Here is a 72,089-nt window from a genome sequence, read left to right on the forward strand (position 1 = left end):
TAAATGAGATCAGCAGATTACCTATTCGGGCTAAATTCTTACTTCAACACATGCAGGATCTTATTACACAAGTAAATCACAGTTTATCCATCAAATTTCCTTTTTAACCTCAACCGAGACATTTTTCAACAAGTCATTATCAAAGATGCATTTCATGTATTTTTTTATGCCATTAACAAATGCAATTATCATGCATTCATAAATCATGCAATTGTGCATATTATGAGTTTACTTTGAGTTATCCGAACTTACCTGGTATTCGTTTCAGTGCTTTGTTTCAGTTATTCTGAAACCTTTCATTTTTCTCGATCAACCTCCGAAATTTGTTCCTCGGGGTCTATTACAACAAAATTAAATCATTAACACTCCACACTATACATTTCAAGTCTAAATTCCACCCCTGGTTCAAATGACCGTTTTGCCCCTAACCTTTCACATTTTTACGATTTAGTCCCTAGGCTCGTATAATGAAACACATGCAAATTTCTATCTTACCCAAGCTTAGCCGAACATTTTTCTCTCTTATGGCAGCCTACAGTTTCCATTATTTCCACATTTCTACCTCACATTTTACAACTTTTGTAAAAAGGTCCCTTTTGGGGTTTTTCATGAAAATCACCTAGGTAAAGATGTTTAACACACATCCAACTTTCATATTCCTCCATAATCCATCAAAATATAAGTAAATCATGCATGGGTAAATTTTTAAACATGAACCCTGGCGTGAAATATGGGTAGAAATGGAGAGAGCAAGCTACCGAAATTTTAAAAATATAAAGAACATTAAAAACGGGGCTCGGGAGCACTTACTATTAAGCTTGAAAAGCTTGAAAACCCTAGCTATGGAGGGATTGAGAGTTTTGGCTGGTACAAGGGAGAAAATGGGTGATTTTTGTTTCATTTTTCCCATTTTATTTCATTAAAATGCCAAATGACCAAAATGCCCTTAAGTCGTTTCTTTAAAATTTCATCCATGCAAGCCCATTTTTGTCCAAAAACTTAAAAATTGGGAAAATTTATCTACAAGACCTTCTAATTTATAATCTAAGGAAATTTCATACAAATTGCTTCTAGAATCCAAGTTTGGCAATTTATTCAATTTAGTCCCTAATTTCCAATTGGACACCTTACTCAAAGAATTTCTTCATGAAACTTTAACACATGAATATTATCATATTATAGGTCTCATAATAATCATAAAATAAATATTTTGATGTCGAATTTGTGGTCCCAAAACCACTATTCTGACTAGGCCCTATTTCGGGATGTTACAATTGCTCTTTGCAGAAGCTGACTAAACTGTATGTGTTTGAGTTAGTGAGACTTCATGGGGTACCGGTCTCTATAATATCTGATAGGGATCCTCGCTTCACGTCTCAGTTCTAGAAGAAGTTACATGAAGCTCTGGGTATAAGGTTGGACTTCAGTACTGTGTTCCATCCTCAAATAGATGGTCAATCAAAGAGGGTGATTCAGATACTAGAGGACATGTTAAGGACTTGCGTGATTGATTTTCGAGGCAATTAAGAGGATTACTTGCCACTAGTAGAGTTTGCTTATAACAATAGCTATCAGTCTAGAATACAGATGACACCTTACGAGGCATTATATGGTCGTAGGTGTTGAACTCCTTCGTGTTGGACTGAGTTGGGGGAGCGGCATGTTCTGGGCCCTGAATTAGTTTCTGATACTGAGGATAAAGTTAGACTAATTTGGGATCAACTGAATACGGCATCAGATAGACAGAAGTCGTATGCGGATCTGAAGAGTAAAGAGATTGAGTATTCTGTGGGGGACTTCGTTTTTCTCAAGGTCTAGCCATGGAAGAAGATACTAAGGTTTGGACGTAAGGGCAAGTTGAGCCCTAGGTTTATTGGGCCTTACAACATACTTAAACATGTAGGACTGGTTGCCTATCAGTCAGAGTTACCTCCAGATTTGGACCAGATTCATGATGTGTTCCACGTCTCTATGCTGAGGCGTTACTGCTTTGATCCCACGCATGTTATTTCAGTTGAGGAGATTGAGGTTAGGCCAGATCTGACTTTTGAGGAGGAACTGGTTCAGATATTGGATCGTACTGTAAAGATTTTAAAGAGGAAGTCTATCCCACTGGTTAAGCTTTTTTGGCATAACCACAGCTCTAAGGAGGAAACGTGGGAACCTGAGGAGGCGATGCAACAACAATACCCTCATCTATTTTGACCATGTAAAATTTCGAGGCTGAAATTTACTTTTAGGAGGTAGAGTTGTAACGCCCCAAAAATCCTTAAATATTTATTTTCGTATGTTTGTGTTACACAAATGCATGCCTGTTTCAGTGGTTAAGTGTCCTGGGAAGAGTCTGAGAAGTCTTGGGTTCAGGCCTTGGCTTGGGCAAAAAGTTTTGTTTTTAATATGAATAAACATCTGTCTCTAGTCAGTAGGCTTTTAAATAATTATGGGTAAAACATGTCAGAAAGGGCTTGCTAGTCTAATGGATGAGTGGTGTGTTAGTATTACCTAATATCTGAGGTTCGAGTCCTGGTATGCGTAGTAGAGTGTTTTATTTGCCAATAGGGCCGTGTGGGAATTTTAGTAAACTTGAACTACTGAAGTGTTGTAGTGGAATTTGAATTAGGTGGTTGAGGGAGGAGTGGACGGTTTTGAGTGATTTGGGGAGGAAATTATGGGATTTTGAAAGGAGTGGGTATGTTGGGGCCGAATGTGAACTCTTGCCTTTGAGGATTTCAACTTTGGTGGGCATTTTCTCTCCATTTTCGGTTCCAGTGATTGTTTTTCTCTCTTCTTGGGCCGAATATTGCTATAGGTCAATCGGGTATCTTCTCATTTTTTTGTTTGTTTTGGTTTGTTTTTTTATTTTGAGTTTGCACTTCCCTCGAGTTCTCTTGCTGATCGATTGTCTCTCTTCTAGCAGTCGTTCTCTCCATTTTTTGCTTTGGCAGAATTCTCATTCTTCCCCCTCTCTCAATTCTTTTGGCTTTTAGTAATTTCCCCTCTCTTTATCTTATTTTGTTGTGGCCGAATACCTTCTTTACTTGTAGTCGAACTCTTCCCTTTTCTCCATCCATCTCTTCCTCTCCTTCATGGCTGAATCTCTTCTTCTCCTTCTTATTTGTTGTGTTTCCTCTTGGTTTCTGGAACTATTCGAGAGGTGAAAGATTTTTCATTGATATTGAAGTGAACGAAACCTCTCTCTTCACCCGATCGAAGGTAACTTTGTCCTTAGTTATCACGTGTTCAACTCGGGTGCTTTTGCTTGCATTCTTAGGTGTAGGCCAATTGCTTCTTTCTTCTATTTTTAGTTTTTGCGTTTTCGGTAAGTTTGGTATGCGTTAGTTCAAGTTATTTGTATGAGCAATAATGGTTAATAGAATTCAGTTGTATTACAGATAATCACCAAAGAGCTTGTAATCAATCTTTTTCAGCGGTTTAAGTGGGCTAAGCCACATTCGTTCAATCAAGGCAAGTAACAATATATCTTTTGGATAAGTATTATAAAAGGGGTCGTTTTAACCCTATCGTTAAGGGATTAATGGTGTGTTATGATTGAATATAGGTTGGAGTGCTCAACAGTGGTGTGCGCACTTTTCGAAGCCAGGTGTATGAAAACACTGCCCCTAATCATAAATCGACAAAAAGCCGAAAAGTGTGTATAGTCGACACCATATGGGCGTGTAGCTACCCGTGTGGTAGCCCGTGTGGCTAAACATGGGCATATGATTGACGAGGCCGACCATGTGTGAATTCATGGGTTGGGCCGTATTGGGCCATGTGGGACCCATGGGCATGTAGGCCCCACATTGGTAAAGCACATGGACGTGTGGAAATTATTGGGCCAGGTTGTCTAATATACACGGCCAAGGCCATTTTCACTGTTTGATTGTTAGGGTTGCACGGGCCGCCTGAGACGAATGTGGACCTACTGTTGGGTCGGTAAGTTTACCGAGACCCCTAATTAATTGAAAGACTGTTATGCCCTTATGTGATGTATGGATCTATATTCATGTATGACTATATTTTAGCATGCCGTTTTTATCTGTATTGAGCCCATGTATAATATTGTGATATGGCATGACATGTTGCATGATGCGTTGCATGGGGGATGGATTTTAATATGATTAGAGGAAGTGTACTGTACAGGCAGCTCTACTGCAACTACTGTTTAGTGTCGCAACCGGTACTACTTGGAGTGTAGGGAAGGGTGGGTTGATTATTTCCTCACATGGAGTGTAGGGTTGGAGGGAGATGGAGTGGTTGGGTAGGATTTCTTGATTGCATATCTGTACTGTTACTATCACTGAGATGGGCTCAGGCCCAAACTGATACTAATATTGTACTGGGCTAAAACTTAAACTAAAACATTACTGAAATCAGCTTAGGCCCAGATTGTATTTGCTGACTATATGGTTGTTTGATGTGGGATTACACACTGATTTTTTGTAAACTCACCCTACTATTTATTTGCGCAGGTAATTCCCAGACATAGGTGGATCGGTGCAGCGCGGAACTTAGAGGTGGCCACACAACTGCTATTATTTTCACATTTGATTTTGATTATAAGTATTATTAGTTGGGGTATTTTTATTGTATAAGGCCTTTTTGGATTTTTGTTTTTAATTTGGGATTTTTATTTGTTTTGATTTATAACTGCTAGCAGTAAGAAAAGACGCGGGTTTTCAAAAAGATAAATATTTTTCAAAGATACCACGAATAGGCAACCTGTTTTAAGAGCTTCCACAAGAAATAACGTTTTAAAAAATAATAAAGTTTTAATATGATTAACTTTTTGACAAATGACTCACATTTTGAAAATGAACGACACGTCTTAACGTCATCTTTAATATCTCACAAAGGGGTTAAATATAAAAGGGGTTTTTGAACGATATCACACTTTACAAAAAATACTTTAATGTGACATTTCCAAATTCGGCCATAACATCTAGGCCGAGTTTGGGTGGGCCGAGTTTGGGGTGTTACAATAATTATCATTATCAAACAAGTTTATGAGTTTAGGACCCACACCTTATTTACGCTATTTTGTAACACATTAGTGAATCTTGTGGTTTCTTTAATAAACTTTAAAATAGACATAATTAATTAAGTTAAAAGAAATCAGTATATAAATCAATAATTACACCTCTTATACATCCCCTAAACACCAACTTATGGGTTCAATCCAATTGCCAGAATTACATCTATTTTTTCGAATCCAAATTAGTTAAATTTCTTACACTGTTTTGATGCGAATCATACGCGCGAACGTCTTTCGACTTTACAATTGATTTGGGGCATTCAGGTCAAAAGCTAACACATTTACATGATGGAAAATCAATATCAAATATTGATTAAAATCCTTCATTTAATCAATCTATAACATTTAATTATGTCAAAACAACAACTAGCTTGCATTTAATTGCACTTACACTTCCCAATTTGTGAGATTTGAATGGCCAATCGATCAAGAACATTTTCCTCTAATTGATATGTGATTAAAGGCTGATTAGGAGGGATTCAAGAACAATAAATTATGCTGGAAAAGGATGAGAAAGAATTGAAGAAAAATAGCCCCCTTTCTTACCCATAGACGCACAATCACCACCTGCAGTGGCCAAATTGGGGCTAATTTAAAACCACTTTTGATATCAATTAAAAAGCTGGAAAAATACCCATTAAATCTTAAAAAATTCCCAAATTCTAGATGTAGAATTTTGAGTTTTTAACTCACAAGATTCATCAAAAATTTAAAAGAAAACAAGAACTTACAAGAGCTAGGTGAAAGGGGCAGCAAATGCACTTCTTAACAATGTTAGGAATCGAACCTGGAGACTAAAGATTTCAGATTTGAGGCTAATTTAATTAGAGAAAAATGGAAGCAATATGATGGAGGAGATGATGCAAAATTGTAAACTGAAAAACCTATAAGATTTTTCCTATGTAATTTATCACCTTTTTACTTAAATTCGTTGTTAAAACTAAGTAATTGTTTAATAAATTAATGAAATATATGAAAATATGAAATTAGGACATAGAAATTAATAAATGTGATTTTATGCTTTATTATATAGTTTTTGTGTATAAAATGGCTTATTTTATACTTATCTAAACATATTATATTTTTAAGACATAAAATGGGCCATGCATGATTAAATTAAATAATAAAATATAAAATTATATTTAATAAATCATTTTAAATATTTCATTAATAATTTGGGTTGCAATTAATTATTTAAATTGGATAAATTTTATTCTTTGGTCCTTTAACTTATTGATTTATTTTGGACAAGCCTGTTAGCTTTGTTGGATTACAAAAACCGTCCAAATTGAAGACCAAGTCAACCCAAATTTAGCTACACATGGCTGTGCATTTACTCCACTTTTTGGTTTAATTACAAAAGGTCCTTACATTGTTGAAAAAATTAGAGATTTGTCCAAAGATTTACGTTTGACCGAGTCTCAGTCCTGAGTTATTATGGCATACAAATTGCTTAAAAATCAAGCAAAAATCAGCTCGAATTCCACTAATTGTGGCGGGCCACTCATGGAAGAAGTTTGAAGAGACTAAACCCAGCTATTTTTAGCAAGCTACCCACCTCTCTTCACCTATAAATATGACCGCTTCGTTCCCTCATTCATCATCATTCTCTCTTCTCTCTCAATTATCTTAGCACTTTCCATTCCCCACGCCTAGCATCATCTCTTCATAGAGATTTTATCAATTAAGCCTCTTCAAGAGCCCTTGGTCGGCCACCTTGGAGAGTTATTAGCAAAGGAGCAAAGTGAAGAAGTGAAGGAGCCTCGTAGTCAGAGTCTTGGGTGACAGCCACGTTGGTTTGGGTTTAATTTTTCTTTTCTTTAATTTAATCTAAAAATGGTTGCTATGTATTCTTTGTTCTTGTTTACAACAATTTTATCTTAATTTTATTTAATCTAGGATGATTTCTTTGATTATATAGTATATATTTGATTCATGCTTATAATGTTTGTGCCTTAATCGATCATGTTTTCAATTAAAATCAAGTATGTATTTCATCCATAAGTGATTGAAATGCACATGAATTAGCTAAGCAATCCTAACCAGACAACGGCTAGTGGACACATAATTAAAATGTGCATGCTCAATTTAGATCCTAACCTGATTAAATTGCAGGTTACATAACAACTCTAACCAAGCTTTGTTATCTGCATAGTTTTTAGATTTGTGTGATTAAACTGTTTTAAATCTAACACGTCCCTGTTACCTCACATGAATGCTAAGAAACCTTAGTAAATAAGGATTAGTAAAATGCATATTTACTAAGTAAAGGATTCTGAAAGGACCTAATGTGGTTTCCAAACTCATGAAAGATCGAGTTGCCATGGAATGTTTTTCCGAATGTTATTAAGCATGTTGATAATAAATTGAGTTTAATTAAAGTAATTGTCCTAGTTTATTTATGTTATAATTGTTTCAAATTGTGTTTAATTTTTCTAAAATATATTCTATTCATATAGTTTGCATACTTAGGATAATTTGCATTAGGGATCATTACATTTAGTTTAATATATTTAATCATCACTTCTCAACTATATTGTGTTTTTATTTTCCAAGTTGTTAGTATAATTTTACAATTAAGTGATTTAACACAAATACAATCTCTGTGGAGAAGATAACTCGATACTTTCATATTACTTGATAACGATTGTGTGCACTTGCACAAACCTACGTGTTACAGGTTTTTGACACGTTGCCGGGGATTGTTAACTGTTTCCATAGTCATCTTTTTGGTGAAATTATTTACTTCCAAGTTGGTTTATTTCTAACATTACTAGCTTATTCTTTTTAATTTTGTGATTTTCTTTTCAAGTGTTTATGAGCATAGATTGGATAATCAAATTACTCCTTGTAGACCCTGAAATTGATAAAACTTGCAGACAAAGAAGACGTGAACGAATAGCTCAAAGACAAGTCGAGTTGGACCTTGTAAATCAGAATCAAGACAAAGGTAATGAAGTTGATCGTGTATAAAACCCCATCCTCATTGTTGATGATAGGGATCGATGCATCAGATAGTATGCTGTGCCACTTTTCACTAAGTTAAATCCAGGAATTAGATGGCCAGATATTGAGACAACCCAATTTGAATTGAAACCAGTGATGTTTCAAATGCTCCAAACGGTGGGCCAATTCAGTGGTACGCCCACGAAAGATCCACATCTCCACCTTTGATTGTTTATGGAGGTGGGTGATTCATTCAAGATAACCGGTGTGACTGAAGATGCACTGAGGTTGAAGTTATTTCTGTACTCATTGCAAGATCGAGCATGAGCATGGCTCAATTCATTGCCACCAAGTTCCTATCTACATGGCAAGAATTAGCAAAGAGATTTTTTGTTAAGTATTTCTTGCCTAGGAAAAACGTTAAGTTGAGGAACGAGATCGTAACTTCCCAACAATTGGATGATGATTCTTTGTATGAGGCTTGGAGTGATTTAAGGAGTTACTTCGTAAGTGTCCTCATCATGGGATTCCTCATTGTATCTAGTTGGAGACATTCTATAATGGTCTCAATGCACATACAAGATTGATGGTAGATATTTCTGCGAATGGTGCAATTTTGTCTAAGTCTTATAATGAGGGTTATGAGATCATCGAAAGGATCGCAAGTAATAACTATCAATAGCCAAAAAATTGAACAGCTTCAGAAAGACGTGTAGTCGGGGTTCATGAAGTTGACGCCCACACTTCGTTATCAGCTCAGGTACTGTCTATTTCCTCTATGTTAAAACAGTTTACCACTAATAGTGCTAATAATTTTGCAGCTCAGCCACCAAGTCCGTTTGAAGTAGTTTCCTATGTGTACTATGAGGAATGTCATTCTTTTGAGAATTGTCCATCAAATCCCGATTCAGTGTACTATGTGGGGAACCAACATCAAAATAGGAGTGGAAAAGGACCCCATTCCAACTTCTACAATCTTTCATGGCATAATCATCCTAACTTTTCTTAGAACAACCAAGGAAATGGACTGGAAACAACTTCTTGCAGCATAGACCCAACCAGTCTCAAGGGTTTAATCAGCAAGCTCTAAAACCACCTCAAGATGAGGCATCAAATAGGTTGGAGAACTTGTTGAAAGCGTGCATGGAAAAGAATGACGCTTTGATCCATAGCCAAGCAATAACATTGAAAAACTTGGAAAACCAGATGGGTCAATTAGCTACGGAGCTTCGTAACAGACTGCAAGGAACCTTACTGAGCAATACTGAGAATCCAAGAAATTTGGGTAAAGAACATATCAAGTCAATGGCATTGGGAAGTGGTAAAATTCTAGTAACCCGGTTGTTTGATGTTGAAGATATGCCCGTTGAGAAGAATCAACTAGCTGTTGAAATTCCTACACCAAAAGAGTCAGAATCTGCAAAGATTAACAAGGTAAATCCTAAATTAGTGAATTCAGATACTTTAACATCTTCTTTGGATGCGGATTTACCTACTTAGAAGAGTTATTCGATTCAACCAAAAGTTTCATCACCTCCACATCTGCAAAGAATGTAACAACACAAGCAGAAACAGGAAATGCAATTCAAGAAGTTTTTAGATGTTCTGAAGCAATTACACATCAAAATTCCGTTGGTGGAGGCCTTAGAAAAAATGTCGACTTATGTGAAGTTTATGAAGGATATACTGTCCAAAAAGAAAAGGCATGTAACACCCTGATTTTGGGCCTAGTCGGAAGAGTGGTTTCGGGACCACAAATCCGACGATAAAAATTTTATTTTTTTATTAGATTTTTATTTTCTATGATTTCATGGAATAATTTCATGAAAATTTCGTTCGAAAATTTTGACGTTCGAGCACTTAATTTAGTCAAAAGGACTAAATCGTAAAAAGTGCAAAAGTTGAGTTCTACATACTAGAGGTGTCCAATTGTTATGAAATTTTAAATTGAGGGTCCTTAAATGGTAATTAGACCATTGGCTAATTGATGGACAAAAATAGACATGAAATGGGTGTAATAAAATATTTTTAAGTTAGGGGTATTTTGGTAAACTAATAATTAAAAGAATTAAAAAAGGGAAATAAGCCAAATTAGCTATCATCTTCTTCATTCAACCGTTTCTACCAGCAGCAGCCATGGTTAAGGTTTGTTCAAACTCCCAAGCTCGATTGTAAGTGCTCCCTAGCCCCGTTTTTAAAGTTCTTTACATTTTTGAAATCCCAATAACTTGGTGAAGCTTATTCTAGCAATAATTTAACATGGGGTTTATATTTGGAAAAATACCCATAGGTGAAATGTGTTTATTTTGATGTTTTATGGTAGAATATGAAGCTTGAAATTGTGTTAGACAACTTTTACTAAGAGATTTTACATGAAAACGAGTAAAACGACAAAATCGGTAAAAATACCTAATGTTCATAAGTACAAGTTAGAGTGCGAATTTGATGTTGGTATAGAAGGGAAAAATGATCAGCATGTCATAAAACATAAGGAAATAGGATGAAGTTTAATTTACAAGCCAAGGGGAAGAAATGAAATTTTGACAAAGTTTAGGGGCAAAATTGTAATTTTTCCAAAATATGATTTTGGGTTAATTTGAATAATGTGAGTCCTAATTAGGCTATATTTGAAATGATAGATCAAGGAAAAGCTGAAATTTGGGCTAAAATCAGAAAATATCAGGTTGTGGACAAAATGGTAAAAATGACCATTTTCGCATACGAGGTAAGTTCGTATGATTTTTAATAATGCAATGTGTAATTTAATGTTACTGCCTTGATACTAAATGAGATGTAAGTTTATGTGTAAATGTTGGTAACATAATTGTCATTTTAAGTAATTTAATGTTATTTATATGATATGATGATTATTATTATGAAATATTATGCTTTGTGGTTATTGTTGAGTAATATGCAAAATTATGTGAATTACTTGATAAATATGAAATGTTACCAAGTATCGATTCCAACATTCCATGGAAGACGACAAAGATGTGTGATCGAGGAAAATCCCGTTTGAACCTTAGGAATAGATTAGGATACAAGTGACATGTCACTAGGATATGAGTTCCGAACTCGTTGAGTTGAGTCCGAATTTGTGAGATGTAACTAGGCATCCGAATTCGTTGATTTGACTTCGAGTTCACTTATGGATGTGCACACCCAAGCTCGTTGAGTTGAGTCCGAGTTCACCTATGGGTGGGTTACATGGTAGCTTGGCTACATATATATTCCGCAGGCTATTGAGTTTGTCTAGCTGTGGGCATGGCACTTATGTGCATGCATTCCATGTATCCGATTATATTCTGAGTGTTCAACGGGTAATTTGCCGAAGTATTCCTTGATGATCCCAATGAGATAAACCATTGGTGAGTATGTCTTTGAGTTATGTTACAAGTTGTACAGGTATGTACACTAAACTTATGTGTGATGCCTTGACATGTGATGATTTATGATGTATATAGTATTTGGTGAATATTATGAAAATGACATGATTTGGAATAAGTCCTTGATACTTGATGACATTGAGATTATGGATTTATGCTTATGAAGCATAATTATGTGTTCTTACCATTATGAATGATATGATATTGTACGGATTTGGTGAATAATAGTAATGAATGAGTAAATTTAGCCTTGGCAGTTTTGGGTTACTGCAGTGGTGCAACTTTGGAAATTCACCATAAATTGTGGAAATTGAATTAGGGGTTGAATAAAATATGAGGTTAAATCCCAATGAGTTTAGTTTCACATAGAAGAAACAGTGTATGCAATCGAAATTTATATTATGAGATATTTAAATTGTTGTGAGATAGAGTCTGAATGACTTCGTGATCCCCTGTTTCGATTTTAGAAAATCATTAAAAATTATATAAAACTAATTGTGGGTTGTAATTTATATTATTAAAATCCTTAGTGAGTCTATTCTCTATAAAGATATATGAGAGAATTATCCGAATTCTTTACTATGAGAAAAATAATTTTTAGTGAAGAGAGGTCAGTACTGTTGGACAGCAAAATAGGGGAAATTTTAATGAATAAACTGTACTAATTTGATAAACCAAAAAAATCTGGAAATTTTATGGGAGAAAGTTATATGATTCTAGTTTCAAGTAAAATTAACGAAACATAATTTGGAGTCTCATATCTCCAGATATAAATGAATTAGTAACTGTAACTCGGTAAAACAGCTTAACCTGAACACGAGTAAATTGTACAATTATGATGTTTTACCTTAAAAAAAAACATGTGGGTAATTGCTTATTAACTTCATATGGACTTACTAAGCGTAAAGCTTACCCCTCCTCTCTACCTCTTTAGTTTTGGCAAGTCGGCTTGGGGTTGGAGATCGTCGCAGGCAAAATCACACTATTAAGCTATCATTCTTGGGAGAATTAATTCAATTATTAGAAATATCAAGTGAGTGGCATGTATAGGAAGTTGGTTTGTGATATGTATTATTATTATGACTTTGACCATATGTATCGATCTACATTGAGTTATCATATATGATCATGAGATGTGGTCCTTATCTATTATGGTTTGTAAGTTTAATTAATCATGTCATGTCCTATATTTTGATGTGCTGATATAGTTAGCTTTGTTTGTTACGCATGATTGGTAATACATCAAATAAGTTAAATGCAGGCCAGTGGACCATGAATTAAATGGAAATGAGTAATGTTGCCTTGAATATGGATGTTTAATGGACAAATTGCTAACTACATTATGATGGTATAAAATGAGAATAAGATTTAGCAAGTCTGGTTCTAGTTAATGTAAGAATGTATATTATATACAGGATGGTAAGAAAATATGTTTAAAGTGAATGACATGTTATTGCATGATTATGGATGTGTAAGTGCTCATTTATGCCACGTTATATATGTAACTCCCCGAACTCATGGCCGTTACCGGAAATCGAACACGAGGTGTTACCGGCTTACTTCATTTATTTCCCCCTATATTTTTTTTTGTTCCAAGCAAGCTGGCTACTGTATCGTGGTCGCTTTAAAAATCATATTTTGAGTTTTGAAACTCGAAATCCAATTCTGTAAATTTTCTCCGAAACTAGACTCATATATCTATATGGTGGAAGTTTTGTAGAATTTTTGGTTGGGCCAATTAGTACAGTTTATTAGTTAAATTTTCCCCTGTTTCAAGGTTAGACTACACTGACCTCTGTACCTTACGATTTAAATATCTCCCTTTAAAGGGCTTCAATGCCTATGCCGTTTGTCTCTAATGAAATTAGACTCGATAACGAATCTGTACATATAAGGTACGACCTCTAATTGTCTCGATAAAATTTACGGTGAATTTTCTAAGGTATAACAGGGGATCCAGAAATCGCTCTGGCACTGTTTCACAAGAATTTAATTATCTCCTAACATAAAGTTCATATAGTCATTTCGTTTCTTCCATATGAAAATAGACTCATCAAGCTTCGATTACCTAATTTATTCATTATTTAATTCCATTTCTACTATTTTTAGTGATTTTTCAATCTCACAACACTACTGCTGTCAGCATCTGTTACTAAAGCAGACTATGCCTATTTCGTGATTTTTCCTTGATCTAACTAATAATTCATCATACATGTCACAATTTATGACCATGACTGGCCATGCCAAAGACTAATCATCACCGAGCATCTCCCCACTACACTATTACCAAATCATGAATTTAACACCGAAAATAAATTAGCCATGACATATGGCGTAATAATCGAGTAGACCTCAACCAATACTCAACCACAACCGAATTACCAAGACTTGTGACCAAGCATCATAGAACCAAATCCAAACGAACATTTATGCCATTTTTGCATGGCTAAAAGTTTACATACCAAATTTCAAACAAAACATAATAGCCTATACATGCCGAAATGTTCTCCTAGACCAACTAAGAAGAAAGTACCAAAAGTTGCTAGCCGGTGTGATGACTTCGATGACGGTCCCGAGCACGGCAAAAAGACGAGTCCAAGAAACCTAAAATAGGTGACAAGCAAACACCGAATGAGTATATAACTCAGTAAGCCATAAGCATTCCACAACCATCCATTAATAAAATTATCACAACAGGAAACAATGAAATGAGGCTAAGTACTCCATCCATACCGAACTATACCATAGTTCCTTAAACCTTACGGTTCAATCTCATACCAAGTCCTACATTGACCTTTCATACATCATTTTATTTCCGTTACAATCATACGATTAAACGACCTTTCACCTATTCCACGATGAACCTTATGTACGTGACTTCAACTATAATCATCACATAGGTTCAAAACTTACCAAGCTCAACTCCAAATATAAACATAGCGCCTATTAGCCATGAACTCAAGGTACTTACCTTTTCCGCTGTCCAAAATCGACTCGGTAAAGTCGCACCCTTAATGTAAATAATTTATAGAAAATATATAGTGGGTTCGCATACATAGTGCTTAATAATCAACCGCGCACACTTAGTGCCATGTACTTTAAACTCGCACACTTAGTGCCATGCATTTCAAGTTCGCACACCTAGTGCCAATCTCACAACCGTGAACACTTATTGCCCGCACACTTAGTGCCGAAAACCAGCCACTCTATATGCTTCACTTCCTTTTTACATTCGACAATTTCATCTCTACATACATATACATTTGTATACATTTCATCTCATTAAACACAATTGCATAGGTATTACGATCATTTAAATCAATACCAAAGATATGCTTAATGACTTACCTTGTGTTAGGTAAAATAGTTCCAAGTCGGCTACTCGATGACCTTCGATTTTCCCTTGTTGGATGCCTCTCCTTTAGGATCTTGAGCTTAAACAAATAAATTAACTCATTTAACCGCTTTGCTACATATATTGGTATCCACATTTTAATGATTTTATGACATACGAAACGACATGGTAAAATTTTCATCTTGCTACCTTATGTTCTTAGCTATTCAGCTAATAACCTTATGCAATTACCATACTATCAATAATCTAATCACACATGCATATGCATACTTGGACATTCGGTAATCACCTTTGCTAATTTTAAACTCAACATCACATAAGCTCCCAAGTGATGGCCGAATATGTATATCTATACTATCACCTATAATTCATCTAATCACAAAATTTCATCTCATGAACACTTGACCCATTTTTTTTTACCCCATATGGCCGAATGCTTCATTTGTTACCCAACTAACCATTCAACAACTTCAACCTCATTACCACCCTTTTATGCCTAATTATCTAAGTCAAGATAAAATCATCAACATGCCTAACTATAGCCGAATGTGCAACATTAATCTATCATTTCCATTTCATTTAACAGTTAACATTTACCACATATCGATTCACCAAACTCTTCATCTATTCATGCTCTCATATTCGGTCACCCATACCTATACTAACCATATAACTAATTAATCCTAGGGTTAAACACAAGTACAATATTTAAGCACCATGGCCGAACCTTCATGAAGTTGCTAAGACCCATCATTTCTACTCCTCACACACTCTCACATCCAATCCTTTTTATTAAACACTCAAGCTCAATCATCTTCATGCCTCATCACCACAACATCAAAACACCAACCAAGAAAGACAACACCCATGGCCGAATATCATCTCCATCAATAGCAAAAATTTAAACCATGGGCTAGGTAGAACTTAAACTAACAACTAAAAACATGCATGAATTTCAAAAAAAATAACATCAAACATACCTCAACCTAGGTACAAGCATGGCCGAACTTCTTCACCTTTCTTTCCCTCACTCACGGCAATTGTAACAAGGAAAAGGATGAACACTCCTTCTTCCTCCCTTATTTTATTCATCTTTTTCCTTTTTAATTCCTTTCTTTAATTTATTTTATCTCCAATAACCCAATTTCTTATTATAATATCTAATTCAAACAAATATATTGCCCATCATCAATCTATCTTGGCCGGCCACTATAACAGAATTATGCAATTTGACATGCAAGTCCACCCTTGTGTTGACATGCACTAATAAGCCCTTTAAAATTAGCCTATCATATTTCACCATGTCTCATGTTGATCCCTATTTAATAATTCCTCATGCAATTGGCAAAATTAGGGAATGAAACTTCCACATATGCATGTACACACATAATAAGCATAGAATATAACAATTAATTATTTTTCTGACTCGGTTTTGTGGTCCCAAAACCACTTTTCGACTAGGGTCACATTAGGGCTGTCACAATATAACTTTAAATATGAGTCTATGTATGTGTTCGAAAAGTTTTGAATTAAATGAAATTTTATGGCCAGATTTTCGTCTATGTGTATGGTTAAGTCTGGTAATGCCTCGTACCCTGTTCCGGCCTTGGATACAGGTAAGGGGTGTTACAATTGGTGGTATCAGAGCTATGCTTTAGTCAGCTCTTGGACTAACCTAGCATGTGTAAAAGTCTAGTTATACATTCCACGGATCCGTGATAGTGTGATGTCTCCTGATGCATAAGAGCACCGTCTTATTTAGACAAAGGTACTCTCTAACGGAGCTGCACCGACCATGTTCAAGGTGATTGAAGGTATTTGAGTAAAATTATGATTATGATAAGTCTCAGTTCAGAAAAGTATGAATAAAAGTTTATGATATATATGTGATAACACGTGATATGAAAGTTTATGTTGTGATAAATATCTATATTTGCTTAATGCTCATATAATGTAGTGCACTTGGCTTACTTGACAAGTTGAATGGGATAAATAGAAATTTGTAGAGGTATGAGTAAGGGTTCATAATATCATGATACGGATGAAAATGTCATTGTCTTGATTGGACATTGAATGTTGATGAATGTTAATGATATTTTTATGAGATAAAGAATTATAACGAAATGAACTTATCTATGTTAAATTGTTTGGACTGAATTATATGATTGTTATGATATGTATATGATGATACACAAACTGAAAGTTGCGATTGTGATGCAAATATTCATGTTTGTTTGGCCCTTATGTGATGTCATGAGCATGACTTATTTGATTAAATGAATGGATAAGTAAAGCTATCCAGAAAACATAAGATGCATGCATAAGTATACTTGTCTAAATAGGATAATTAGAAAATTGGTGTAAACCAACATGAATGTTGAGTTGCCTGAAATGAATGACATGATTTGGACGATGTTGTTATGATGATGATAGTTGTGTCATATGTATATGTATAAGAAAGTCGAGTCAGAGGCCCTACAACCCCTCCCCCTTATCGAAGTGGTGCTTATAATAGAATTTCATGAGATTTGTACTGAATAAGTTCCCGGTTGAAAAACCAAAGAGTTCAATGATAGAATAATTATAAGTATGATTAGAGATTGAGAATGAGTTGATAAGTAAAGTCAGAGCTAGAAAAGTATCAGGTTGACATAAAGATTATTGGAGCTATGCACTGTCCCAATTAGAGAATGAATTTACTTTGGTAAATTGAATTACTCAGGTACAAGGTCGAGAAAAGTGTAAATCAAAATTTATTCAGAACTGGTCTTCTTTAGTGAAACGTCTAACATGAAATTTGTGATGGTAGAACTAGTTGTGGAAAATGATATTTGAAATGTGTAATATCTGAGTGTGACAGTTATGGCTGAACAGATTTAACAGTTTCTTCTGAGATGTTCTATGTATTTATCCGTTCTTAGAAAAATTTCTATGGATGTTGATCTTTTGAAGAAATTCTTGTTATATGGGAATGTTTTCTAATCCTGATGTTAGATAGAAGCATTGATAGTCTGGCTGATTAATAATTTGTATTGTTGTATTTCCTCGGGCATTTTATTACATTTCGTCTGATAAGAATTGATGAGAGGATATGTATGATATTATGATACTGTTTCTTCTACTTGATGCTCCATTTGATATATATGTATGGGAAGATACATTGTTCTTTTTATATTTGATTCCAGTGGGATTAAATGATGTTTTCTTCTGGACTTCTTTTCTCTGAGAAATTTTTGAAATCTTCCATATTTTCCTATGGGTTTGGTTTTCGATTTTCCGGCATAGTAACGTACCTTGGATTTCTTTATTCAGTTTTCTTGTTATCTTTATTCCATAATTTGTCAATTATGACTTATGTTCGAAGTGTGTTCTTCAACTCGTGATAATCATGACAAGCATGACTATACTTTTGATTTAATCTTGGTAATGTGGTGATTTTAGTATTGGAATTTCTCAAATTTCCGTGTAAGGATTTGACAACAGTAAAGGCATAAGTTATAAAAGCGCGAGTTTCAATCGGTATGGTGGATTACTTCTCTCAAGTAAGTAAATTATAATTAATGACTTCAATTGAGATATTTTGGTTACTTGAGCTAATACAATTGCGATGGTTTTGATTAGCGTAAGGAATGAATAGTAAAGGACTGCATGATGAATTATTTAGTAACTAGAAGAAAGGATTACTTGAAATGTCATTCAAAGGTGTTTAGATCGGATCGAGTGTTTAATCTATGTGAATTATTTATTTGAAAGATTTCATATGACAATTATGTCAGGATCATTTTTCCCAAGTCTGATAATAGAATTTTATTTCTTTACGGTAAAAGGCAAATAGTCTGAACGAGAAGTGTATATCTCTTAGAAAATTTTGATAAGAGTTAAAGCTACTAAGAATGATATAGTTTTCATCTTACAAAAGCTGAAAAGTTTATTACATGTTAGCAAGGTTTGGACAAATGAGAATATTGCTAACCAAAGCGTCTGAATTGGACTAGTCTGCATTGAGTAAAGATTTCCTAATTTTTAGTAATGCACTATTGTATGAAGGGTGATGTGTTTCAAGAAAATAAGGTAATGTGATAGCTTGGAGCATTTGATGTCACAGAAAATTTGAGTTGTTGATAGGGTTAAAGTCGAGCATTAGGATCTACCAGAATTATCTCTGCCAATATTAATATTAGGATGAGAATGAGAAGGATTATTTTCGAGGCTATATCAGAATTATTTCCGTAGCGGAAAGAGGAAAATATAATAGTGAGTAGTAAACTAAAAGAGTACAATGAGGATCGACTTCTAATGTTAAATTTCAGATTGGATCTGATTCATGGTATTATTATTCCGAGGCTTATATAGAAAGAACTGTACGAAGCTCACAGTGAAAATTTTCCTATTCATTCAGAGAGTAATGACATGTACTGTAATTTGATTCAGATGTTATTGGATTGTGATTTATCGATAATGAAAATCTGTATGATTATTTCAGAAGAGTGCAGGTCCCTTTGATTGTTGGATTTCTTGGAATTCTAGTCTCCATAAACCAAATTGAGATCCGGGTTTTATGCCATGATATCAGGGGAAATTGAGAAGCCTTTGAAAATTTAAGAACAATTGGGAGTTGAGTCCGTAAGCATTCAGATCATATGAGAAATTAAAGAGATGTATTAAAGGCACCGCCTGAGCGAAGGTACTTTGGTATCGAGTATGAGATTGAGGAATCTAAGTGAAGACCACTTTTCTGATAAGATTTTCGAGGACGAAAATCCCTAAAGGGGGGAGAGTTGTAACAACCTGATTTTGGGCCTAGTCAGAACAGTGGTTTTGGGACCACAAATCCGACGATGAAAATTTTATTTTTTTATTATAATTTTGTAGTCTACGATTTCACGGAATAATTATGTGAAAATTTCATTCGAAAATTTTGACGTTCGGGCACTTAATTTAGTCAAAAGGACTAAATTGTAAAAAGTGCAAAAGTTGAGTTCTACATACTAGAGGTGTCCAATTGTTATGAAATTTTAAATTGAGGGTCCTTAAATGGTAATTAGACCATTGGTTAATTGCTGGACAAAAATAGACATGAAATGGGTGTAATAAAATATTTTTAAGTTAGGGGTATTTTGGTAAACTAATAATTAAAAGAATTAAAAAAGGGAAATAAGCCAAATTAGCTATCATCTTCTTCATTCAACCATTTCTACCAGCAGCAGCCATGGTTAAGGTTTGTTCAAACTCCCAAGCTCGATTGTAAGTGCTCCCTAGCCCCGTTTTTAAAGTTCTTTACATTTTTGAAATCCCGACAACTTGGTTAAGCTTATTCTAGCAATAATTTAACCTAGTGTTTATATTTGGAAAAATACCCAAAGGTGAAATGTGTTTATTTTGATGTTTTATGGTATAATATGAAGCTTGAAATTGTGTTAAACAACGTTTACTAAGCGATTTTACATGAAAACGAGTAAAACGACATAACCGGTAAAAATACCTAATGTTCATAAGTACATGTTAGAGTGCAAATTTAATGTTGCTATAGAAGGGAAAAATGATCAGCATGTCATAAAACATAAGGAAATAGTATGAAGTTTAATTTACGAGCCAAGGGGAAAAAATATAATTTTGACAAAGTTTAGGGGCAAAATTGCAATTTTTTTCAAAATATGATTTTGGGTTAATTTGAATAATGTGAGTCCTAATTAGGCTATATTTGAAATGATAGATCAAGGAAAAACAGAAATTCGGGCTAAAATCAAAAAATATCAAGTTGTGGACAAAATGGTAAAAATGGCCATTTTCGCATACGAGGTAAGTTCATATGATTTTTAATAATGCAATGTTTAATTTAATGTTATTGCCTTGATATTAAATGAGATGTAAGTTCATGTGTAAATGTTAGTAACATAATTGTCATTTTAAGTAATTTAATGTTATTTATATGATATGATGATTATTATTATGAAATATTATGCTTTGTGGTTATTGTTGAGTAATATGCAAAATTATGTGCATTACTTATAAATATGAAATGCTACCAAGTATCAGTTCCAACATTCTGTGGAAGACGACAAAGATGTGTGATCGAGAAAAATCCCGTTTGAACCTTAGGAATAGATTAGGATACAAGTGACATGTCACTAGGATATTTGAGTTTCGAACTCGTTCAGTTGAGTCCGAGTTTGTGAGATGTAACTAGGCATCCGAACTCATTGAGTTGAGTCCGAGTTCACTTATGGGTGGGTTACATGGTAGCTTGGCTACATATATATTCCGCAGGCTATTGAGTTTGTCTAGCTGTGGGCATGGCACTTATGTGCATGCATTCCATTTATCCAATTATATTCCGAGTGTTCAACGGGTAATTTGGCGAAGTATTCGTTGATGATCCCAATGAGATAAGCCATTGGTGAGTATGTCTTTGAGTTATGTTACAAGTTGTACAGGTATGTGCACTAAACTTATGTGTGATGCCTTGACATGTGATGATCTATGATGTATATAGTATTTGGTGAATATTATGAAAATGACATGATTTGGAATAAGCCCTTGATACTTGATGACATTAAGATTATGGATTTATGCTTATGAAGCATAATTATGTGTTCTTACCATTATTAATGAAATGATATTGTATGGATTTGGTGAATAATAGTAATGAATGAATGAGTAAATTTAGCCTTGGCAGTTTTGGGTTACTGCAGTGGTGTAACTTTGGTAATTCACCATAAATTTTGGAAATTTTGTTATGGGCTGAATAAAATATGAGGTTAAATCCCAATGAGTCTACTTTCATATAGAAGAAATGGTATATGCAATCAAAATTTATATTATGAGATATTTAAATTGTTGTGAGACAGAGTCTAAATGACTTCGTGATCCCCTGTTTCGATTTGAGAAAATCTTTAAAAATTGTATAAAAATAGTTATGGGCTGTAATTTATATTATTAAAATCCTTAGTGAGTCTATTCTCTATAAAGATAGATGAGAGCATTATCCAAGTTCTGTACTATGAGAAAAATAATTTTTAGTAAAGAGAGGTCAGAATTGGTGGACAGCAAAACAGGGGAAACTTCAATGAATAAACTGTACTAATTTTCTAAACCAAAAATTCTATAACTTTTATGGGAGAAAGGTATTTGAGTTTAGTTTCAAGGAAAATTAACAAAACTTAATTTGGAGTCTCTTAGCTCTAGATATTAATTAATTAGTAACTGTAACTCGGTATAATAGCTTAACCTGACCAAGAGTAAATTGTACAATTATGATGTTTTACCTTAAAAAAAACATGTGGGTAATTGCTTATTAACTTCATATGGACTTACTAAGTGTAAAGCTTACCCCTCCTCTCTACTTCTTCAGTTTTGGCAGGTCGGCTCGGGGTTGGAGGTCGTAGGAGGCAAAGTTACACTATTAAGCTATCATTTTTAGGAGAATTAATTCAAATATTACAAATATCAAGTGAGTGGCATGTATAGGAAGTTGGTTTGTGATATGTATTATTATGACTTTGACCATACGTTTCAGTCTGCATTGAGTTATCGTATATGATCATGAGATGTGGTCCTTATCCATTATGGTTTCTAAGTTTAATTAATCATGCCATGTCCTATGTTTTGATGTGATGATATAGTTAGCTTTGTTTGTTATGCATGATTGGTAATACATCAAATAAGTTAAATGCAGGCCAGTGGATCGTGAATTAAATGGAAATGAGTAATGTTGCCTTGAATACGAATGTTTAATGGACAAATCGGTAACTACATTATGATGGTATAAAATGAGAATAAGATTTAGCATGTCTAGTTCTAGTTAATGTAAGAATGTATATTATATACAGGATGGTAAGCAAGTATGTTTAAAGTGAATGACATGTTATTGCATGATTATGGATGTGTAAGTGCTCATTTATGCCACGTTATATAACTTTAAATATGAGTCTATGCATGTGTTTGAAAATATTTGAATTAAATGAAATTTTATGGCCCGGTTTTCGTCTATGTGTATGGTTAAGTCTGATAATGCCTCATACCCTGTTCTGGCCTTGGATACGGGTAAGGGGTGTTACACGGCTGAGTGAGTATGAGACTGTTTCCTTGACTGTAACACCCCAAACATGGCTTGGACTTTATGACAGAATCTGGCGATGTCACATTGAAGTGTTTTCCGCAAAGTGGGATATCATTAAGAAACCCTTTCCATATTTATCTTCGTTGTGTGATCTTAATGATGATTTTAAAACATGTCGTTCATTTCAAAACTTACGTCCTAATCAAAAGGTATTTACTTGAAAGACTTTTTGAATGCCAAGATAGTGGAAGCTTTCTAAAACAATTGCGTTCTTGCATTTACTTTGTGAAAACGTTGTTTCTTTTTAAAACTCGAGTTCCTAATACCAATTATAACCAAAGCAAATTAAAATCCCAAATTAAAAATAAAATCCAAAGAGGCCTTATTACAATAAAAGTACCCAAAATAAAATTACTTATAATTTAAAAATTAAATACGGAAGTGCGTGCAGTTGTGTGGCCACCTTTGAGTCCCTCACAACACTGATCCCCCTAAGACTGGGGATAACCTGTACAGATAAACAGATGGGTGAGTTATGAAAATCCCAGTGTGTAATTCCATAACAAATAAATAAACAGTGAGTACACACAGTCTAGGCCTAAGCCCAATTCAGTGACGGTTCAGTATCAGTTAGGGCCTTAGCCCATTACAGTATCAGTATCAGTTTAGGTCAGAGCCCATCTCAGTGACAGTATAGTACAGATATGTAATCAAGAGATCCTACCCTACCAGCCTCTACACTCTATCTCCGTCCAACCCTGCACTCCATGTGGGGATATAATCAACCCACCCATCCCTACACTTCAAGTAGTACCGGTTGCGACACTAAATAGTAATTGCAGCAGAGCTGCCAATATAGTACACTTCCTCCAATCATAATAAAACCCACCCCCATGCAACATATCATGCATCATGTCGTGTTGTGTCATAATATCATACGTGTATTAAATATGTTTAGAGTGACATCCTCAAATATAGTCATACATCTCAGAGGGGCATAACAGTCACTTTATTACACAAGGGCATAATAGTCATTTTATCGATTAGGGGTCCAAGTACACTTACCGACCCAACAGTAGGTCCACAGTTGTCTCGGGCAACCCATGTCACCTCTGCTCATGAAATCGTTCATGGTCGGCCTCAATGATCACACGCCCATGTTTAGTTACACGGCTACCACACGAGCAAGCGCACGCCCGTGTAGTATCGTCACTCACTTATTCCGACTTTTGCCGAATCCCGAAGTTGGGATTGTGGTTACATTTGCGAAAGTGGGAAAAAAGACCCCAAGCACTTCAAACCTAGATTCAAACACGATACTCCATCAGTCACTTAACAACAGAATTAAACAACCCCTCAAACAACACTTATCCCCAAAAGGTTAACCATCACTTGCCTTGATCAATCTATTAAGGTTTGCACACTTAATCCGTTGCAAAAGACGAATCACTTGCTTCTTAGTGATTACCTGCATTCCAACCGAATCCAATTAACATTTATTCACACGATCAGATTGAACCAAACAAATATCCACTTACCGAAATCGCAACCCAAGTGCAGGGGAAAGAAAGAAATCGGTTTACCCCCAAATGATCACACGATACCACAAAAGCAAAGGCTAGCACCACCACACCTGTAGCACTAAACGGCAACAAAGGAAAATATTAGAAGAAAGATTATTGCGGTAGAGAGAGAGAATAGAAAGGAACCGTGTGCGCCCACCAATTGGTCAAAGAACAATTGCCAAACCGAAAAACAAAAATAGAGAGAGGGAGGGATGAAGTACCAGCTAAAGTAACCAAAATGGAAGGAGATGATAAAAGAAAAGAATTGAGAGAGAAAAGAGAAGAGAAGGTATTCGGCCAAACGAAAACCGATTGAATGAGGGGAGAAGATGAAGTAATCGGTCAAAGAAAGGCCACAAATAGAACAAGAAAACTGAGAAAAAACTTTCCAAACCCGAAAGTGTTGAGAGGGAAAGAGAGAGAGTTCGACCAAAGAGGGAAGCAAATCAATAACAAGGGAAAAGAAATGATTGCCAAAATCGGAATGGAAAAATTGCAAGATACCCAAAAGGAACCTCAACAACATTCGACCACCAAACGAAAGAGAACCTCAAGAGCAGACAGAAGCCAAAAACTTGAGAGAATAACCAACCTCAACCAAAATTCTTGAGTGCCCACAATTCAAATTCGGTACAACACTCCTTCTCACCTCAAATTTTTATAATTTCCTCCCCAAATCCCTCCTTGCCGTCCACTCCTACCTCAACTACCTAATTCAAAATCCACTCAAACACTTCAGTGTTTTGGTCAAACCACAACACTCCCACGATAACAGTAGCAAAATAAAACACCTCAATGCGCATACGAGCACTCGAACCTCAGATCCGGAGGAACAACAATACTCCACCTATCCTCTAGACCAGTAGGCCCTTTCAGACATAAAATACCCACATTTATTTAAAAGACTACTGACTAGAGACAGGGTTTATTCTTTTAAAAATAAAACTTTTGCACAACCAAGGCTTGAACCCAAGACTTCTCAGACACTCTACAGAACACTTAACCACTGAAGCAAACACTCATTTGAGTCATAAACATACAAAAAGAAAGACTTAGTATTTTGGGGCGGTACAACTCTACCCCCCTAAAAGAAAATTTCGGCCTCGAAATTTACCTGATCAGAATAGATGAGAGTATTGTTGTCGCATCGCCTCATCAGGTTCCCACGTGTACTCCTCAGAACTGTGATTACGCCAAAGAACCTTCACCAATGGGATATACATCCTTCTTAGAACCTTTACATCATGTTCTAATATCTGAACCGGCTCTTCCTCAAAATTTAAATTTGGCTTAGCCTCAACCTATTCAACCGAAATAACATGCGTGGGATCAGAGTGGTAGCACCTCAGAATAGAGACGTGAAACACATCGTGAATTTGGTCTAACTCTGGAGGTAACTCTAATTGATAAGCAACTGGCCCTACACGTTTCAGTATGCAGTAAGGCCCAATAAACCTAAGGCTCAACTTGCCTTTCCGTCCAAACCTCAGTACCTTCTTCCATGGCGAGACCTTGAGAAAAACAAAGTCTCCCATAGAATACTCAATCTCCTTACACTTCAAATCTGCATACAACTTCTGTCTATCTGATGCTACCTTCAGTCGATCCTGAATTAGTCTAACTTTATCCTCAGTAGCAGAAACCAATTCAGGGCCCAGAACACGCCGCTCGCCTAACTCAATCCAACACAAAGGAGTACAACACCTACGACCATATAATGCCTCATAAGATGCCATCTGTATGCTAGACTGATAGCTGTTGTTATAAACAAACTCTGCTTGCGGCAAGTTATCCTCCCAACTACCTCAGAAATCAATCATACAACTCCTCAACATGCCCTCTAGTATCTGAATCACCCTCTCTGACTGACCATCTTTCTGAGGATGAAACGCAGTAGTGAAGTCCAACCTTGTACCCAGAGCTTCATACAACTTCTTCCAAAATCGAGACGTGAAGCGAAGATCCCTATCAGATATTATGGAAACGGTACCCCATGCAGTCTCACTATCTTTGACACATACAGCTTAGTCAGCTTCTGCAAGGAGTAATCAGTACGAACTAGTATGAAATGGGCAGATTCGGTCAATCAATCCACGATGACCCATACTAAATCCTTCTTAGTAGGCGTTAAGGGCAGCCCACTAACGAAGTCCATAGTTACACTCTCCCACTTCCAAAGTGGAATTTTAACTGGCTGAAGCAGCCTTGAAGGTAACTGATGTTCAGGTTGAAGGTAACTGATGTTCAGGCTTAACCTACTGGCAAGTTAGACATTTACCTACCAAGTCGGTAACTTCACACTTAAGACCCAGCCACCAATATAACTCATGAAGGTCATGATACATCTTATTTCCACCAAGATGCATAGCATAAGGGCTACTATGCACCTCTCACAGTATAGACTACCTCAAATCAGTATCCTTCGGTACGCAGATTCTCCCATGAAAACAGAGCACCCCTTAGCTATTCAATCCAAAATCCACAGTATCCCCACTCTCAACCTGACGAAAATAAAGACCCAGTGACTCGTCTTCCGACTGTTTACCCTTAATCTGCTCAATCCACATCGGTTTAACTTAGAGCTCAGCCAACAAATTACCATCATCAAATAAACTAAGGCGACCAAACATCGCCTTAAGATCAGTCATAGCTCTACGACTCAGTGCATCTGCCACCACATTAGCCTTCCTAGGATGGTATTCGATCATACAATCATAATCTTTTAGTAGCTCAATCCATCTATGCTACTTAAGGTTCAACTCCTTCTGAGTGAGAAGATACTTGAGGCTCTTGTGAGTAGTGCAGATGATACACTTCTCATCGTACAGGTAATGCCTCCAAATCTTCAGTACAAATGCCATTTCCACCAACTCCAAATCATGCATCGGATAATTCGCCTCATGAGTCTTAAGCCGATGAGATGTATATGCCACCACCTTACCATATTGCATCAACACACATCCCAACCCAACATGTGATGCATCGCTGTAAACAGTGAACTCTTTCCTAGACTCTGGCTATATCAAGATAAGGGCCTCAGTCAAAACTTTCTTAAGCTTCTTAAAACTCTCTTGCTATGCATCAGCCCAGTTAAACGGCACCCCGTTACTTAACATCTTAGTCAAAGGTGCTGCAATCAATGAAAACCCCTCAACAAATAGTCAGTAATACCCCGCCCGTCCCAGAAAACTGCAGATCTCAGATATAGTCTTAGGCGGCTTCCAATCCAGAACACCTTCAATTTTTCGAGGATCAACCCTAATCCCTTCAGCAAATATCTCATGATCAAAAAATGTTACCTCTCGTAACCATAATTCACACTTACTGAACTTGCCATACAGTTCTTTCTCCCGTAGAATCTGCAAAACAACCCGGAGATGTACATCATTTCATCTTCAGTTCTTGAATACACTAGAATGTCATCAATAAAACCACTATGAACTGATCTAGATAGGGTTGGAAAACTCGGTTCATCAGATCCAAAAAAGCTGCTGGTGCATTCGTCAATCCAAACGGCATGACTAAGAACTCGTAATGACCATAACAAATCCTAAACACTTTCTTGTATACATCAGTCTCTTTAACCCTTAGTTGATGGTACCTCGATCGAAGATCAATCTAAGAGAAAACTGAAGTTTTTTTGAAACTGGTCAAACAGATCATCAATCCTCGGTAAGGGGTACTTGTTTTAACGATCAATTTATTCAATTGCCGATAATCGATGCATATACGTATTGATCCATCCTTTTTTTTCACAAACAAAATAGGTGCTCCCCAGGGAGACACACTAGGCCGGATGAACCCTCGATCTAATAACTCTTGAATCTGAGCCTTAATCTCCACAAGCTCCTTCGGTGTCATTTTATAAGGGGCGATGTACACAATAGCTGTACCAAGCAGGAGCTCAATCTCAAACTCAACTTCATCGTTTAGAGGTAACCTAGGCAGCTCATCAGGAAAAACATCTAGAAAGTCTCTTACTATTTTGATATCATTAACAGAAGAAACCCCAAAATCAGAAACACTGATGTAGATTAGATACCCCTCACAACCCTTTACGAACCAATTTCTCAACCCTTAATGTTGAAATAACATTTGACAAGTAATTTCGACGCTCCCTAATTACAACTACCTCATTATCCTCCATAGTTCTCAGTACCATATGTTTAGCAATACAATCCAATTTGCCCGATGTTTCACTAGCCAATCCATTCCCAGTATTAAATCAAATTCTCCAAAAAGAAGTTCCATTAAATCTGCCAAAAAGATAACCTCTTGACCCTCCAAAGGCATATCTATGAATAGTTTATTTACCCTGACCGACTACCCCAATAGACTGAACATAGTCACCTCACTCGTAGTACTCTCAACCAAGATACCCAACATCTCAGACACATTACAAGCTATATAGGAATGAGTAGATCCTATATCTATCAGTGTAGTATAAGGTAAGTTTAGATAAAAAAAAGCGTACCTGTGATGACAACCGGAGCATCTCCATCCTCTCGGCAACCTGCAGCATAAACCAAAATTTGGCTGCCTCGCCTCAGTATGAGCAGTACTTCTACCCAGTGCTCTCTGACTACAGTCCAAACCATTACCGCCTCTGGCCTGACCAAGGACCCTCGGTGGCTGCTGAACACCCCTCGGCGTTGTACAGTACCCATACCCATAGCTTGCATCTGATCGGGCCTCCGTGGATAATTTCTGATACGATGCTCTAATGATCCACATTTCAAACATGCCCCAATCCTTTCTCAGCACTCACCCTGATGGCGTCTCCCACAATCAACACAGGGCTGCGGTCTAGTAGCAACAACAGGGGCCCTAACTCTGACTGGCCCATCAATTCTAGCCTTTTTCTTAAGCCTCAGAAAGGAAATTGAGGGCTTCAAATCCATTTTGTTCCTACCTCCCTCCTTCTAACGGTTCTAGTACTCAGAATGCTTCACCTCCTCGGTAATCTTTGCCTTATCAACTAATGCAAAAAAATCTCGCTCCCTCTGTAGAGCTATCAAAACCCGTAAAGTATCCCTGAAGCCGTCCTCAAAATGAATGCACAACTCGTACTTAGTTGCCACCATTCCTCGCGCATAGCGGCTTAATCGTAAAAATTTAGCCTCATATTCAACCACTGTTTTATTCCCCTGTGTCAGATTTAGGAATTCTCTCCTCCGGGCATCTACATAGCTAGCACCCACATACTTTCCCTGAAAAGCAGTCTTGAAAAATTCCCAAGTCAGCCGGTCGGGCTAAGTGCCCTCTTTAACCGTAAGCCACCACTGGTAAGCCTCATCCCTCAGCAATGACACTGCACCCTTTAGTTTCTGCTCGGGGGTGCAGTCGAGATCGTCCATGATCCTCTATGTGGCTTCAATCCAATACTCTGCCACATTAGGGGAAACTCTAGTGATACCTCTAAAAATCTCAGCTCTATTAGACTGGAGTCGTTCCGTAACCGACCCACGACCCACAACACCAGTATTGGGCCCAGCAACCCTCTCCAAAATTCGTAACATAGCTTGGGACAGTGCGTCGTCCCCAGCCGCATAATCATGAGACCCAGTCTCAATCACTGGTGAAGCTGGTACCTCTCTAGCTTTAATATTAGGCATGTGGCCAGATGACAAAGACCCAGCTCGAGCACATCCACGGCATCCGCCGTGGCTTCTAGTACCCCTTCCACAAATACCTCTAGTACTCATTATTGAATTTTTTTATCTGTATTAATAGTTTTATGCATCAGTGTTACAGTTCCAGTGTTTATTAACAGATATTTTATGGAAAACAGTATCAGTAATTCAGAGTTCATTTTCGTAGATCGCAGTCTTACGATAGTTTTTAGTTTACCCTAAGTAGAGTGTTTTAGTACAGTTTACTGCCTATAGTACTCTCAATATTTCAATTTAAATAAACATCAATTGTAGAAGACTTACAAAATCGACGCTGGAGGCTCGGTGTACCACACCTTCACTAAAACATTTCAAAAATACCTCAAATGATTTGAAATAGTTCTTTTTAGAAATTTCAAGTTTTACAAGAAACCCAAATCCACAGCGGAGTTTTGCCACTGGCTCTAATACCACTGATGTAACACCCTAAATCCGGCCTAGACTTTATTGTCAAATTTGGCGATGTCACATTGAAGTGCTTTTCGCAAGTGTGATATCGTTGAGAAACCCTTTCCATATTTATCTTCGTTGTGTGATCTTAATGATAATTTTAAAACATGTCGTTCATTTCAAAACTTGCGTCCCATAAAAAGGTATTTACTTTAAAGACTTTTTGAATGCCAAGATAGCGGAAGCTTTCTAAAATAATTGCATTCTTGCATTTACTTTGTGAAAACATTGTTTTTTTTCAAACTTGAGTTCCTAATACTAGCAGTTATAACCAAAACAAATTAAAATCCCAAATTAAAAATAAAATCCAAAGAGGCCTTATTACAATAAAAATACCCAAAATAAAATTTCTTATAATTTAAAAATCAAATACGGAAGTACGTGCAGTTGTGTGGCCACCTTTGAGTCCCTCATAGCTCCGATTTGCCTAAAACTGGGGATTGCCTGTACAAATAAATAGATGGGTGAGTTACGAAAAACTCTATGTGTAATCCCGTAACAAATAAACAAACAGTGAGTATACACAGTCTGGGCCTAAGCCCAATTCAGTGACGGTTCAGTATCAGTTAGGACCTTAGCCCATTACAGTATCAGTATCAGTTTGGGTCAGAGCCCATCTTAGTGACAGTACAGTACATATATGCAATCAAGAGATCCTACCCAACCAGCCTCTACACTCCATCTCTGTCAAACCCTAGACTCCATGTGGGAATATAATCAACCCACCCATCCCTACCCTCCAAGTAGTACTGGTTGCGGCACTAAACAGTATTTGCAGCAGAGCTACCAGTACAGTACACTTCCTCCATTCATAATAAAACTCATCCCCATGCAACATATCATGCATCATGTCATGTCATGTCATGTCATAATATCATATGTGTATTCAATATGTTTAGAGTGGCATGCTCAAATATAGTCATACATCTCATAGGGGCATAACAGTCACTCTATCACACAGGGGCATAATAGTCAATTTATTAATTAGGGGTCCAGGTACACTTACAGACCCAACAGTAGGTCCACAGTCGTCTCGGGCGACCCGTGTCACCTTAACAGTCAAACAGTAGAAATAGGCCAAGACCATAATACAGGCCCATATGGGCCCACACTCTCGTGTGGCCTACATAGCCCAAAAATAACCTTGGCCGTGTAGATTACACAGCCTGGCCCAATATTTTCCACACGTCCTTATGGTTTACCCGTGTGGGGCCCACATAGCCCAATACGACCTCTATTCATGAAATTGCTCATAGTCGGCCTCAACGATCACGCCCATGTTTAGTCACACAGCTACTACACGAGTGAGTGCACGCCCGTGTAGCGCCATCACTCACTTATTCTGGCTTTCTATCGAATCCCAAAGTTGGGATTGTGGTTGCACACCTTGTTGTGAAAGTGCGCAAAAATCCCTCAAGCGCTTCAAACCTAGATTCAAACATGATACACCATCAGTCACTTAACAACAGAATTAAACAGCCCCTCAAACAACATGTATCCCCAAAAGATTAACCATCACTTGCATTGATCAATCAATTGAGGTTTACACACTTAAACCATTGCAAAAGACAGATCACTTGCTCCTTAGTGATTACCTGCATTCCAACTGAATCCAATTAACATTTCTTCACACAATCAAATTGAACCAAACAAATATCCACTTACCAAAAATGCAACCTAAGTGTCGGGGAAAGGAAGCATTCGGTCTCCCTCCAAATGATCACACGATACCACAGAAGCAAAGGCTAGCACCATCACACCCCTAGTACTAAACAACAACAATGAAAAATATTAGAAGAAAGATTACTATGGTAGAGAGAGAGAACAGAAAGGAACCGTGTACACCCATCAATTGGTCAAAGAATAATTGCCAAACCAAAAACAAAAATAGAGAGAGGAAGGGATGAAGTATTCTGCCAGAGTAACCAAAATGGAAGGAGATGATAATAGAAAATAATTGAGAGAGAAAAGAGAAGAGAAGGTATTCGGCCAAACGAAAACTGATTAAAGGAAGGGAGAAGATGAAGTAATTGGTCAAATAAAGGCCACAGATAGAACAAGAAAACCGAGAAAAAACTTGCCAAACCCAAAAGTGTTGAGAGGGAAAGAGAGAGTGTTTGGCCAAAGAGGGAAGGAAATCAATAACAAGGGAAAAAAATGATTGCCGAAATTGAAATAGGTGAAATAGCAAGATACTCGAAAGGAACCCCGACAACATTCAGCCACCAAGCAAAAGAGAACCTCAAAAGCAGACAGAAATCAAAAACTTGAGAGAACAACCAACCTCAGTCGAAATTCTTGAGTGCCTCCAGTTCAAATTCGGCACAACACTCCTTCTCACCTCAACTTTCCATGATTTCCTCCCCAAATCCCTCTATACCATTTACTCCTCCCTCAACTACCTAATTCAAAATCCAGTCAAACACTTCAATGTTTCGGTCTAGCCACAACACTCCCATGGCAACAGCTGCAAAATAAAACACCTTAATGCTCCTACCAGCACTCGAACCTCAGATCCCAAGGAACAACAGCATGCCACCTATCCCCTAGACCAACAGGCCCTTTCTAACATAAAATACCCATATTTATTTAAAAGCTTACTGACTAGAGACAAGGTTTATTCTTTTAAAAACAAAACTTTTGCACAAGCCAAGGCTTGAACCCAAGACTTCTCAGACACTCTCTAGAACACTTAACCACTAAAGCAAATACTCATTTGAGTCATAAACATATAAAAAGAAAAACTTAGTATTTTGGGGTGCTACATTGACAAAGTAGTGCAGTGCGTTCTACAGAACAAACTGCCTCCGAAATTGAAAGACCCAAGAGGCATTACTATACCTTGTAACATTGGGAAGTCTTATTATGGTAAAGCTTTGTGTGATTTAGGAGCGAGTATTAACTTGATGCCTAAGTCTATTTTCAATATGCTTGGGTCAGGTAAAGTAAGACCTACAACTATGACGCTTCAGCTAGCGGATCGATCTTTAGCATATCCCGAAGGAAAGATAAAGGATGCTTTGGTAAAAGTCAATAAATTTATTTTTACTATTGATTTCATTGTCCTAGATTTTGAAGCAGATAAGGAAGTGCCGATCATACTTGGGAAACCTTTTTTAGCCCGAAAAAGAATTTTAATTGATGTGTAGAAAAGTGAACTCACCATGCGAGTTCAAGACAATCAGGTAACCTTTAACATTCTTAAAGCGTTGAAATTTCCTGATCCGACAGAAGAGTGTTCAGTTATGGAAGAGATAGAAACCTTGGTTTCTATGGAAAGCAATTTTGAAGAAGATCCATTGGAGAAAGCATTAGATCTTGACCCTTTGGAGGATAAAAAAGGTGAAGAAAACATGGCTTTGATGGAAGCCAATTCGAGAATTTTATTCAATCCACATGGTTTTGAATTGTTGGAGTTAGAAGTCAGAGAATTTGTGCAACCCAAGTTGTCAATTGAAGAACCACATCAACTCAAACTAAAGGTACTTCCTTCCCATTTGAAATACATGTATTTAGGTGACTGTTCTACTTTTCCTGTGATTATTTCAGTAGAACTGAGAAAAGATCAAGAGGAGAAACTAATTGTTGCTCTAAAGAAACTTAAGAAAGCAATTGGTTGGACCATAGCTGATATTCGAGGTATAAGCCCTTCTTTTTACATGCATAAAATTATTTTAGAAGAAGGTGAAAGAGCTCAAATTGATGGGCAAAGGAGGCTCAATCCTATTATGAAAGAAGTTGTGAGAAAGGAAGCGATCAAATGGTTAGATGCAGGAATCATCTATCCTATTTCAGATAGTTCGTGGGTAAGTCCAGTGCAGTGTGTGCCGAAGAAAGGTGGAATCACAATTGTTAAAAATAAGCGTAACGAGTTGATTCCAACAAGAACTACTACTGGTTGGAGAATATGTATTGATTACAGAAAATTGAATAAAGCCACTCGGAAGGACTATTTTTTGTTGCTTTTTATGGATCAGATGTTAGAGCGAATAGTAGGTAATGAATTCTATTGTTCTTTAGATGGATATTCGGGATATAACCAAATAGTTGTAGCTCCAAAAGACCAACATAAAACAACCTTTACTTGTCCATACAATACGTTTTCTTTTAGGTGAATGCCTTTTGGTTTATGCAGTGCACCTGCAACATTTCAATGATGCATAATGGCAATATTCACTGATATGATTGAAAATTTTGTTGAGGTTTTCATTGATGATTTTTTTTTATTTTTGGTAACACTTATGATATTTGTTTGAGTAATTTGGCTAAGGTACTGAAGAGATGTGAAAAGACAAATCTTGTCCTTAACTGGGAAAAATGTCATTTTATGGTTAAGGAAGGGATTGTCTTAGGGCATAAAATCTCAAAGAGATGAATTGAAGTCAATAAAGAAATGGTGGACGTAATTGAAAGATTACCAGCCCCAATTAATGTGAAAGGAGTCAGAAGTTTCTTAGGCCATGTCGGTTTTTACAGAAGGTTTATCAAAGATTTCTCGAATATTTTTAAACCTTTGTGTTTGTTGTTAGAAAAAGATACAGTGTTTGATTGCAACAAAGCATGTTTGGAAGCTTTTGAATATCTAAAAAAAATGGTTAATCTCAGCCCCAATAATTGTTACACCTGATTGGAGCTCACCTTTTGAGTTGATGTGCGATGCAAGTGATTATGCCGTTAGAGCTTTGATGGGTCAAAGAAGAAACAAAGTGTTTCACCCTATTTACTATGCAAGTAGAACTTTGACGAGAGCTTAACTCAATTATACGATAATTGAATAGGAACTCTTTGCTATAGTTTTTTCTTTTGACAAATTCCAGTCATATCTTATAGGTACCAAAGTTACAGTATTTACTGGCCCTACGACCATTAAATACTTGCTCATAAAGAAAGATGCAAAACCGAGGCTAATTTGTTGGATACTTTTACTCCAAGAATTTGACCTTGAGATCCAAGACAGAAAAGTTGTCAAAAATCAAATAGCTGATCATCTGTCGAGGTTGAAACAAGACGAGGTAACTCGATCATGTGTGCCTGTCAACGAGAATTTCCCAAATGAACACTTATTTGAGGTAAGTCGAATTCATGAAACACCTTGCTTTGCTAATTTTGCCAATTGTCTTGCATGTGGAATAATTCCTCGAGAAATGACATACCAATAAAGGAAAAAATTTCTTCATGATAGTCGATATTATTTTTGGGAGGATTTGTTTTTTCTTTAAATAGTGTGTAGATAATATAATCCAAAAGTGTGTAGCTAAAAGTGAGATTGTTGAGATTGTGTATCATTGTCATTCATCTCCAAGTGGGGGACACTTTGGTGGTTCACGGACTGCAGCAAAGATTTTGCAAGTAGGTTTCTTTTGGCCTATACTATTTAAATATGCTTATGCTTATGCTTATGTGAAGAATTGTGATAAATGCCAAAGGACAAGAAATATATCAAGGAGGAATGAGATGCCCTTGACAAACATTTTGGGGATTGAATTATTCGACGTATGGAGCATTAACTTCTTAAGCCCATTTCCTTCTTCGTATGGGAAAAAATACATTCTAGTTGCTGTGGACTATATATCCAAGTGCGTTGAAGCTGAAGCATACCCTACAAATGATGCTAAGGTAGTCATGCAATTCATACAAAAGCATGTGTTTATACAATTTGGGACACCAAGAGCTATTATTAGTGATGAAGGTTCTCACTTTGTGAAAAAATGCTTGACAAATATGATGTGAAGCACAAGATTGCTACTGTCTATCACCCCTAGTCTAATGGGCAAGTTGAAAGAATGAATCATGAAATCAAAGGTATTCTTGAAAGGGTAGTACGCCCTAGCAGAAAAGATTGGTCTCGAAGGCTCGATGATGCATTATGGGCCTATCGAACAACATTTAAGACACCTTTAGGAATGACTCCTTATTGGTTAGTCTTTGGAAAGGCATTTCATTTGCCATTAGATTTGGAGAATAGAGCTCACTGGGCTTTGAAGTAGTTGAACTTTGATCTTAAGCAAACTGGTAAGAGAAGAATGTTACAACTTGATGAGTTGGAAAAGCTGAGGTAGTTTTCCTATGAGAATGCCAAAACGTGTAAAGAAAGATCAAAGAGATGGCATATAGTCATATACAACCTCACGAGTTTAAAAGAGGTCAGAAGGTTATGTTGTTTATTTCAAGGTTGAAGTTATTTCTTGTGAAGCTTAAATCCTGATGGAAAGGACCCTATACCATCTACCGAGTTTATCCTTATGGAGCTATTGAATTATATGACAAGTACAGAGGTACATTTAAAGTTAATGGTCAACGTCTCAAACACTATTGGGATAGTGAAGTTGAGCGAGTTGAATCCTCGTTCAAATTAACAGACCCTTGATTTTTCATGAACTCATTTTGTAAATAAATAAATAAATAATTAGAACTTGTTTTCTTAACTTATTACATTTAATTAATTCTGCCTAAGGAGATTGGAACTCAAGCAGGACCGTTGTGACCCCTTCAACCTTTCCTGGGAATTAATGTAATGTAATTTGTTAAAAAGAAATTTTCTAATTAAGATTTAAATTTTTTTTTAAGTTTCATTTTTTCTGTATAAATTTTAAATTTTTATGTTAATAAAGGGGGTCAAATTTGGCCCAAGTACTAATCAGTTTTTTTTTCTTGAGTAAGTTTGTAAATATAGTCTGAGTTTGAGGCTCAAGACAACAAAAAGGAGGGAAAATTTTACACTTTGCCACCACTCCCATTACTTGCCACTTAAGTAATCCTAATGTAGCTAAATTTTTGCTACATGTTGCCCTAACTCTTCTCTATATAAACCCCTCTCCATTCTACTAATTTTCATATCCCTCAAAGTAATTTGCTTAACCCCTAAAAAATCCCTAAATCTCTTTTTTTTCCCATCAACCTCAAATCCCAAAAGAAACCATAGTCCTCTTCCTTTTTTGCCTGCCATCGTTGCCTTCGCATTATTCTTACCATCACAAGATTTTGGTTGTAGCAAGTCCTTACCCATCTTGTCAATTTTTTCCCCCTTGTGCAGAAACTTTGCCAAATTCTCAAGAAAAGATACCATGTCTTGCAAAAGAACTAGATCTTCAAAGACTACTCCTGAAAACCTGATTTTGATCGATGAAGAAGTGAAAGAGAGATTTGATTCAATTTTCAAGCATCAACCAATGATACCAGAAAAAAGTTTTAACTTGAAGAGTCATGATTTGATGGTTGTTCCTTTATCGATTAGAAAGAAAATCAATGCTCTCAAGTGGGAATGATTTTGTGATGCTTGTTCACTTCCCGATGATGAACTAGTTTGAGAATTCTATGCTAGTTTGAGTATGCAAGATGCTACTAAGGTTACCGTTCGAAAGAAAAGGTACCTGTAACACCCCTATCCTGTATCCGTCACTGGAACAGGGTTATGGAGTATTACCAGAGTTTACATATAGAACAAGCCAAAAATATTATTCACATTCGACAATAATTATATAGTCACTTTAATTGACCCTCGAGGCCCAATATGAACAGTAGAAACGATTTGGGACTAAATCCAAAACCCTAAAAATTTTCTTTTTGTGAACTTACAAATATTTTCCTTATGAACCGTGCCCATACACTTGTGTTGTCTAGGGACACTCCCGTGTGATCAAGCCGTGTGCCTTCACACAGCCCTGTCCCTAACCCATGTAACTCTCTGACTTATAAGGCATGAAGAAATTTAGGTCACACGACCAAGTCACACGCCCGTGTGCTGGGCCGTGTGATTAATTTAATTTTCATAATTTAGGTGCAGTTTTCACAAGGCCATGTAACACGCCCTGTCCAAAGCCGTGTCACCCACACGGCTGAGACACACGGCCGTGTCTCTGCCCATGTGCTTAATTTTGAGCATTCTGTTTTTCATTTTTAAGGTGCAGTGTAACACCTTTTATTCGTATTCAACGTCGGAACAAGATAGAGGCATTACCGGACTCACATCAAAGCAAACATACAATTTCGAGTCATAAATTTACATCCAAATTAAAACCATTTGCATTTAAACATAAGGTCCCTAATCTTAGCCTACGAGGCCCAAAACATGCTTTGGAAGTGGTTTGGGACTAAACCGACAACTCAAAAAAAATTTAAAAAACTTAAATTTTTTTTGCTATGAATAGGGGTCACACGCTCGTGTGGTTTGGGACACGCTCGTGTGGGCAGGCCGTGTGGTCATACACCCCCGTGTCCCTAACCTGTGTAACTCTCTAACTTGCAAGTCATTAACAAATTGAGATCACACGGCTAAGTCACACGCTTGTGTGCTAGGCCGTGTGGTTAATTTAATTTTCATAAAACAGGTGTAGACTTCACATGGTTGGGACACACGCCCGTGCCTGAGGCCGTATCCCTCACACCGTTGAGACACATGCATATGTCTCTGCCCGTGCGCTCAATTCTGACCATTTTGTTTTTCAAAATTAAGGTGCAAGGGACACACGACCAGAGCACATGCCCATGAGGCAGACCATGTGGACAAAATAAAGGTTATTACCAAGCCATTTTCACCCTCATTTACACCTACACATGCACAAGTTCAAGGCATAATTCATAGAACACTTGGACAACCAATACATCCACAAACAAGGCCAATTCATTTCATTTCATTATCACACATAACATACTTACAACATCATATTCTACCAAACCAAATCAAACCAAACTCACATCCACAATTACCAACACACATACTTTTAGCATGCATAATTCTGCATAAATTTCATAACATACCAATGAGCCAACCTCAACTATTAAACAACAATCCATTAGGCCACATTCAACCATTTATCAAGCATTTATAAACCATATCACACAAGAGATTGCTGCACATGCATGCATATATAGATATATATATAAGCTTACAACCAATTCAACCAAAATAAGCCAAATTACATGGCCAAACACCACATCAAGCCTTTGACAATTACAAGCCAATACATTTGGCCAAATTCTTAATGACACATATAACAAAATGGCCAAGTCCTTATACAAGCCATATTCTCAAAATGTTAAGTTCATCAATACCCAAAATGACAGTTGATAGTGCGAGGCGATCTCCGACAATCTCCAATCCGAGCTAGCTTGGTGGCACTATAAAACATGGAAAATAAAATGAAGTAAGCTCTATAGGTTAGTAAGCTCGTATGAAAGAAATAAGCTAACCTTACCATACATTAACATGCAAGTAATACAACATAAGGAAATGTAATTTACCATATTCTCATTATCACAATTCATTCTATCACAACTTACCTTGAGTTCATCATTTCGCGAATTAATAATCACAAGCTTTAAGTACATACCTATACCGTCTCGTAACTACAAGGTATCATTCAAGACATAAATGCTCGCTCTCGAGCCATTAATGGGCCTACTCACACAAGTTATTAGTGAAGATGTAGCTACAAGGTGCTATTCACACAAGCTGTCAAGTAACCGCAACATATGCCGATATACTCAGCCACCAGTAGGACGTACAGGACCAGCACCCGAATCACATAACATAAAACCCTAGTGACATGTCACTTGTATCCTAATCTATTCCTAAGGTTCGATTGGGATTTCTCATTTTCCAAATCATCATCAAATGTGCCTGTAAGGTTGATTACACAAATCATGCATAAATTAAAGCATTTAAAATACATTTGAACTAAAGCTTATTTAACATACGAACTTACCTCGTTACAAAAATAGCCAAAAGGACCTATTCGTCAAATATTTTATTTTCCCCTGATCTACACCTAAACTTCATTTTTCTTGATATATAATACCATATTTAACTTATTTAGTCATCACATTATTCAATTCAGCCCAAAAAAAATTATGGCAAATTTTACATTTTCCCCTAACTTTTCAACATTTAACAATTTACTCCCTAGGCTCATAAAATGAATTTCTTACAATTTCTTTACAACCCAAGCCTAGTCGATTGTTATTCGTACACATAATAGCCCACATTTTTCATTTATTCACACTTTTCTACACATTTTATAGACTTGTACACATAAGTCCCTATTTGATCTTTTTACCGAAAATTACTTTGCCAAAAGTCATTTAAGAAACAATAAACATGCATTTTATACCATTAAACATCAAAATACATGCACATACAACATGGGTAAAATTTTAGACTTTAACTTCTTTCAAAGTAGTCCTTGAAATAGCTAAATCAAGTTACAACGATATCAAAAATATAAAAATCATTAAAAATGGGACAAGAATGGACTTACAATTGATATTGGAAGCTTGGCCAAAACTCTAGCTATGGTTTCCCCCAAACTTTCGGCCATATAGACTAAATTGAAGAAGATGACATCTTTTATTTTAGTTAATTTGTCTTTATTTACTAAATTACCAAAATGTCCTTCACTTAAACTTTGAAATTTTTCCTAACCTTGTCCATTTTTATCCATCTATATTATGGTCTAATTACCATTTAAGGACCTCTAATTTAGAATTTCATAACAAATTACTATATTTAGTCTATAGAACTCAAATTTTGCACCTATTGCAATTTAGTCCTTCTAGTCAAATTGAGTACTCAATCGATAAAATTTCTTAACGAAATTTTCACAAAATTATTCTGTCATGCTGTAGACCTTAAATAAATAATAAAATAAATATTTCAACTTCGAATTTGTGGTCCCAAAACCACTGTTCTGTTTTGACCCAAAAATAGGTTGTTAAACTCTCCCCCTTTAAGGATTTTCGTCCTTGAAAATCTTACCAGAAAATAGGTTAGGGCATTGTTTTCTCATACCTTCCTCAAGTTCCCAGGTAGCCTCTTCGACCCTGTGTCATTTCCATAAAACTTTCACTAGAGCTATGCTTTTGTTTCTCAATTGTTTAACCTCTCGAGCTAACACTTTGATCGGTTCTTCACCAAATGTCATATCGGGTCGAATCTCAATCTCTGTTGGAGAAATCACATGCGAAGGATCTAATTGGTATCGTTTCAATATTGACACATGAAACACATTGTGAATTCTTTCTAACTCCGTCGGCGACGCTAGTCAATATGCCACTGGCTCTATTCTTTCAATAATCTCATACGGTCTAATGAAGCGTCGACTCAACTTGCCTTTGCAACCAAATCTAAGAATTTTCTTCCATGGAGACTCTTTCAAAAACACTTTAACACCAACCTAAAATTCTATATCCTTCTGTTTCAATTCCACGTACGATTTATGTTGATCCGAAGCTACTTTCAAACAATCACGAATTACTTTCACTTTCTCTTCGATTTCTTTAACCAATTCAACCTTGTGAATTTGTTTCTCACTAAGCTCAGTCCAGTATAGTGGAGTTCGACACTTGCGACCATACAATGCTTCATACGGTGCGATCTTAATACTCGATTGAAAACTGTTGTTATAAGCAAATTCGTCTAAGGGTAGGTGTTTCTCCCAACTACCTTCAAATTCTAAAACACAACAATGAAGCATATCTTTGAGAATTTGAATCACTCTCTCAGATTGACCGTTGGTTTGTGGATGAAATGCAGTACTTAAATTCAACTTTTTACCCACTGCCTTTTGCAATTTCTTCCAAAATCGTGACGTAAACCTCGGATCTCTATCTGAAATAATAGAAGTAGGCACTCCGTGCAATCTAACAATTTTAGCAATGTACAGTTCAGCTAGTTTATTAAGTGAACAATCAGTACGTACCGAAATAAAATGAGTCAATTTCGTCAATCTACCAACAACAACTCACACAACATCTTTCTTCTTTGGAGTCAGAGGTAACCCCGATACGAAATCCATCGTAACTCTATCTCATTTCCACTCGGGTATAGTCACAGGCTGAAGTAAACCCGAAGGCACTTGATGTTCAGCTTTCACTTATTGACAAATCAAACATCTCATTGTAAACTCTAAAATGTCTCATTTCATGCCTGACCATCAATACAAATCCTTCAAATCATTATACATCTTGGTACTCCCAGGATGAACAGATAAACAACCATTATGTGCCTTGTGAAGAATTTTCTGAATCAGCTCAGTATCTCTCGGTACACAAATTCTACCTTGAAACCTCAAACAATCATCGGATCTAATCTGATATTCTGAATCACTATTTGATTTGCATTGAACTCTTTTAGCTTGCAACTCTTTATCACCTTTCTGAGATTCGCAAATTTGCTGAAAAATACCGGTTTAGCTTTCAACTCAGCCAAAATTGATCAATCATCAAATAAAGTTAACCACGTATTTATAACACAACTTACCCATATCCAAAAGTCAGGACAGGGTTTGAGGCATTACTGGACATAAACATACACATTCACACGAAACCGGGCCATACAATTTTCGTTCAAATCAATTTCATCCATACATATGCAAATTGTCCCTTATATGGGCCCATGAGTCCCCAAACATACATCGAAGGTGGTTCGAGACCTAACTACGAACTTTGGAAATAATAGAAAGACTTAGAAAATTTTCTTGATTTGGAGAGTCACACGCCCGTGTGGGTAAGCCGTGTGGTCACATACACGCCCGTGTCCTCCACCCGTGTAACTCTCTGACTATGACATCAACAACATAATAAGGTCACATGGCCAAGTCACATGTCTGTGTTCTTAGACCGTGTGGCGAATTAAATTCCAAGAATTAAATGCAGACTTTACACGGCCTGGGCAGACGCCCATGTCCTATGGCCGTGTCCTTCACACGGCTGAGACACACGGCTGTGTCTTTGCCCGTGTGTTTACTACTGGGCATTCTGTTTGGCATAATTAGGGTGCAGGGGATACACGTCAGACCACACACCCATGGGGTAGACCGTGTGTCACACAAGGCCTAGACACATGCCCATGTGTCTAACCGTGTGGACAATTTCTAGGCTATTTTCGAAGCCATTTGCCACCCTTAAGCACTCACATACTTAAATCCACTTTATGACATGCAATATGGCATATTTAATCACTTAAGCATACACATTCATGGTTAACTTATGACTTGTCAATTCCAACCTATCACCTATGCAAACTATTATGCTTTCATAAGGCATTCCACACCAATTTCATATTTGTCTATCATCTTTGCTAACCTATTCTCGAGTTATACATTTGTATCACATTTATTGCATACACATTTGCCATATTCCATGCACCCAATATATATGTCATCCATCACACCCATTATCCATAAACAACTATAACCACATTAAAGCGCAAGCACATTTGCATGCATGCATCAATAATTAGGGTTACAACCCAAATAATTAATATGAGCCACCTCTCATGGCCATATACAAAATAATCATAATAACATCATTAGCCAACACATTGGCTAATCAATATGACACAAAACAAAATGCCAAGTCCTTATACATGCCATACTTCAAATAATAAGGCTAGCTATAGCCAAATGTTCAATTGATAGTGTGATCGCACCTCCGACGTCTTCTGATCCCCGAGCTAACTTGGCGAAACTATAAGAGATGGAAAAGAAAGAGGGTAAGCATAAAGCTTAGTAAGTTCACATGGAAATAAAATCCAACTTAAACAAGCATAATTCATGCATTTAACATAACAAACATAATCTTGCATTTTTTCAAATCTCATAAGCTTATTCCTCATATATATATATAAATACATGTTCTTACCACGAGTTCATCATATTTCATGTTGTTCACATGAGTTCGATGTACATTACTGTGCCCACTTGCACATAATTACTTACTTTAGTGCCTTAATGCAATCGTTACGATTTCTCATTGAACTTTCTTTAGGACTACCCGTTGAACACTAAGAATACTGTAACACCCCGAACCCGAGACCGTCACCGGAGTCGAACACGAGGTGTTAACAGACTTTAAACCACTTATAAAAAAAATTTTCCCAGACACTGCCAATCTGCGTACTAGCAGCTTTAAAAATCATATCCTGAGTTCAGAAACTCGGAATCCAGTTCCGTAAATTTTCCCTGGAACTAGACTCATATGCCCATCTACATATTTTTTTTTAAAATTTTTGGTTGGGCCAATTAGTACAATTTATTAGTCAAAGTCTCCCATGTTACAGGGATCGACTACACTGACCTTTGCGCATTACGACTTGGATATCTCCCTGTACAGGGATTCAATACTGATACCGTTTGTTTCTATAGAAACTAGACTCAGAGAGGAATCTATAAATATATGGCATGACTCCTAATTGTCTCTGGTTGATTTATAATGAATTTCCAAAGTCGGAACAGGAAATCCAGAAACTGTTCTGGCCCTGTCTCACGAGAACCTGAATATCTCTTAACATACTGTCCATATGATTGTTTCGTTACTTTCCTATGAAAATAGATTCATCAAGGTTCGTTTACATAATTTATTCACTATTTAATTCCATTCCTACTATTTTTAGTGATTTTCCAAATCTACATCACTGCTGCTGTCAGCATCTGCCTTTAAGGTAGACTTTACCTATTTCATAGTTTCCATGATTCAACTAGCCCTTTTAGCATAGATAGCACAAATTATGATAGTGATTAACCATTTCCATGGCCAATCCTTGTTAAGCTTATCCACACCTCTCAATAACCATATCCATACCAAATGATGATAACATTATGCTCAAACATATATAAGCCATTTTCGCATGGCTATCCAAAATTATACAAGTCCAAAGGGTCCATGACCCACAACAAAAAGGGTAGTCCTATACATGCCATTTCGAAGTTCAACCAAAATTGTACCAAAAGGGGGCTTTGATAGTGTGGGCGACTTCGACTTCAAAATCCCGAGTCCGATAGCTAAAGAACCAAAATCTATAAAACAGAGAATTAAAGAAACGGAGTAAGCAATTTATGCTTAGTAAGTTTTGAGCAAGGAATTCCAGCACAACAAAAGTATAGCATTCATGTAGCTAAACGGATAATTTCATATGCACAAATTTTCAATATCATACTTACTTCACATTACCAACCCTTTTATTCATACACAAAGATCAACTTAGCCAAAGGCCGGTAGCTCATTTATCAACTGAGCGAATACTTATTTGTAAGGGCTCAACTAATTCAAAGCACATACGAAACATACCTCAATGTTGGGATGTTTCAAGCGTATTAACTGAAATTTTTACAGCAAGATCATTCATTCCCAAATCACATACCTTCGGAATTTAACCGGATATAGCTACTCGTTCAAATGCCTTCGGGACATAGCCCGGTTATAGTAACTCGCACAAATGCCTTCGGGACTTAACCCGGATTTAGTAACTCGCACCAATGCCTTCGGGCTTAGCCCGGAATTAGTATCTCGCACAAATGCCTTCGGAGCTTAGTCCGGATATGGTCACTTAACACAAAGCCTTCGGGACTTAGCCCGGACATCATTCAAATAACCATGCACATTTAACAATAAATCATGGCACATTCGTATTTCGTTTTCATTAGCAAAACTCAAACACAAGACACTTATCATTCTTGCAATTTCGGCTCAATAGCCACACACAAAGAGCATGATTTTGATTTGCTTAAAACATGATCTAATCAAATCATAATTTAAGCTCTTTTACTCAAGAACTTACCTCGGATGTTGTCGAACGATTCCGATAGCTATTCGACCACTTTTTCCTTCCCTTTATCGGATTTAGTTCCCCTTTGCTCTTGAGCTTAATTAAACAAATAAATTGATTTAATCATTTGAGCATCGAAAAGAGGAACACAAGGCACTTAGCCCATATTTATACATTAGACATTAAAGTCACATATGTATGGAATCATGAATCAAACTCAACATTTTAGCTAATTTTTCCCCCTTGGCCGAATTTTCTAAGCCAAGACAAAGGCATCAATATGCTTGCCTCTAACCGAATACATGCAACACCAATCTTCTTCCTATGGCCGAATATGCATGTCTATGTTGAGGCCGATTATATACTTAATACCACACATAAATGGCATACATTTTACTAACTAATGCATTACATATTATAACTCAATACGCATCCATCATTTACTCCATAACTAAACCACCACCATATATAAACATATACCTTGGGATGATATATATATGTACCATACCAATACATCATGTGCAAATATATATATATGCAAGAGCCGAATCACAAGGCTGATTATAGCCATCTCATATATTTTCATCCCATACTCGAATGCACAAGTATATTATAATAGCTTCCAACTTAATTAATCGTAAATTTCCCTTTATTTTTTTTTTCATGGCCGAATGCTCCTTCTACACCATTTACCTTCACAAAGCATGAATTTCATCATCCAACTTACAAGCTTACAATCTCATGAAGTTTAACCTCATAGTACCTATCAAACTCTCACTCATTAGCTTCTATCATAAACCTCCAACAACACCAAATAAACATATACTTCGTGGGTCTATGGTAGAACCAAGAAAGGAACTCATAGATATCAAGATGTAAGCAACTACCATTATTCATCTAAGTTTAGCATGAAACACAATCATCACCCTTATTAATCTTTTATAGCCGAAAACCATACTCACCCCCAAAATCAAAATTTCAACATGGTTTACAAAAATCACTTGATAACTCACTCAATATCAACTAAAATTTCAAAAGCTAGTACAAACTTCCTTACCTTAATAGTGACCTAAGATGACCGATTGCTTCACTCCCTTCTTCTTCCTTTCAATTCGGCCAAGAAGAACCAAAGAACACAACTTGTTTTTCTTTCTTCCTTAGAACATTCGGCCAAGGGAAATGAAGAAAGATGGACACTTTTTTTTTTCTTTCTAGTTTCGGCAAAATGGGGGGGAAACAACCACACACTTTTTTTTTTGTTTTCATCATATTCCCTTTCATTATTTTATGCCCATGCTCCTTATTTTATCATACTTCCCATGAAACACTAACTCAACATGTTTATGACATGTTCTTGCCCATCACACTTGGTCTACCATGCTTGTCATGGCCGGCCACTACTAATTAGGGGGGAATTTGACATGCAAGTCCCCCCTTTTTATTTCATGCACTAATAGGTCCTTATGCTTTGACCTATCACATTTCAAAATTTTCTCACATAAGTCCTATTTACTAAAATTCACCTACAATTAAACAAAATTCAAACACGAAATTTTCACACATGCACATGTACATATAATGAGCATCAATTATGACGGTTAATTATTTTTATGACTCGGTTTAGCGGTCCCGAAACCACTTCCCGACTAGGGTCAATTTTGGGCTGTCACAACTCTCCCCCACTTAAGAAATTTTCGTCCCCGAAAATCTTACCGGTAAAAAGTTTGGGTATCGTTCTTTCATCGAGCTCTCGGTTTCCCAAGTAGCTTCCTCGATCCCGTGTTTGAGCCATAACACCTTTACTAGCGGAACCCTTTTGTTTCGCAACTCCTTCACTTCACGAGCTAGGATACGCATCGGTTCTTCTTCATAACTCATATCGGCTTGAATTTCAACCTCTGATGGGCTAATTATGTGCGATGGATCAGATCTATAGCGTCGAAGCATCGAAACATGAAAGACGTCGTGGATCTTTTCAAGTTCAGGGGGCAAAATCAATCGATACGCAACTGGACCAACTCGTTCGGAGATCTCGTACGGCCCAATGAATCTCGGACTCAACTTGCCCTTACGGCCAAATCTGAGTACCTTTTTCCAAGGCGAAACTTTAAGAAACACTTTATCTCCCACCTGATATTCAATGTCTTTTCGTTTCAAATCCGCATACGATTTCTGACGATCTGTGGCTGCTTTCAGACTTTCACGGATTACCTTTACTTTCTGTTCGGCATCTTTAATCAAATCAACTCCGAAAATTTTACTTTCACCGAGCTCGGTCCAAAACAATGGTGTACGGCATTTACGACCATACAAAGCCTCGTAAGGTGCCATCTTAATACTTGATTGAAAACTATTGTTGTAAGCGAATTCAATCAAAGGTAAATACCGTTCCCATGAACCACTAAACTCGAGGATGCAACATCTCAACATATCCTCAAGTATCTGAATTATCCGCTCGGATTGACCATCGGTTTGTGGATGAAAAGCGGTGCTAAAATGCAGCTTGGTACCCAAAGCTTCTTGCAATTTCTTCCAAAATCGCGAGGTGAATCTCGGATCTCTATTCGACACGATAGAAATAGGTACCCCGTGTAATCTCACAATCTGAGAAACATACAATTCGGCTAGTTTATCCAATGAAAAATCCGTACGCACGGGGATAAAGTGAGCCGACTTAGTCAGTCTATCAACAACAACCCAAATCGTATCCTTCTTACTTGCTGACAATGGCAGTCCGGACACAAAGTCCATTGTGACTCGATCCTATTTCCACTCGGGTATCATGATCGGCTGAAGTAATCCTGAAGGCACTTGATGTTCCGCTTTCACTTGTTGACATATTAAACATCTCGAAACAAAGTCGGAGATGTCTCGTTTCATACCATGCCACCAAAATCGACGTTTCAAATCGTTGTACATTTTCGTACTCCCCGGGTGAATTGACATTCGGCTACAATGGGCTTCGTTCAGAATCATCGAAATGAGTTCTGAATTTCTTGGAACACACAACCGACTTCTGAACCTCAAACAATCGTCATCATCAATTTGAAATTCGGATTCCATATTCGGAACACATTCAGCCCGTTTTGCAACCAATTCATCGTCGACTTTCTGAGCTTCACGAATTTGACGAATCAATAATGGTTTGGCCTTTAATTCAGCTACTAACACATTGTCGGGTAGAACAAACAAGTGCACATTCATCGTTCGTAAAGCAAACAGTGATTTCCGGCTTAAGGCATCCGCAACCACATTAGCCTTTCCCGGGTGGTAATCAATGACAAGCTCGTAATCTTTCAACAACTCAAGCTAACATCTTTGTCGCAGATTTAAGTCTCTTTGAGTCATCAAATATTTGAGACTTTTGTGATCCGAAAATACATGGCACTTTTCACCAAATAAGTAATGTCGCCATATTTTTAAAGCGAATACGATGGCAGCTAGTTCGAGATCATGGGTCGGATAATTTTTCTCATGTGGCTTTAATTGTCTCGACGCATAGGCCACCACTCGACCTTCTTGCATCAATACGCAACCCAACCCAAGTAGGGATGCGTCACTATAAATGACAAACTCTTTGCCTGATTCGGGTTGCACTAAAATTGGAGCTTCAGTCAAATAAGTTTTCAGTTGATCGAAACAATTCTGACATTTCTCCGTCCATTCGAACTTAACATCCTTTTGAAGTAGCTTCGTCATTGGTGTGGCTATCATCGAGAAACCTTTTACAAATCGTCGGTAATAACCGGCGAGCCCCAGGAAGCTCCGAACTTCGGTAATATTTCTTGGAGGCTTCCAGTTAAGTATGGCTGAAATTTTGCTCGGGTCAACTCGAATGCCCGATGCGGATACCACATGACCCAAGAAGCTAACCTCTCTTAACCAAAACTCACACTTACTGAACTTAGCATATAACTGCTTATCTCGCAAAATTTGCAACACTAATCTCAGGTGCTCAGCATGTTCGGTCTCATCTCTTGAATAGACCAAGATGTCATCAATGAACACAACTACGAACCGGTCCAAATACTGTCTGAAGATCCGATTCATCAAATCCATGAATACCGCAGGGGCATTAGTGAGCCCAAACGGCATCACTAAGAACTCGTAGTGACCATATCTCGTTTTGAAGGCAGTTTTGGGTATGTCCGAATCTCGAATTCGTAACTGATAATAGCCCGATCTCAAATCTATTTTTGAGAACACTGAGGCTCCCTTCAGTTGGTCGAACAAATCATCGATACGCGGTAACGGATATTTGTTCTCTATTGTCACTTTATTCAGCTGACGATAGTCAATGCACAACCTCATGGTTCCGTCCTTCTTTTTCACGAACAATACTGGTGCACCCCAAGGTGAGAAACTTGGTCGGGCGAAACCTCTATCCATCAATTCTTGCAACTGAGCTTTCAACTCTTTTAACTCGGTTGGTGCCATACGATACGGAGCTATCGAAATCGGCGTAGTCCCAGGTACAAGCTCAATACCAAACTCTATCTCCCGAACAGGTGGTAAACCCGGTAATTCTTCAGGAAAAACATCCGGGTATTCACAAACCACCGGCACAGATTCGGGTTTCTTTTCTAATTCTTTGTCATCGAGTACATACGCAAGGTATGCTTCGCACCCTTTTCTTACATATTTCTAGGCCAACATTGAGGATATTACAGCTGGCAACCCCTTTAAGTCCGTAGACTCAACTCGGATTATCTCGTTATTTGCGCAGCTCAAATCAATAGTCTTGCTTTTGCAATTCACAACCGCATCATGCGCGGTCAACCAATCCAAACCAAGAATAACATCAAATTCATCAAACGGCAAAAGCATCAAGTCCGCCGGAAAACAGGAACCTCGAATTACTAGGGGACATTTCTTACACACTTTGTCGACAAGCACGTAACGACCCAAGGGATTTGACACCCGAATTACGAACTCAGTAGACTCAATAGGTAAAGTCTTACTGGATACTAAGGTTTCACATATGTAAGAATGAGTAGAACCGGGGTCAATCAAAGCAATTACATTAGTATCAAAGAGAGTAAAAGTACCGGTAATAACATCCGGCGAAGAAGCATCCTCGCGGGCACGTATAGCATAAGCTCTAGCAGGTGCGTGAGCCTCGGATTTGGTCGTAGCATCTCTAGATCCTCTCTGACCACCGCTAGCATTGCCCGTATTTCTAGATGGTCTACCTCGAGCAGTGGTAGCACCTGGTTTCCCACTCTGATTTACATTCTGTTCAGACAACCTCGGGCAATCTTTAATGAAGTGGTCAACTGATCCGCACTTGTAACAGGAGCGGTCATGGAATCTACAACTCTCCGAATGCCATTTACCGCAATATCGACATTCCGTTCTGTCTCGACGTTCATTCCCAACACTGGCGACCGAAGTGCCTCGTGTACCCACAGGGGGTCGATCACGATCTCGTCTAAAAAGGCCCGAAGTGCCTCTAGACCGGCCCACATCATCTCGAAATTTCTTCGATGCCTGTTGAAGAGACTTTCCCGAGGATCTTTTACGAAACTCTCCAGTTCCCACATCAACTCTTTGTTTTTCTTTTCTAAGCTCTTCGGCTTTACAAGCTCGCTCGACAAGTACTACGAACTCTCGTATTTCAAGAACGCCCACGAACATTTTTATATCTTCATTTAGCCCATCCTCGAAGTGTTTACACATGATAGCCTCGGACGAAACACATTCCCGAGCGTACCTACTAAGTCTAACAAATTTTCGCTCGTAATCAGTAACTGACATAGAACCTTGCTTAAGCTCAAGAAATTCCTTCCGTTTTTGATCAACAAATCTCTGACTGATATACTTTTTCCGAAACTCAGTTTGGAAAAACTCCCAAGTTACTTTCTCTCGGGGCACAACAGAAGTCAGAGTACTCCACCAATAGTAGGCAGAATCGCGTAGCAAAGAGATAGTACACTTTAGGCATTCATCGGGTGTACAATATAGCTCATCGAGTACCCGGATAGTGTTGTCCAACCAAAATTCAGCTTGCTCGGCGTCGTCGCTATCCGTAGCTTTAAATTCAGTAGCCCCATGTTTTCAGATTCTGTCAACTGGGGGCTTATTTGACCTTATTTGGTCAGTTTCCGGAGGTAGTGTAGGTGCGGGGGTTGTATTAGTCGGGAATGGAGGTTGTGGAACAGCCGTATTAGTTCGAATGTATTGGTTGAACCAATCATTCATCACGCTATAGAAAGCTTGTCTAGCTTCATCATTCGGATTACTAGCATTAGGTTGAGAGTCCGCCGGCGCTGTCCCTTGTGCGGGAGCAGGTGCTACACTCTCAAGATCATCAGCTATCGCTCGATCGGGATCGGGATCCATTACTATAAATAAACACATTTGCAAATGTCAGAAATCACCACACTATCAAATAATCACATAAAATGGCATGTATAGCTAGACCCAACGCATTACGGTAGCTCTGATACCTATAAAATGTAACACCCCGAACCCGAGACCGTCACCGGAGTCGAACACGAGGTGTTAACAGACTTTAAACCACTTATAAAAAAAAATTTCCCAGACACTACCAATCTGCGTACTAGTCGCTTTAAAAATCATATCTTGAGTTCAGAAACTCGGAATCCAGTTCCGTAAATTTTCTCTGGAACTAGACTCATATTCCCATCTACATATTTTTTTCTAAAATTTTTGGTTGGGCCAATTAGTACATTTTATTAGTCAAAGTCTCCCATGTTACAGGGATCGACTACACTGACCTTTGCGCATTACAACTTGGATATCTCCCTGTACAGGGCTTCAATAATGATGCCGTTTGTTTCTATAGAAACTAGACTCAGAGAGGAATCTATACATATATGGCATGACTCCTAATTATCTCTGGTTGATTTATAATGAATTTCCAAAGTCGGAACAGGAAATCCAGAAACCGTTCTGGCCCTGTCTCACGAGAACCTGAATATCTCTTAACATACTGTCCATATGATTGTTTCGTTAATTTCCTATGAAAATAGATTCATCAAGGTTCGTTTACATAATTTATTCACTATTTAATTCCATTCCTACTATTTTTAGTGATTTTCCAAATCTACATCACTGCTGCTGTTAGCATCTGCCTTTAAGGTAGACTTTACCTATTTCATAGTTTCCATGATTCAACTAGCCCTTTTAGCATAGATAGCACAAATTATGATAGTGATTAACCATTTCCATGGCCAATCCTTGTTAAGCTTATCCACACCTCTCAATAACCATATCCATACCAAATGATGATAACATTATGCTCAAACATATATAAGCCATTTTCGCATGGCTATCCAAAATTATACAAGTCCAAAGGGTCCATGACCCACAACAAAAAGGGTAGTCCTATACATGCCATTTCGAAGTTCAACCAAAATTGTACCAAAAGGGGGCTTTGATAGTGTGGGCGACTTCGACTTCAAAATCCCGAGTCCGATAGCTGAAGAACCAAAATCTATAAAACAGAGAATTAAAGAAACGGAGTAAGCAATTTATGCTTAGTAAGTTTTGAGCAAGGGATTCCAGCACAACAAAAGTATAGCATTCATGTAGCTAAACGGATAATTTCATATGCACAAATTTTCAATATCATACTTACTTCACATTACCAACCCTTTTATTCATACACAAAGATCAACTTAGCCAAAGGCTGGTAGCTCATTTATCAACTGAGCGAATACTTATTTGTAAGGGCTCAACTAATTCAAAGCACATACGAAACATACCTCAATGTTGGGATGTTTCAAGCGTATTAACTGAAATTTTTATAGCAAGATCATTCATTCCCAAATCACATACCTTCGGAATTTAACCGGATATAGCTACTCGTTCAAATGCCTTCGGGACATAGCCCGGTTATAGTAACTCGCACAAATGCCTTCGGGACTTAACCCGGATTTAGTAACTCGCACCAATGCCTTCGGGCTTAACCCGGAATTAGTATCTCGCACAAATGCCTTCGGATCTTAGTCCGGATATGGTCACTTAGCACAAAGCCTTCGGGACTTAGCTCGGACATCATTCAAATAACCATGCACATTTAACAATAAATCATGGCACATTCGTATTTCGTTTTCGTTAGCAAAACTCAAACACAAGACACTTATCATTCTTGCAATTTCGGCTCAATAGCCACACACAAAGAGCATGATTTTGATTTGCTTAAAACATGATCTAATCAAATCATAATTTAAGCTCTTTTACTCAAGAACTTACCTCGGATGTTGTCGAACGATTCCGATAGCTATTCGACCACTTTTTCCTTCCCTTTATTGGATTTAGTTCCCCTTTGCTCTTGAGCTTAATTAAACAAATAAATTAATTTAATCATTTGAGCATCGAAAAGAGGAACACAAGGCACTTTGCCCATATTTATACATTAGACATTAAAGTCACATATGTATGGAATCATGAATCAAACTCAACATTTTAGCTAATTTTTCCCCCTTGGCCGAATTTTCTAAGCCAAGACAAAGGCATCAATATGCTTGCCTCTAACCGAATACATGCAGCACCAATCTTCTTCCTATGGCCGAATATGCATGTCTATGTTGAGGCCGATTATATACTTAATACCACACATAAATGGCATACATTTTACTAACTAATGCATTACATATTATAACTCAATACGCATCCATCATTTACTCCATAACTAAACCACCACCATATATAAACATATACCTTGGGATGATATATATATGTACCATACCAATACATCATGTGCAAATATATATATATATGCAAGAGCCGAATCACAAGGCTGATTATAGCCATCTCATATATTTTCATCCCATACCCGAATGCACAAGTACAGTATAATAGCTTCCAACTTAATTCATCGTAAATTTCCCTTTATTTTTTTTTTCATGGCCGAATGCTCCTTCTACACCATTTACCTTCACAAAGCATGAATTTCATCATCCAACTTACAAGCTTACAATCTCATGAAGTTTAACCTCATAGTACCTATCAAACTCTCACTCATTAGCTTCTATCATAAACCTCCAACAACACCAAATAAACATATACTTCGTGGGTCTATGGTAGAACCAAGAAAGGAACTCATAGATATCAAGATGTAAGCAACTACCATTATTCATCTAAGTTTAGCATGAAACACAATCATCACCCTTATTAATCTTTTATAGCCGAAAACCATACTCACCCCCAAAATCAAAATTTCAACATGGTTTACAAAAATCACTTGATAACTCACTCAATATCAACTAAAATTTCAAAAGCTAGTACAAACTTCCTTACCTTAATAGTGACCTAAGATGACCGATTGCTTCACTCCCTTCTTCTTCCTTTCAATTCGGCCAAGAAGAACCAAAGAACACAACTTGTTTTTCTTTCTTCCTTAGAACATTCGGCCAAGGGAAATGAAGAAAGATGGACACTTTTTTTTTTCTTTCTAGTTTCGGTAAAATGGGGGGGGAACAACCACACACTTTTTTTTTTCATCATATTCCCTTTCATTATTTTATGCCCATGCTCCTTATTTTATCATACTTCCCATGAAACACTAACTCAACATGTTTATGACATGTTCTTGCCCATCACACTTGGTCTACCATGCTTGTCATGGCCGGCCACTACTAATTAGGGGGGAATTTGACATGCAAGTCCCCCCTTTTTATTTCATGCACTAATAGGTCCTTATGCTTTGACCTATCACATTTCAAAATTTTCTCACATAAGTCCTATTTACTAAAATTCACCTACAATTAAACAAAATTCAAACACGAAATTTTCACACATGCACATGTACATATAATGAGCATCAATTATGACGGTTAATTATTTTTATGACTCGGTTTAGCGGTCCCGAAACCACTTCCCGAATAGGGTCAATTTTGGGCTGTCACAAATACTATCGGGTACATCGAAAGTTTGCACCTATGTGCCTTATATATAGCCGATGCTACTTCATATCTCAGATCACATGTTGCTCGTTTACAAGCTACTCATAAGTCTGCTCATGCAGGCTTTTAGGTATCCACAACACATGCCAGACAACCTCGCCATCAATAACATATACAAGACCAGTACCAAGATGCCAAAACATGTGTCACATATATCACGAACTCAGACCACAACTCAATGAGTTCAGACGTCACATATATCATGAACTCAGACCACAACTCAATGAGTTCAGATTTCATAATTCTTAGTGACATGTCACTTCTATCCTAAACTATTCCTAAGGTTCGAATGGGATTCTTCAATACCACATTTTCGTTGAGCTTTCTCGTAGTGTTGATTTCAATACTCATAGCACCAATCAGTACTCATGGAATAATTAAGGCATCATTCATAATAAAAATGTAAGCATTTAAACACATGGTACAACATCTCATTAATCATATACATACTTACCATACATGCAATATCAAGCATTTAAATAATGGTCTATGTTGCATTATTTGCAAATGAACTTACCTCGATACAAAATGATAGAAACGAGCCTAATCCTCGTAAACTTTATTTTTCCCTCAATCAAGACCTCAATCACATTTTTCTTGATCTATAATGCCAAATTTAACTTGTTTAATACTTACATTATTCATATCGACCCATAATATATACTTTGGTAAAATTACCTTTTTACCCCTAACTTTTCACTTATTAACACTTTAGTCCTTAGGCTCGTAAAATGAAATGCATGCAATTTCTTGGCTATCCAAGCCTAACTGACTCATATTCTAACTCATAACAGCCCATATTTCTCATTAAAACACATTTCTACTGTAACACCCCTAACCCGTATCCGTTTCCGGATTAAGGTTATGAGGCATTACCGATCAAAAACACAATTTCAATGATTAATATATACACATGAACGAGTCTCGAAAGTCAGTCAAAATTTATTTCACGAACTAATACAACACTTAAATTTGAAGCATTTCATATCATACATATACATACAGTCATATCATTCACAGGCAATAATATGAATTATAACATTCAAATATTAAAGCATTTACGAACTTTAGCAAAGATAAGATATAAACCTAAATGATTTTTCAGCTATTATAATACACTAGCATAAGTATACACTGACTTTCCATATTAACTAATGATATCGTTACTCAACTCAAAACTTAAGCATCATTTAAATATCTAATATCAATTAAATTTATACTTAAAATCACATGTCAATACATTATACAAATAAATATCTTTATAATTTTTTACAGAGTGACTAACCCAATTAGTACCAGACGTCTAATTGATAAACAACCACATGAGTCACATAATTATGCCAAACATTTATGCATGCTACTATCATGTAATAGTCCATTTATGAAACTAATCTTTATGACTTTAATGAATGTTTTGTCATGGTGGCCAAACACATATAACTATATATATATTTCATGCTTTCAATGAACATAAATCACAACCAAATTCCCAATTCCCATATTCTAAATTATTTTGTCTTATAAACATATAATTCAAATAATACATCAAACCATTTCTTTACATGTATATTTACAAATGCCTAACCATAGGTAGCTCAAAAAAAATATTCATATCTCCAATCTCATGCCTGAATGTCATTATTTCAATCAAGGTCATTTAACTAATATATAAATATATATATGTGTAACATGAATTTACCGTACCAGATAACGAACATATCAAGACAAGGTTATAACATGTTCAAACATAATCAACTAACATGTAATGTTGAATCACAAATAATTCATTATCCTAATACCAAGCTTAATCTCAAACCTACAAGTGAGATAAATAATATATTTTCATGCATAATTCTACCTTGGCCGAATGCTCACATAATCATATTAACCAAATGTCAATCAACTTTCTAAGCTAAAATGTCATTAAATAATCAAACACACATATACATATTTACATAAGCTCAAAATTTTGATTATAGTATCATGTACATATACTACTAATATGGCCGAATATACATGGCCACATATATACGCATATCCAAGAATCAATTCCATAATATTCATACCATTTGTTCAAAAACTGAATACACATATTAAATTCATGTATATTTATCCTTTGCATCACATATAACTTGTAACAACTTTCAAGTCACATACTTACCTTATTACTGGTAGCTGACAAGCTAACTCATACATGGCCTTTTAACTCGTTTTACACATCCGATCATGATTTACCTTTGCCCGATGAACCATTCGGAATTGGTTAGGACACTCGGATAATCACACATATATCGTACAATGCCAACGTCCCAGACGTGGTCTTACATGTAATCACATATCGATGCCACTGTTCCAAACAGGGTCTTACTCGCACACATATATCAGATTCACATATCGATGCCATGGTCTTACTCGCACACATATATCAAAGTCCTATGTCATGACATATGTATCCTAACTATTCCTAAGGTTCATACGGGGCTTTCAGACGCAGTAACTCGGTCGAAACAAATTCAGAATCATAGTAATCAAGCTTATTCACATTAGGCTAGTGCATATATAAAATCACATATTTCATTTCAGCAAGTATAATTTGCATGTAATTATAATTAGGTATGTCTATTTGCTTATAAACTTACCTGGGACTATGTAAAACGGAACGGGATAGCTAGTCGACAACTTTCGCTTCCCCCGATCCCAATCCGATTTCTTTGGTTCTTGATCTAAACATATTCAAATTAAGCTCATTCAAACATTTTCATTCAATTTAGTCCAAAAACACATAAATGGGCAAATTACCATTTTACCCGTGATATTTACACTTTTTACAATTTAGTCCCTATTGTACAAAACACAAAATATGCAAAATTTCCCTACACCCATGTTTGGCCGAATCTTACCCATATCTATAAAAGTCCATTATTTCATTTATTTCACATTTTAGTCCCTCAAATTAATATTTTTGCAATTTAGTCCTAATTACTCAAAATCATCAAAAACTCCAATGCAAAACATGTTAATCTAAAACATATCTTTCATATTTCATCATTAAATAACAAAAATCACAAACTCTCAACAATGAAATAACTCAAAATATTCATCAAAATCAAAAATTCAACTTGGGTCTTGAAGATAACTTAGCAACGATCTCGAAAACGTAGAAATTATCAAAAATCGAGCTAAACACATACCTTGATTGAGCTTTAAAGATGGCCGAACCTTAGCTTTTGTTATTTATTTTTCTTTTTGTTTAGTTTCGGTCAAGAGAGAATGAATAAAACTTGGCTTATTTTATGTTATTATAACATATATTAACATTTTTACCTAATTACATTTTTAATCTTAATAAAATTATAAGAAAACCATATAATATATGCCTATTACCGTCCACCTTTTCTTTCAATGGGCTAATTGCAACATAAAGGCTTCCACTTATAAAGCCAAATGCAATTCAGCCCCTTTTAAAAATAACCACTAAATTTCATTTTACACAATTAAGTCCTTTATTCAATCGGACACTCAAACGATAAAATTAAAGCACGAAAATTTCACAGATATAAATTCACACAAAATAAACACAAAAAATAATTTTTAAATTTTTTTCTGACTCGGATTTATGGTCGCAAAACCAACATTCTAATTAGGGTCTAAATCGGGCTGTTACATCTACTACTCATTTTTACACCTTTTTCAAACAAGTCCTTTTTTAACCATTTTCACTAAAAATCACTTCGTAAAAGATGTTTATCACACATCAAACGTTCATGTTCCTCCATTAATCATTAAAATACAACCATGTCACATATGGGTCAAATTTCATACATGAACCCTAGCTCAAAATAATGGTAGAAATGGATAGATCATGCTTCAAGAACTTTAATAATGCAAAAAACATTGAAATCGGGACTTGGGAGCACTTACAATCAAACTTGAAAGTTGAAGAAAAAACCCTAGCTATGTCCTTAGAAATTTCGGCACCCCTTGAAGAAGATGGACAAGATTTTCACTTCATTTTCCCTTTTAATTCATTTATTTACCAAAAGACAAAAATGCCCTAAAGGTCTTTCTTTAAAATTTTACCCATGCATGCCCATTTTTGTCCAAAATTTTAAAACTTGGTCAAATTGCTATTTAAGGACCTCTAATTAATAATGCAATGCAATTTCATGCTTAAAGCTTCTAGAACACAAGTTTTACAACTTATTCAATTTGGTCCCTAAAGTCAAATTGGACACTTTAGGCATAGAATTTCTTCATGCAAATTTCACACAAACATGCGATCATGTCATGGACCATCAAATAATCATAAAATAATTATTTCTATTTCTAATTTTTGGTCTCAAAACCACTGTTCCAACTAGAGCCTAATTCGGGATGTTACAGTATTCATTGCCCTCAAAGCCAACAAAGTCTTTCTACTTAAAGCGTCTGCGACTACGTTCGCTTTCCCCGGGTGATAGTCGATCAAAAATTCATAATCTTTCAATAGTTCGAGCCACCTCCATTGTCACAAATTCAAATCCTTCTGAGTCATCAAATACTTTAAACTCTTATGATCAGTAAAAATGCGACATTTTTCACCAAATAAATGGTGTCTTCAAATTTTTCAAACAAACACAATAGCAACTAATTCCAAGTCGTGCATCAGATAATTCTTCTCTTGCGGTTTCAACTGTCTCGAGGCATAAGCTATCATTTTACCCTCTTGTATCAACACACAACCAATACCGTTCAAGGACTAGTCACTAAAAATCATGAACTCTTTTCCCAACTCAAGTTGCACTAACATCGATGCCTTAGTTAACAATGCTTTCAACTATTCAAAACTCTATTGACATTTTTCAGACCACTCGAATTTCACATCCTTTCATAACAATCTAGTTATAGGTGTAGCAATCATCAAAAATCCCTTCACAAAATGTCAATAATATCCAGCCAAACCCAAAAAGCTTCTGACTTCAAATACATTTCTCGGTGGTTTCCAATTAAAAACTGTCAAAATCTTACTTGGATCAACCGTATACCTTTCACCGAAACAATGTGTCTCAAAATTCTGACCTCTCAGAGCCAAAACTCACTTTTGCTGAATTTAGCAAACAATTTCTTATCTTTCAGAGTTTGCAATACGATTCTTAAATGTTTGACATGCTCAGGCTCATCTTGGGAATAAATCAAAATGTCATCAATAAAAACAACCACAAATTTATCTAAATACGGTCGGAAAATTCGATTCATCAAGTCCATAAAAATGGCAGGAGTTTTAGTTAGTCCAAATGGCATAACAAGAAATTCATAATACCCATACCTCGTTCTGAACGCGGTCTTCAGCACATCCTAATCATTAGCTCTCAACTAATAATAGCCTAATCTCAAGTCTATCTTCGAGAACACAGTTGCCACTTTCAACTGATCCAACAAATCATCAATCCTCAGTAAAGGATACTTGTTCCTTATTGTAACCTTGTTAAGCTATCGATAATCGATACAAAGTCTCGTGGATCCGTCTTTCTTCTTGGCAACTAAAAACTCGGTCTCACAAACCTTATCTGTCAACTCTTGCAACTGAGATTTCAATTCTTTTAATTTGGCCGGAGCCATTCTATACGGAGCTATCGATATCGGTGAAGTTCCTGGCACCAAATAAATAGTAAACTCAACCTCTCTAATCGGTGGTAATCCAAGCAACTATTCTGGAAACACATCGGAGTATTCACAAACTACCAGCACAGATTCAATCTTCAATTTAGACACTTTCACATTCAGTACATATGCAAGATAAGTCTCGCACCCTTTTCTTACATACCTTTGAGCCGGCATCGACGAAATCACAATAGGCAACTCACCCTACTCATCTGATTCAATCCGAAGAATTTCATTATTTTGACATTTCAATTCAATAATATTTTGTCTACAATTCACTACAACATCATGCAGAGTCAACCAATCCATTCCAAGAATTACATCGAACTCATCAAACAGTAAAACCATTAAGTCAGCCAGAAAACAGTGACCCTGAATCATTAAAGGACAACTCTTGCAAACTTTATCAACTAAAACATATTTACCTAAGGGGTTCGATACCTTAATCACATATTCAGTAGACTCAACAGGAAAATTCTTACTAGATACCAAATTCATGCAAATATAAGAATGACTCAATCTAGGATCAATCAATGCAACTACATTAGCATTATAGAAAGAAAATGTACCAATGATAACTTCAGGGGATAGCGCATCTTCGTGAGCGCGAATAGCGTAGGTTCTAGCAGGTGCTCTGACCTCTGATCTCATGGTTAATTCTTTAGTCACACCTCTGCTACTATTCCCATTTCTAGTATTTCTCAGTGGCCTCTCTCTAGTGGTAGTGTTGCTCGACCTAGCATTCTGAAAACTATCTTTCTCAGTCATTTCAGGGCAATCTCGAATGAAGTGATCTTGGGAGCCACATTTAAAGTAAGCCCGGCTATTCATCCTACATTCACCGGGATGTCGTCTACCACAGTGTTAACATTTAGGTCTATTAGACCTAACATTACCAACGCTTGCTATTGAAGTAGTTTGGGCCTTAGAACCCGAATACTGCTTCCTATGATTTTTGTTGGGATATCCAGCTGAAACATTCGAAGGAGTATACAAATCTCTCAATTTCTTTGACGAAGACTGAAATGACTTATTCATCGATCTTTTTCTTGAGTCTCTAGCCTCAAAGTCAGCCTTTCTCTTTTCTTTGCTCAGCTCTTCGGCCTTGCAAGCTTGGTTGACCAGCACAACAAATTCTTTCAATTCTAAAATCCCAACTAGTAGCCTGATATCCTCATTCTGCTCATCTTCAAATCTCTTGCACATGATGGCCTCGGTGGAAACACATTTTCGAGCATACTTACTCAGCCTAACAAACTGTCGCTCATATTCAATCACAGACATATGACCCTATTTCATCTCTAAAAACTAATGCGTTTCTGATCAATGAACCGTTAACTGATATATTTCTTTCTAAACTCTTCTTGGAAGAAACCCCAGGTAACCCTTTCTTTCGGTACCATGGATACAAGAGTATTCTACCACTGGTATGCTAAGTCCCTCAGTAGTGATATAGCGCATTTCAAGCACTCATCGGGTGTGCAAGAAAGTTCATTGAATACTCTGATACAGATCTCAAGACAAAATTTTGCTCTTTTGGGATCATCATCAACATTAACTTTAAATTCTTTAGCCCATTGTTTTCAAATCTTATCAACTGGATGCTTGTTCAGTCTAATCAATTCCACATCTTGGGGAGCTATGGGAACCAGTTGGGGGTTAGGTGGGGGTGAAGGATGTTAGGCAGCTGGATTTGTTCGAACAAACCCAGAAAACCACTCATTCATCCTTTAGAAGAAGGCTTCTATAACTTCTCCTCCCAAACTAACCGTTACTGGTCTACTTTTAGATGGCGCCGTCCCTTGGGTGGGAGCCGGCGCATTACTTTTAACATCATCAGCTACATCTCGGTCGGGATCTATTTACTGGATGAAAACACAATTTCAATTCACAGGAGTCGTCATACTATTACAAATTAAATATGGCATGTATAGCTAGACTCTCACACACGCTACGTTAGTCTGAGAATTGACTAAACCATAACAGGGGTCACACGCTCGTGTGGTTTGGGACACGTCCGTGTGGGCAGGTCGTGTGGTCACACACGCTCGAGTCCCTAACCCATGTAACTCTCTGACTTGCAGGTCATGAACAAATTGAGATCACACGGCCAAATTTAGTGAATAAAAGGGTTAATTTTGAATCCTTATAGATTAAGAAAAGAGGAATTCAGACTTAGACCGAGGAAAGTCGAAGATTATAGAGTAGATGATCCGAGTCAATAATTTCAAGTACGAGGTAAGTTCGTACGTAAAACATGATGTTATAAGTATGTTTTGATGCTTTGTTTATACATAGATTGTATATGAATTTAGTTTGGATGAATATGATGATAAATCAATGGTATTTGGCACTCAGCGTGCAATTTAAACTAGCTTCAGCTATATGAGGCACTAAGTGTGCGATACCGAGATAGCTTCGATTAATTGAGATAGCACTAAGTATGCGAAATTATTATAGCTTCGGCTAATCTTTAAAACACTAAGTGTACGGATGTTTAAAGCATTGGCAATCTTCGAAAAGCCTTAAAATATCTGAACAAGAGGTGAGAATGAAATTGAATGAATACGAGAATGTTCAGGTAAGGTTAAGACCTATGTGGTAGATGGTATTATGCATATAAGGCTTATTGAATTGGTGTAAATATATGGATGGTGTTGGCATGAAATTGATAGATAAGTTGAGAATTTACAAGTACTTATGTGTTGTTGTTTCATATTTTATATACTGTTGTTTATTTTGGTACGAACTTACTAACCTTTTGAAAGCTTACTTTGTGTGTGTGTTTACATTTTTTATAGATATCGAAGCTACTGTGAGTTCAGAGATTGTCAAGGATCATCACCACACTATCGAACCTCATTTGGTACTTTGAAAATGTACAGATTAAAGTATGGCATGTATAGGCTAGAAGTTATGGGATTATGTTTTGTGATGTATATATTTAGCAATGTTATATGGCTTGGTATGGTTGTGGATATGTCATGGTTTTGGTATAAGATATGTGATGCAATATGATATATTTGATATGTTTTAGTTGGACAAAAGAAATGGTAAATGTTTTGACAAGCTTTTGACTTATGTTTTGGTATAGATTGGTAAGGCTTATGAGTATGTATTTGATTGGAATTGATATGTTATGAGTGGCTTATGTTTTGGTTTGGAATTTGGCTGAGTTGGTTGTGCATATATGCTTATTTCTTTTCTTGTAGGTTGACCCAAATTGGGGTGGCAAATTGGCTATTCAAATGGCCTATTTTTTGTCCACACAAGCAGAGACACGAGCGTGTGTCTCAACCGTGTGCAACATACGGCCACGTTACATGGCCATGTGTCCCATAGGGTACTCTACGAATTAAAGGCAATATACCCTCTAGTTTTGACATGTCCTAGACACACGAGAGTGTCTACTGGTCGTGTGTGGCACACAGGTTGGCACACGGGCTTGTGGTCAGTCATGTGGCCAAGTTAGTATCCTCCCTAATTTTCATACAGCCTGGTACACGGGCGTGTCTTGTGGCCGTGTGGACAAGTCAGTACGTATGCCCTATTTCACCACGACTTAGACATATAGGCGTGTCTAATACCATGTGAGGCACACGACCTGTTCACACGGGCATGTGACCTTTGAAAAGTTGAAAAATTTTCTAAGTTATGAAACTTTCATATGTTATCGATTTGATCCTGAATGCATGGTTTAGACTTTGTATGCTCGATTTAAGTTTATATTGAATGTGACTGATTTGTATTTACTGAAATGAGATGATATTTGATATTTGATTGTTCTGATCTATGATACGAGTCCGGTAATGCCTTTTAATCTATTCCGGTAATGGTTCCAGATTAGGGGTGTTACATTTTATTGGTATCAGAGCTATGGTTTAGTCGGTTCTAGGACTACCATAGTTCATTTGAGTATAGCTATACATGCCATATTTATGAACTGTGATAGTGTGATGAATCCTGACATTGAAATGTGCTTTTATATAGCAAATGAATCCTGAAAGAGCCGTAGCAGACGATGTCGAAAGCAATGCGCTTGCTCTCACGCAAGGGACGGTGCCATCTGATTCTTGACTGGCTACGAGTAGCCGTAATGGTGGTGCTAGACAAACCTTTTATCAAATGATGAACGATTGGTTTAGTCAATATATTAGAACCAATCTAGCTGTTCAACAACCTCTACCCCCAGTTAATTCTCCTCAAACTCCTATTATGCCACCAGTGAATTCAGTTCGTTAAGTAGACCACCAGTCGATAAGATTAGAAAATACGGAGCTGAAGAGTTCCGAGCTACAACGAGGGATGATACTGAATAAGTAAAGTTTTGGCTAGAGAACACGATAAGAGTGTTTCATAAATTATCATTAAATCTTGAAGAATGTATAAAATGTGTTGTTTCCCTTTTGAGAGATACGGCGTATGTAACACCCCTTACTCATATCCGAGGCCGGGCTAAGGTACGAGGCATTACCAGACAAACATACAAACATTAAACTAAAATACGAGCCATAAAATTTTATTCATATTTCAAAGCGTTCATTCTCTTACACATAATCCCTTATTTGAGTCTACGGAGCCCAAAACATACTTTAGAAAGGGTTTGGGACTAAACCGAGAACTTACGAAAATCTTGGAAATTTCATGCTTTAAGGCTCCACACGCCTGCGTCCCAAAGTCGTGTTCCATACACGGCTAAGACACATGGTTGTGTCTCTGCCTGTGTGGAATATACCTAGGCTATTTTCCAAGCTTTGGTCAACCTTGATCTCTTACACACTTATACAAAATCAAAAGCATATAACATAGTATTCATTTAATGATTATAAATCCTCAATTAAACCACAAACATAGCATTTGTATGTCATCATACATGTGTCTCTCATACTCATTTTACCTTGTTTATTATAGTACCACTTATATATTTATACCAAGATTATCATCTTACCAAATATCTTCAGCTTAATCATCAAGCATTCATATTTAAAGCTAGATCATATCTTTATAAAATACCACGATTCAGATGCGCAGAATAACATGTTTGCCTGAAACATTTCAATTCAATTCCATACCCAGCAAGCATTACATTGACACTAGTCATATATATATATATACATGTCATGATACATAACATTCTCTTTTTGTTTTCTTATAAACACGTATCATTTATTTCATTATATCAATATTTCATATACCATAGTTTCCATGTATTCCACATATATTTATTTTTCTCCTCCTCCTCTCCATTCCACATCCTTAATGTATATAGCATTCTTGTAAGTACGATTTCACAATTTACTAATAAATGTTCACATCAAACTGTCCACACGAGTCATAGTCACTTAATTATTTATAATTCAAGCTACAGAGCTCCAAATTAAGATCCGTAAATTTTCCCTGAAACTAGACTCACATATTGTTCCACCATAAAATTTTCAAAATTTTTTGTTTAGCCAATTAGTACAGTTTATTCATTAAAATTTCCCCTGTTTCACTTTCTGACAGTTCTGACCTCTCTTCACTAAAAAATAATTATCTCACAGTACAGAACTCAGATAATGTTCTTGTTGATTTATCTTGAAAATAGACTCATTATGGATTTTAAAAATATAATTTTTAGCCTCTAATTATTTTTCTCCAAATTTTTTTGATTTTCCAAAGTCAGAATAGGGGATCACGTAATCATTCTGAATCAGTCTCACAAAAACATAAATATCTAAAAATATAGAACTCCTTTGCTTTCTATGTTTCTTTTATATGAATATAGACTCATTAAGCTTTAATTTTATATCTCATTCAGTCTCTGATTCACTTTATACTATTTTTGGTGATTTTTCAAAATCACGTCACTGCTACTGTCCAAAACAGTTTTATTGCTAATTCACTCTTTCACACTTTCTTTGTATTAACCTCATTTTAACATACATATCACAAATCATTTTCACCACATTACATACATCACAAGTATAGGCCCATGATCACAAGGTCACCATAAAATCATCCTCATGTATAACTTACTTGTTTATAACCTTACCACATCCTGGTCACTTAATGAACACATCATTCACATAACCAAGTTCCTGCACATATTCATCACAAAACTCACAAAGCAATACATAGAGAGTCTCCCGTTGAACACTTCGGATCAATCCTCGATACTTGGTGGTTTCAGCACATAGCTCCACCCATCATATAGTTCGGCTCTCTTGTAACGCCCCGTACCCGAGACCATTGCTGGAGTCGAACGCGAGGTGTTAACGGACTTAATTCATTAATTAAACAGCTCATACAATTCATTTTAAAATTTCCAGACAAGCTGGCTAACTGCATCACAGTTGCTTTAAAAATCATATCTCGAGTTACAAAACTCGAAATCCAATTCCGTAAATTTTTCCTGAAACTAGACTCATATATATATCTACTAATTTTTTTCTAGAATTTTTGGTTGAGCCAATTAGTGCAGTTTATTAGTTAAATTCTCCCCTGTTTCAGGGTTCAACTACTCTGACCTCTGTGTATTACGAATCAGATATCTCCCTGTATAGAGCTTCAATGACTATGCCGTTTGTCTCTAATAAAACTAGACTCAATAAGAAATCTGTACATATAAAGCATGACTTCTAATTATCTTTGTAAAATTTATGGTGAATTTCCAAAGTCAGAACAGGGGATCCAGAAATTGCTCTGGCCCTGTTTCACAAAAATTTAAGCATCTCATAAAATATAGCTCATAACCTGTTTCGCTTCTTCCATATGAAAATAGACTCATCAAGCTTCGATTCCATAACTTATTCATTATTTAATTTAATTTCTACTATTTTTAGTGATTTTTCAAATTCACGTCACTACTGCTGTCTGAATCTATTTTATGGTAAATTTTACCTATTTCATGGTTTCCATGGATTAGCTAGCAATTTGACATACATAACACCAAATATGATCATGATTAGTCATTCCAATGGCTAATCATTACCAAGCATTTCCATACCACTCAATAACCATATCATAAGACCATATATACAAAATGATTATAATGCTATACATGCCATACTCAAAATATACAATCCATTATGCCAAGATGGTACACGGATAGTGTGAGCGAGCCTCCGACCGTTCCCAATTTCCGAGCTGGCTTGTCAAAACTACAAGGAATGAAAAGGAGGGAGTAAGCATAAATGCTTAATAAGTTCACATGCAAATAGCAAGTAACATAATCATATAAGCAAACATAAAACATCATTTGCATAATCATCACCAAGACATTCATATCACATTTTCATTTATAATCTTACCATATTGTTGTTATATCGATTTTTCAACCCGAGGGTTAAGTACATACCTGTTCAAAGTACCCATTTCACAACACTTACCAATACGTCCCTTTCATCTTGAGTATTCCTCCATTTCAGTAGAACTTTACCCGTTGAACACATCGGAATATAATTCGGATACATGGAAAGTTTGCACATAAGTGCCACATATGTAGCCAAGCTACCATGTAACCCGCCCATAAGTGAACTCGGACTCAACTCAACGAGCTCGGGCGTTCGCATCCATGAGTGAACTCGGACTCAACTCAACGAGTTCGGATGCCTAGTTACATCTCACGAACTCGGACTCAACTCAACGAGTTCGGACATTTGCATCCATAAGTGAACTCGGACTCAACTCAACAAGTTCGGATGCCCAAATATCCCAGTGACATGTCACTCGTATCCTAATCCATTCCTAAGGCTCAACGGGACATTTTTCCCAATCATATGTCTCAACCATCTTCTATGGAATGTCGATACCGATACTCGGTAGTATTTCACATTTTCCAAGTATATCACGTAATTTGACATATTATCAAACAATTGTCACAAGTATGATATTTCATAATAATTATCATATCATTTAAATAACATTAAAACATTTAAAACAATAACTATGTTACCAACATTTACATATGAACTTACCTCGTATGCGAAAATGGCTACTTTTACCATTTCGTCCACAACTTGGTATTTTCCTCATTTTAGCCCGAATTTCAGTTTTCCTTGCTCTATCATTTAAAATATAGTCTAATTAGGACTCACATTATTCAAATTGACCCAAAATCATATTTTGGAAAAATTACAATTTTGCCCCTAAACTTTTGCATATTTACACTTTTGCCCCAAAGCTCGTAAATTAAACTTCAGCCTATTTTCTTATGTTTTATGACATGCCGATCATTTTTCCCTTCTATGGCAACATCAAATTCTCACTCTAACATATACTTATGACTATTAGGTATTTTTACCGATTAAGCCCTTTTGCTCGTTTTTACTTAAAACTGAGTAGCACAAGTTGTCTAACATAATTTAAAACCTCATATTTTATCATAAAACACCAAAATACACAAATATCACCTATGGGTATTTTTCCAAATATAAACCCTAGGTTAAATTATTGCTAGCATAAGCTAAATTGAGCTACCGGGACTCCAAAAACGTAAAAATCATTAAAAACGAGGCTAGAACGGACTTACAATCGAGCTTGGAAGCTTGAAAAACCCTAGTCATGGTTTCTCCTTGCTATATTCGGCCATGGGGTTGAAGATGAGCAAAATTGGCTTTTAATTTTGTATTTTAATTCATTTTACCACTAAATGACCAAAATGCCCTTACTACTAAACTTTCCAAAAATTCCATCCATGTCCAAGTTTTGTCCATAGACTTAGAAATTGGTAAAATTCTATTTAAGACCTCCTAATTAATATTTCAAAACAATTTCATACTAGAAACTTCTAGAATGCAAGTTTTGCAAATTATTCGATTTAGTCCCTAATTTCAATTTAAGCACTTTATGCATAAAATTTCTTCACGAAATTTTCACACAATCATGCAATCATATCATAGACCTCAAAATAATCATAAAATAATTATTTCTATCTCGGATTTTGTGGTCACGAAACCACTATTCCGACTAGGCCTAAAATCAGGATATTACATCTCTTGTACACATGGTGAACACTTAGTACCACCCATGTGACCTAGCCAGTTTATCTCGTAGCTCTCTTGTCTACATGGTGTCCTTCACTTGGAACCACGCATGCGACCTAGCTACATATATCCCGTAGCTCTCTTGTCTACATGGTGTACACATAGTATGACCCATGCGACCTAGCTACATCATAATGTCTTGTAGCTCTCTTGTACACATGATGTGCACTCAGCACTATACATGTGACCTAGCTACATACCATCTGTATCATCCAATCTTTCCGAAGGTTCAACCGGGATTTCTCTCTCTTTTCCAACAATTTCACCAATCAAGTAATTATCCACAAACATGTTTCCAATATTTTTATAAAATATCATAATACAAGTAATAGTGATGTATTACTTACATATAAACTTACATCTCATTTAATATCAACGCAATAACATTAAATTACACATTGTCTTATTAAAAATCATATGAACTTACAATTTCCCATAATATCCATAATCATAGAAATCACATTTATGTATGATAATTCAATTCACTTCATGTACCATAGACATATTTTTAAATCAATTCATAAACTTAGCACCATAATCATTTAATTTAACATAATTCAATTAATTCACTAAATTTAGCTTTCAAATATAAATTACAGCATTATTGTTGTATTATTATCATACCAACTTACATACTTTCAACACCTCGGAGATCATAGTAAATATATCAATTTTACATTGAAACATGCATAAATTAATGCTTATTATACATATGAACTTACCTTGATATTAAAACGGCTATTTTACCAACTTTTCCAATTTTCGATTTTTCTCTCATTCTAGGTTCAAATCTAGTTTTCCGGGATCTAAAACATCATATTTTACTTATTTAATTAATGTACTATTCAAAACAGTCCTTAACTCAAACTTTGGAAAAATTACAATTTTGCCCCTAAACTTTTGCATATTTACACTTTTGCCTCTAGGTTCGGGAATTAAACTTCATCCCTTATTCTTATGTTTTATGACATGATGGTCACTTTTCCCTTCTATGGAAACATCAAATTCTCACTCTAACATATACTTATGACTATTAGGTATTTTTACCGATTAAGCCATTTTGCTTGTTTTCACTTAAAACCGAGTAGCACAAGTTGTCTAACATAATTTAAAACCTCATATTGTATCATAAAACACTAGAATACACAAATTTTACCTACGGGTATTTTTCCAAATATGAACCCTAGGTTGAATTATTGCTAGCATAAGCTAAATCAAGTTATCGGGACTCCAGAAACGTAAAGAACTTGAAAAACGGGGTTAGAACGGACTTACAATTGAGCTTGGGAAGCTTGAAAACCCTAGCCATGGAGTCTCCCTTGGTATACACGTCCATGGTAAAGAAGATGAGCAAAATTGGCTTTTAATTTTGTATTTTAATTCATTTTACCCCTAAATGACCAAAATACCTTACTACTAAACTTTCCAAAAATTCCATCCATGTCCAATTTTTGTCCATCACTTAGAAATTGGTCAAATTGC

The 72,089-nt window shown here is 36.5% G+C and overlaps 1 non-coding gene across 1 annotated transcript; it reads right to left on the bottom strand.

The window, feature by feature from the left end:
* Positions 1–8,403: 8,403 nt before the first annotated feature.
* Positions 8,404–8,509, bottom strand: LOC121210230 (small nucleolar RNA R71). The gene has a single exon (XR_005905352.1). It is a non-coding gene; the product is annotated as a small nucleolar RNA R71 (small nucleolar RNA).
* Between the last annotated feature and the right edge of the window lie 63,580 nt (positions 8,510–72,089).

The sequence above is a fragment of the Gossypium hirsutum genome, chromosome A11 (assembly GCF_007990345.1).
Source record: "Gossypium hirsutum isolate 1008001.06 chromosome A11, Gossypium_hirsutum_v2.1, whole genome shotgun sequence".
Classification (NCBI taxonomy): Eukaryota; Viridiplantae; Streptophyta; class Magnoliopsida; order Malvales; family Malvaceae; genus Gossypium; species Gossypium hirsutum.